Source organism: Equus caballus, chromosome 8 (assembly GCF_041296265.1).
Source record: "Equus caballus isolate H_3958 breed thoroughbred chromosome 8, TB-T2T, whole genome shotgun sequence".
Lineage (NCBI taxonomy): Eukaryota > Metazoa > Chordata > Mammalia > Perissodactyla > Equidae > Equus > Equus caballus.
In genome coordinates this window covers 91,046,823-91,118,911 of record NC_091691.1, presented here as the reverse complement: position 1 = coordinate 91,118,911, position 72,089 = coordinate 91,046,823, and positions in this window count along the sequence as shown.

Genomic DNA, 72,089 nt, shown 5'->3' with positions numbered 1-72,089 from the left:
TGTTACTAGTTTGACAGGACAAGTCTTCAATGTTGCTGTTGGACTAGCAATTTCTAAGCACTAAATAGCAGGGTGTCTATGAACCAATGGAACAGATACTTGGCTATAACAGATTTAAGCTCTTAATTAAGAAGAAATACAAGGATGTTTTTTATTAAACTCTTTTTAAGCATATCTTTTCAAATCAACAGCCAACATGATGCTTATTGATGAGGTCTTTTGATTGAAATAAAAATTAATAAATATAATTTCCATTACTATTATTTTTGAAAGCCTACTTATTTCAACAAATTGGGGAGATATATAATTTTCATTTACTCAATAATATTTATAGATAACCTGCCATATGTCAGGACTTGTACTAGAATCTAGAAATTCAACTATAAATGATGAAGAAAAGGAATCTTCTCTTATAATGGTTACATTTTAGTTGAGAACCAACAATAAAGACATAATTTCAGATCTGGGCAGGAAATGTTTCCCTGGAAAGTGATATTTAAGTTAGACGTTTAATGCTGAGAAGGGGCCATCCATGTGAATATATTGAAATATAATATTCCATAAAGAATAAACATCTTGGTGTATAAAGGTGCTCATTTGGGAGTAAGCTTCGTATGTCCAAGGATAGAAAGAAAGAAAGTGTTATAGGGACGCAATAAAGGAATATATAGGATATAAGTTGACATTGGTGGGAAGATTGCCTAAATCATGTAAGGTCTTTTTTTCCTTCTGAAGATTGGACCTGAGCTGACATCTGTTGCCAATCTTCGTCTTTTTTTTTAATATGAACATTTTATATGAGTTTATTTTTTTATGAGAATTATATGGTCCTATCTTTGGGTCATTGATAATACTGAAAATAAGTATTCTTTTTTTTTTCCTCTGCAAAGCTCTGGTACATAGTGTATGTTCTAGTTGCAGGTCATTGTAGCTCCTATATATGGGATGCCACCACAGCATGGCTTGATGAGCAGTGTGTAGGTCCACGCCCAGGATCCAAATCGGTGAACCCCAGGCTACCAAAGTGGAGCACGTGAACTTAACCACTTGCCCACAGGTCAGGCCTGTCATGTAAGGTCTTAAAGTTCACTGTAAGCAGTTTGGATTTTAATCTCAATACAGTCATCGAGAGATTTTGAAAGATTTACTTTATTTAAAGGCAAGACATTTAAATGAAAATTCATTGCAATAAACATGAGGACTAAGAACACAGCAGAATAAAAGGCAACTATCATCATATCTACAGCATTTATATTATAAATATGTTAAATGATTTACAGAAAAAAAATTCAGTCAAAATGCCAACAACAATATCAGACTTGTTATGAAGTGGAAAAGCAAGATAGCATCATTTGGAAGGATATACAACATACAATATTTATGACATCATTCACCATGAATAACTTTGTGCTCAAACACAATGGAAAAAAGTTAAAAGCAAGTAACATCAGCAACATTGCAGAGTAAGCTGTTCCCTGTATCTCTCCCCCTTTGAACTATAACTAAATGGACATTCATTAATCAACAGAGGATACTCACACTACACACATTACGCATGAGAGACCTGCAAAGCTATACATCTGAAGGTGGATGGACTGGGCCTCCAGGAAGTAGTGGTGAAGAGCTAGGTGAGCACTCCCAAACCCTTCCCCAGCAGCCCTGTGCATGCATGCAAACACCTTCCTGGGGGGGAGTGTCCATAGTGCTGCTGCAGTCCTGCAAGTGGAAACATACCTCAGTGCAACTGTGAGAAGAGGCAGAGGCAGCCCTAACCCCTCAGGTGAATGCTTTCCCAGATGGCAAGAGAGCCCACCCTGCCACTGTGGTCCCAACAAGTGGCCCAGGCTCAGATCCTGGGAAGAAGCTCTGCCCACCAAGCACAGCAGCCAGTGTGATGGGAGCAAGAAGCTGCAGCAGATGTACATGCATGTGTGAATGCTTTCTCAGCTGGTAGGAGTGCCCATGGTACCACTGCAGCACCACAAGTGGGAATGCGCATCAGTGTGACTGTAAGAAGAAGTGGTGGAAGCCCTGAGCCCACCAGCAAACACTTTCCTGGCTGCTGGACCACACACCATATCCCCACAATTTCCAGCAGACAAGGTGGGATCAGAAACACAGCTCCTGCTTCCCTCCAGTGGTAGCTGATGGAATCTGCAAACTGATACTACCACAGACACGCCAGCAGAGGATTAGTTCATTAAACACCATAAAAAACTACAGCAACAATTCAGAGCAGAAGGAAAATGACAAGTCTCCAGAATCCAACTCTGAATTCACAGAAATTTATAATGCAAATGTCAGAGGATTCAAAGCAGCTGTCATAAAGAAACTCGATGAGTTATAAGAAAACTCAGAAACATAGTTCAATGAGCTCAATTAATGAGAAGAAGGAATACTTCACCAAAGAGATTGAAACTATAAAAAAGAAACTAGAATAAATTCTGGATATGAAGAACATAATTAATGAGATCAAAATAATCTAGAATCCTTAAATAATACAGCTGATGTTATAGAGGAATTAGTGATTTAGGGGACAGAAATATAGAAATGCTTCAGGTGGAGGAGGAGAGAGAACTTATATTTGAAAGGAAAAAATGAAGGCTTGGCCAACCTGGTGGCATAATGGTTAAGTTCATGCCATCTGCTTCAGCTCCCCAAGGTTCAAGATTTCAGATCCTGAGTGCAGACCTATCCAGTGCTCATCAAACCATGCTGTGGTGGTGTTCCATATATAAAATAGAGGAAGATTGGCACATATGTTAGCTTAGGGACAATCTTCCTCATGCCCTCCTCCTCAAAAATGAAGGACTTCTTTGAGAAATATCCAACTTAATTAGGAAAAGAAACATAAGGATTATAAGTCTTCCAGGGGGTGAAGAGTGGGAGAAAGGAGCAGAAAGCTTGTTCAAAGAAATAATAGCTAAGAACTTCCCAAACCTGCAGAGGGAACCAGACTTACAAATACATGAAGTCAATAGGACTCTTAATTACATCAATGTTAAAAGACCTTCTCCAAGGCATATAATAGTAAAACTGGTAAAAGTCAATGAAAAAGAAAAATATTAAGGAGAGCAATGCAGAAGACAATACCCTACAAAGGAACCCCTATCAGACTTTCAGCAGATTTCTCAGGAGAAACCTTACAGGGTAGGAGAGAATGGAATGATATTCAAAATGCTGAAAGGCAAAAACTTTCAGCCAAAATAACTCTATCCAGCAAAACTATCCCTCATAAATGACAGAGAAATAAAAGCTTCCCCAGATAAACAAAAGCTGAGGGAGTTCATCATCACTAGACCTCCCTTACAAGAAATGATCAAGGATGCCCTCATACCTGAAACAAAAAGGCAAGGCTCTACAAAGCTTTGAGCAAGGAGATAAATAGACAAAATCAGAAAACTACAGCTCTCTTTCAGAACAGGATAGCAAATGTTTATAATGTAAAAGATAGAGAAGGAAAGCATCAAAAATAACTCTTACACTTCAGTTTAGTCACAAACTCACAACACAAAACAGAATAATTTGTGCACTAATAACTCAGAACAGGAAGAGGAAAGGGATGGGAGCTGCTTAGGCTAATTAAGATAAGCGGCTATCAGAAGACAGACTGCCTCATCTACAAAATCTTTTATATAAACCTTTTGTTTAGTGATTTTATACAAACCACTAAACAAAAAATCAGAGTATAGACACACTTTATTAAAAAAAGAGAAAATCAAAACAGAAAACCACCAAAATGAAATGGCAATCAAAACTACAAGGGAAGAGAAACAATGGAAATATAGAACAACCAGAAAACAAGAGATAAAATGACAGTATTAAGCCCTCATGTATCAATAATCACTTTTATTGTAAACAGATTGAATTTTATAATAAAAAGACACAGAGTAGCTGGATGCATTAAAAAACAAGACAAAACAATATGCTTCCTCCAGGAAACACATCTCAGCTCTAAATAGACAGTGAAGGGACAGAAGACGATGCTCTAAGCAAATGGCAAACAAAAGAAAGCAGTTGTTGCCATACTTACATCAGACAAAGCAGACCTCAGGATAAAAAAGAATGAGAGACAAAGAGGGGCAGTATATAATGAGAAAAGGGACTTTCCACCAGAAGGACATAACACTTATGAACATATATGCCCCTAACACAGGAGCACCAAAGTAGAAAAAGCCACTATTAACAGACCTAAAGGGAGAAATCAACAGCAGCACAATAACAGTAGGGAACCTCAACACCCCACTTACCTCAATGGATCAATCATCCAGACAGTCAACAAGGAAATAGTGGACTTAAACAAAAAACTAGACCTGATGGACTTAATATATACAGAACATTCCATCCAAAAAGAGCAGACTACACATTCTTCTCAAGTGCACATGGCACATTCTCAAAGACAGACCATATGTTTGGAAACAAGGCAAACTTCAATAAATTTAAGAAGATTAAAATCATCTCAAGCATCTTTTTTCAACATAATGTTATGAAACTAGAAATCAACTATAGGAAATAAGCTGGGAAAGTCACAAATATGAGGAGACTAAACAACATCCTACTGAAAAACCACTGGATCAACAAAGGAACCAAAGAGACATAAAATACCTGGAGACATATGAAGATGAAAATACAACATACGAACCCTTATGGGAGGCAGCAAAAGCAGTTCTAAGAGGAAAATTCACAGTATAGGCCCACTTCAACAAACAAGAAAAATCTCAAATAAGTTATCTTAAACTACACCTAAGAGAACAGAAAAAGAATAAACAAAGCCCAAAGTCAGCAGAAGGAGGGAAATAATAAAAATTAGAGAAGGAATAAATTAAATAGATACCAAAAAATGAATAGTAAGGATAAACGAAACTAAGAGCTGGTTATTTGAGAAGATAAACAAAATTGACAAATCCCTGCCAGACTCAGTAAAGAAAAAAGAAAGCTCAAATAAATAAAATTGGAAATGAAAGAGGAGAAATTACAAGGGATACCACAGAAATACAAAGGATTATAAGAGAATACTATGAAAAACTATATGCCAACAACCTACAGGAAATGGGTAAGTTCTTAGACTCATACAACCTCCGCAAACTGGATCAAGAAGAAATAGAGAATCTGAATAGACCAATCACAAGTAAAGAGATTGAAACAGCAACCAAAATTCTCCAAACAAACAAAAGTTCAGAACCAGCTGTCTTCTCTGGATAATTCTACCAAACATTCACAGAAGATTTAATATCTATCCTTTTCAAACTACTCCAAAATATTGAAGATGACAGAATGCTTTCTAAGTCATTCTATGAGGCCAACAGATACTGAAACCAGGCATGGGCAGCAGAAAGAAAGAAAATTACAGGCCAGTATTGCTGATGAACATAGATGCAAAAATCCTCAACAAAACATTGGCAAACTGAATACAGCAATACATTAAAAGGATCATACACCATGATCAAGTGGGATTTATATATGCAGGGATGATTCATCATCCACAAATCAATCAATGTGATACACCACATTAACAAAATGAGGAATAAAAATTACATGATCATCTCAATAGATGCAGAGTAAGCATTTGACAAGATCCAATTTCCATTTACAATAAAAACTTTCAATAAAATGGGTACAGAAGGAAATTACCTCAACAAAATAAAGGCCACATATGACAAACACACAGCCAAAATCATACTCAATGGTGAAAAACTGAAAGCCATCCCTCTGAGAACAGGTACAAGATAAGGGTGACTACTCTCACCAGTCTTATTCAACATAGTACTGGAAGTTTGGGCCAGAGCAATTAGGCAAGAAAAAGAAATAACATGTGTCCAAACTGGAAAGGAAGAAGTGAAAATCTCACTGTTTGCCCTTGACATGATTCTATATACAGAAAACCCTAAAGAATGCATCAGAAAACTATCAGAAATAACAACTAAAGCAAAGTTGCAGGGTACAAAATCAATTTAGAAAAACCAGTTGCATTTCTATACACTAAAAATGAACTAGCAGAAAGAGAAGTCAAAATCACAACCCCAGTTACAGTTTCAAGAAAAAGAATAAAATATCTAGGAATAAATTTTTTAACCAAAGAAGTGAAAGATCTTTACAGTGAAAAGGATAAGACACTATTGAAAGAAATTTAAGAAGATATAAAGAAATGGAAAGATATTCCATGCTCATGGATTGGAAGAATAAATATAGTTAAAATGTCCATATTTATCTAAAGTAATCTGCAGATTAAATGCAATCTCAATCAGAATCGAAGACAACCCACCAACTGGGAGAAAATATTTGCAAATTATATATCCAACAAATATATACATTATAATTAATTGATTGATTTAATTAATTTCCAAAATATGTAAATAACATACAACTCGACAACAAAAAGCAATCCACCCAATAGACAAATGGGCAGAGGATATGAACAGACATTTTTCCAAAGAAGGTATACAGATGGCGAACAGGGACATGGAAAGATATTCACATCACTAATTATTAAGGAAATGCAAATAAAAACTATGAGATATCACCTTACACCTGTCACAATGGCTATAATTACCAACACAAAAAGTAAATGTTGGAGAAGGTGTGGAGAAAAGGGAACCCTCATACACTGCTGGTGGGAATGCAAAGTGATGCAGCCACTATGGAAAACAGTATGGAGATTTCTCAAAAAATTAAAAATAGAAATACCATATGATCCAGACATCCCACCACTGGGTATTTATCCAAAGAATATGAAATCAACAATTCAAAGAGATTTATGCACCCCTATGTTCATTTCAGCATTATTCACAATAGCCAAGATGCCGATGCAACCTAAGTGCCCTTCTACGGATGAATGGATAAAGAAGATGTGGTAAATATATACAATAGAATACTACATAGCCATAAAAAAAAAGATAAAATCGTCCCATTTGCAACAACATGGATGGAGCTTGAGGGTATGATGTTAAACAAAATAAGCCAGACAAAGACAAATACTGCATGATTTCACTCATATGTGGAAGACAAACAAACCCATGGATAAAGAGAACAGATTAGTGGTCACCAGAGTGGAAGGGGGCTGGAAGGTGGGTGAAAGGGGTAAATGAGCACATCTGTATGGTGACAGACAAAAATTAGACTATGAGTGGAGAGCACGATGTAGTCTATGCAGAAATTGATAAATAATAACGTACATCTGAAATTATACAAGGTTATAAACCATTATGATCTCACTAAGAAAAAAAAAGCAAAAAAGTCAAAATCTCATCATGGACATAGTAATTATTAACAACAGGAATATGATTCCCAGTTAAAACCAAAGAAATTTCAATGATTTTCTCATGCAATTGGACATATTACATTTAATTGCTTTACGATGTCATGTTAGGTGTCTTGGTCTTGGGGTAGTAGGAGTTTTTAGGTTTGTTTCTTTTGTTTTTCACTTGATGAAAGAAACAAACCTATTTGTGTCGTTCCAGAACAAATTTCCAAGTCAGCTCGCCAGCAAACACTTTTGTGAATTGAAATTATGGCTTGTTTAAACTGTTGAATATTTTCACACAGAAATAAATTATGTTTTGACTAATTCATACTGGTAAAACACACTTTAGGAAAATCACTCTATGGGCATCATCCTTCCATACTTAAACAGCTTTCCAGAAATGAAATGATGGCCTGATCCACTTTTGCAGAGTGTAGATTTAAAGACTGGATGATTAAATAAAAACATCTAATTTCAACCTTTATGACTTAACATTTTCCAGTTCATTTTTCTCAATTATTATGGAGTGTGAATGAAAAACTACTAGTGGAAACTATTAAAACAGTGCAAAAAGATATTAAAAATTAAGAGTAGATTTCTGTTTCAGTTCAGAGACAGAGCGCTGGAAAGATGTCATTCCCATTTTACAAGAGAAAAAGCTGAATAGACTGCAAACTATAGATTTGTTGTGACCTCATAAGAAAACTGAGATCAAAGGGCAAATGGCCATGCCAAAATCTAGCACTGGACCAGCCTTTAGTGAGACACAAAAATTGAAGATTTGCTTCTCTGGGTAAAAGCACAGAAGCCACATGAACCTTGAGGGTAGCTACAGAAAAACTGACTATAAGTGTTGACAAATTGCTGGAGGGAAGTGTGGGTAAGCATAAGAGCATGATGCTCCGAGGGGACACATGCATAGAGAAGTTCCCGTTCCCGTGCTGTATTTTCCTCCAGGAACCTCACCAGGCTTTTGGTGGGAAGATCCTGAAGGGTCAGGACAGAGTTGTGTATATGTATGTGTGTGTGTGTGTGTGTATGAGTCCGCTAGTGGTACTCATTCGTGGATGGGAAGAGCAGCCACTGCTAAAACCACAGAGACACATTTACTCTATATTCTTTGGCCATTAAAAAAAAAAAAAGGCAAGGGCCGGCCTGGTGGTGGAGTGGTTAAGCTCGTGTACTCTGCTTTGTTGGCCCAGGGTTTGCAGGTTTGGAGACCAGGTGTGGACCTACATACTGCTCGTCAAGCCATGCTGTGATGGCATCCCATATAAAGTGGAGGAAGATTGGCACAGATGTTAGCTCAGCAACAATCTTCCTCAAGCCAAAAGAGGAAGATTGGCAACAGATGTTAGCTCAGGGCCAATCTTCCTCAAGTGCACACAAAAACAGGCGGTAAATTAAAATGAAGAGAATTATACAATGCACATTCTTATAACAAAATTGAATTAGACAATAATGAAGAACATCTGGAAAAGCTGCAAATATTTGGAAATTTAAAAATACACGTAAACAACTATGGGACAAAAAGGAAGTCTCAAGTGAATTTTTTTAAAAAGCTTTTGAATTGAGTTAAAATAAAAATACAATTTATCAAAAGTTGTAGGACACAGCTACAGCAGTGCTTAAAGGGAATTATTTTTGATATACACACAAAGTAGAAAAGAAGAAAGACTTAAAATGAATAATCTAAGTTCTAACCTTAGGAAACTAAAGAAAAAAATGCATATTAGGCCTAAAGATAGCTGAAGGACTAAAATAATATAAATTAGAAGAGAAAACAATGAAACGGAAAACTGGAAAATAGGGAGAATGAGAAAAAGCAAAGGTTAGTTCTGTGAAAATATAAATAAAATTGATTGAAAGCATAGAACACAATACAGAACTCACAATTTAAATAAAAATTAGCTTAAAATCAATCAGAGACCTAAATGTAACATGTAAAATAAGAACATTTCTGGAAGAAAATATAGAATATCTAAGTGACCTTTGGCTGGAAATATTAGCAGATTGGTCTTTATCAAAATTAAATACTTTGCTCTGTGAAACTCACTTTTACAAGAATGAAAAGATAAACCACAATTTTAGAGAAAATGGTTGCACACCACATATATGATAAGGAACTTATATCCAGAATATATAAAGAATCATTAAAACAACAAATTTTAAAAATCCAATTTAAAAATGGTTAAAAGAACTAGAAGACGTTTTCACTAAAAATATATGGCTGGCAAATAAAAACTTGAAAGGAGGCTATACATCCTTTTTTAAAAAAAAAGTTGGCACCTGAGCTAACAACTGTTGCCAATCTTTTCTTCTTCTTCTCCCCAAAGCCCCCCAGTCCATAGTTGTATATTTTAGTTGTAGGTCCTCCTCGTTGTGCTATGTGGGGCGCCACCTCAGCATGGCCTAAGGAGTGGTGCCATGTCTGCACCCAGGATCCGAACTCGTGAAACTCTGGGCAGCCAAAGCAGAGCACGCAAACTTAATCACTAGGCCAAGGGGCTGGCCCTTATTCATCCTTATCACCAGGGAAATGCAAATTAAAGCCATAATGAGATAACGATATACATCTATTCTAATGGTTGATATATATATATGAAAAAAAAAAAACAACCCAGAATCCTAATGATACCAAATGTTTGCAAGGTTGTAGGGCAACAGGGACAACAATAGAGATCAATTTTACATCTATTCTAATAAGTGAAAGGAGTCAAATCCCAAAAGCCCTATATTGTATGATTCCATTAATATGACATTCTGGAAAGGAAAAACTATAGGTCTAGAAAACAGATACCCAGTGAACGGAAGCTGAGAGTAGAGGGAGAACTTGAGTACAAAGAGGACACAGAGGGGGATCTTTAGGATGATGGAACTGTTCATATGGCATTGGAGTTGTGGATACGTGACTATGTATCTATCAAAACACACAGAACTGTGCATCACAAAGGGGAAATTTTAATGTGTTCCAATTAAAAAATTAAGAAACATGGGCCAGCCAGGTAGCGCAGGGGTTAATTTTGCATGTTCTGCTTCAGGGGCTTGGGGTTTCCTGGTTCGGATCCTGGGTGCGGACATGGTACCACTTGCCAAGCTGTGCAGTGAAAGGCATGCCACATATAAAGTAGAGGAAGATGGGCACAGATGTTAGCTCAGGGCCAGTCTTCCTCAGCAAAAAGAGGAGGATTGGCATCGGAGGTTAGCTCAGGCTAATCTTCCTCAAAAGAAAAAGAAATCATGAAACAAATTATCACAAACAAATGACCAAAAATAATCATGACCCAGGTTATCAGGAGATCCCAAGATGAAATACAGACTATGACAAATGAATGGAACTGTAATACTAATGTCTGACACAAGAGCACCAAATAGGATAAGGAAGGAAAATAAGCCAATGAAAATAACTTTGGAAAATGGTGTTTTGGCTGCAAACTCTAAGTTAGAGACTAAATGCATAAACATTGAACAGTGAACAATGCACAAACACTGTAATCAGTAAGTTTATTTTCATGAGGATATGGGTTAACAATTCTGAAACCACTTTTCATATATACTGGGATTGAACAAATAAATAAATGGACGGTGGATGGTGAGATCAAGATTTTTCACTGTCAAAGAGGAAAGTCAGAGATAAGCAAGAGGGCCAGGCTATAACAAACCCTATGGTGTTGGATTACAGTTGGAGACATCAGTATGAACTTATGTTTCTATGTATCCATGTGCATAGATGCATGTGTGTGTTCATATACATATATACACATATACATACAGCTAGGTAGACATAGAAACAATCATAAATATGTGCATATAAATGGATTGGTACACATACGTATAGTATCTGGTTCTTTTTGCCTAGAGCACCTAGAAGCAATGAGCCCAATAGCATGTAGCACCCCAACACTCAGATCTTGATTTCTAAATACTAAGCCCCAATAAAAGGAAACAGGGCTCCTTGGACCAATGGTTGATTCTAGCCCTGGTAAGAAAATTACGAGATGATTCTGGAGCATCTTTTAGTAGACGAAAGTAAGCGGGTGCTCAAAAGTAAAATGCTAGGGATAGGTCAAAAGGACACAGTAGTCACTGATGGAGTTCCAAATGGCCAAATGTGAAAAAATTTTAGCAACAAAATAAATAGCATAATACCAGATTATAGCCCAAAGTATAAGTATACATGAATCTCTATTGATGTAAATAAATGATTGAAAAAATTAATAAATGTGGAGTGAGATGAATCTTCTAGAAGTATCCCAAATAACATAGATAGATATTCCCATTTCAGGACGTAGACATTAGTTCTCCCCACTTACTGTGTGAAATGGATTTAATTGCAGAACACAGAAAGGAAAATTAGTACCTTTCCAGTGGAGAAGCCTGGGCCCCACTATGCTAACCAAGTGACCAAGTTAAAGCCACCAGTGATGTCATGTGTCTATTTTGTAGCCCCTGATGTGACGTGGTGAGGAGATGTTGTTTCTGCAGTATTCCTCCCAAACACCCATAACTGTAGTCTCATCATGAGTTAGAAACTTCAGAGAAACCCAAACTCAGTAAAACTGAGGACAGCCTACAAAATATTTTCCAGTACTCCTCAAAACTGTCAAAGTAATCAAAAACAAAGAAAGACTCCGAAACTGCTGTAAACCTCAGTAGGCTAAGTAGACACGATCACTACATGCAACCTTGTATCCTGGACTGGATCCTGGAATAGAAAGAGTATGTGCATGGAAAAATAGGTGAAATCTAAATAAAGTCTGGAGTTTAGGTAAAAGTAATGCAACAATGTTGGTTTCTCAGATTCGACAAAGGTATCATGGTAGCATAAGATGATAACAGTAGCGGATGACCCCTGAAATTTTGTGAGGGATGTACTGAAATTCTCTGTACTATGTTTCCAACTTTTCTGTAAGTCTAAAATTATTCCAAAAAAATTTTATTAAAAAACTGACTCTGTCTTTCCATGCTTTAAATATTAAAACATCTAAGAATTATGCCTATTTCATATTGATATTGGTATTATAAAACTGAACAAACTTAAAAGACAATATGCAAAGGTTAATGTTTAAATTCCATATTGCACAATGCAACCTTGGGCACAAGAAATAATTTTGGTCTATTCCTGTAGATGAAAGGTGCTGAGCTTTCAGTTATAAATCAGAGAAGTTAAAAAAAAGGTGTTGATGTAATATTTATCTTTTTTCAGTTTTGAACTTAAGAACATTATTGTCAAAAATCAAATATATTTGGGGGCTGGCCAGTGGCGCAGAGGTTAAGTTCGCACGTTCCGCTTTGGCAGCCCACGGTTCACTGGTTTGGATCCTGCATGCAGACATGGCACCGCTTGGCAAGCCATGCTGTGGTACGTGTCCCACATATAAAGTAGAGGAAGTTGGGCATGGATGTTAGCTCAGGGCCAATCTTCCTCAGCAAAAAGAGGAGGATTGGCAGCAGATGTTAGCTCAGGGCTAATCTTCCTCAAAAAAAATAAAATAAAATATATTTGTATTATTGCACATACTATTTGTATGCATGATCTTATTATTTATAATAAGAAACATCTATTTGATCTTCATTGCTCTTTCCAGTAGAGAGCTCCTAAAACTCTTGGAACATTCTAAGTGAAGAGAGGGCTAAACATATCTTTTGTTATGTTAATAAGGTGACTTTTGAACTCCTCCTAAGGATGGGGGCCAGTTGCCAGGAAAACCAACCTTATGTTTGGAGGGTTAGAACTTCTAGCCCCACCCCTCTGATCTCAGAGGAGGGGACAGTGGCCAGAGGTTGACTCAACTGCCAAAGGCCAATCGTTTAATCAGTCATGTCTATGTAATAACCCCTCCATAAAAGCCCAAAAGGAGAGGGTTCAGAGAGCTGAGTTGGTGAACACGTGGAGATTTGGGGAGAGTGGTGCACTCAGAGAGAGCATTGGAAGCTCCACACTCTTTCCCCATATCTTGCCCTATGCATCTCTTCCATCCGGCTGTTCCTGATTACATCCTTTCATTATACACTGGTGATCTAGTAAGTAAAATGTTTCTTTGAGTTCTGTGAGCTGCTCTAGCAAATTAAGTGAACCCGAGGAGGGGGTTGTTGGAAGCTCCAACCGATAGCTTGTGAGTCAGAAGCCCAGATGACGACCTGGGCTTGCAATTGGCATCTGAAGCGTGTCTGTGGGGGGCAGTCTTGTAAACCTGAAGCCTTAAACTGCAATCTGATGCTATTTATGGTAGATAGTGTCAGAATTGAGTTGAATTGTAGGACATCCAGCTGGTGTTACAGAGAACTGCTTGGTGTGGTGAGGAAACTCTCCTCCCCAGCACACACGCATGTTGGAACTGGGTTCAGAACCCCTATAAATAGGACATAGAGTTTTTGTAAAATATAAATATTATCACAATTTTTATATCTACTTATTGAAATTGTTTTCTGGCTATTGTAAACTTTTGAATTTGCAATGCCTAACCTAGGCTCTCCGGGAATTATACTGGTGTTTTTTGCTTTGGTTTTTAGGGGGTTTGGAAGCAGAGGAGAGGATGTAGGGATTCTAGGAGACTATTTGGAGCACTTCAGCAATATTGGGTAAGTTATTGGGTTTTGTTTACAGAGCTGGTTATAAGACCAGAGGAGTTAGCAGCCCAGATCGACAAAGCAGCCAGAACAGGAGGCAGTTGAAGAGAGTTGGTACTGGGGCTTCCAACACTGGTAAAGGTCTTTTAGTGAAATTTTGTATCAAAGAAGTATTAGAGTTGCTCCTATGAAAATAAAGGTGACAGAGAAGATCACTACCAGAGAAGGGCAGAGGGATGGAACTAAGAGCCGTATCGATCCCATTGTTAGAGAAGAAAAGGAAGGCAGGATGACTGGAGTGCAGGTAATTTTGGTACAAAAACTGAAGAAATTTTATTCCTATAATTTTTTTCTCACTATAAATCAAGAAATGAGATCATTACTGAGAATGAAATATGTGGTTAAGTTAGGATCTTGGGATAGTAAAGCTGTGTAGACATAACTTTTCTGCTATTTAGAGGAGAATTTTTTTTTAACTTAGTAAAATGGGCGCAGTTAGAAAAATAGATAATTCTCCATCCTGGAAATAAGGAAGAGATATAGAATGCGAGCATAATTTCTTACAGGTCTGTTTACATTGTACCCTAGGAATATCAGTTTTGCTTGGTTTTGTTTGTTTTTTGTCATCCTAAGTTCCCACAGTAACCACCAAAGTTTTTATTTAAAAGTCACTCATCCACAGTAACGGGTAACAGACTGTGGAAACCAATCACCAAAGTCAAAGCTGAAATTGCCATCGAAAACTACCACTCCATAATCATTTACTTTCCAAAGGTTTAGCCAAGCAGCCCTGCACTACAATCAGCAAGAAAAATGTTCAAGATTGATGGCCTTAATTATGAAAGCAGTACGAAGGTCCTTGGAGCAATGAAGAATGCCAGTGTTTTTCAAGTAAAGCAAAAGGGTATCTTCAGATCAAATTTCATTCAGTGCATCATTTAAGAAGGTTCCTCCAGACCAGCAGCTTCAGAAACAAAAATCACGGAAGGACAATTTTCTAATTTTTCTCACACTTCATTAATATCGTAAAAAGTATATCTTATGAGCCAGCGTTGATATTTTGTTGTACACAGTGTGTTTCCGGACAGTAGCAAAATGTCTCATACTGAACTGTAGTAGTAAGTATTTGACTTTGAACAGCTTAAACTGTGGCCATTTAAATCAATGCTTTCCAAAGTGTTGTGCATATACCCAGGTGAAGATACAAGACCATGACCTGGAGTACAAAAGGAAGGTATTATAAATTTCATATACCTATCTATATATTTTTGTTGTAGATTATATATAATGTATATATTTACATATATATTAGAAATCTACAAGGAAAAATTAAGCTTTTATAATATATGATACACAGATTCTATCTCATACCATCATTTGGTACTCATATATCAGCATCTGGCAACAACGCCTGTATTTGGGGTGTCCTGATGGAAATACCACGTGCAGAGAGTGTGAGCAAGCCTTTTGAGGCGCTTTTTCAATTTAAGTGTTTTGAGGTGTATTTTAATTAGTTATATCTAATTAAGTAGTATATCATCTAATTTTAATTGAGTTAACTGTGACAAAAAGGGTGAGTGATTGAAACAATGTCTTACTAGGAAACTTTGGATTGGAAAAAGTATGAAGAGCATAATGAGAGAGTAAGTGTCAGAGCTGACATGTTTCTACTCCTGCTATGCATCTGTGATTTTAAATATTTGTTTGCAGAATATTAAATATTTCAAATAAAGTTGCAGATATTGTGTAATTTTACCCTTCGTATTCCTCTATACATTTCCCAAAAATCTAAGTATATTTTATATATACAGAATGCTATTATCACATTTAACAAAATTAAAATAGTTTATTGATATCATGTGATCTCCCACTGATGATCAAACTTTCCTGATTTTCTCAAAATTATATTTTTATACTTAGTTATTCAAGCCTTTATCTAAAACAATTCCACACATGACTTTTTCATCAATTTTAATATAGAGCTTGGTGTTTGTAAGCTTTTTAAACTGTGGTTTAACATTTTTTATCACCTTTGGAAAATTCTTGGCAAGTATTCTTCAAATGTGGCAGCTTCCCCATTCTCTCTACCCTCTCCATCTCGAAACCCAGCTATAAATTCATGCAGCATTTTCTCTACGTCAGTTTTCTCTTGCACTTTCACATTTCTTTATCCTTTTGTCTTGCCGTGCTTCAACCTCGTTTTCCTGTTGATCATTTTCTCAGTGTGTTAGTCCTTTGTTCTGCTGGCCCTAAACTGCTATTAAACCCACAGATTAAATTCTTACTTTTACCTCTGAAATTTCTGTTGTACTTATTATTATACATTTCAGGCATCTTTTGAAATTCTCTTTAAACAATCATATTTGTTTTAATGTCCCTGTCTAGGAACTGCAATATATTAGTCATTTGCTTTTGCATCTATTTTCTAAACTTGCTTTCTAGGCAACCTATGACAAAAGACAGTCTGGAAAAACACCTATATTTTATTATTGCAAAAGCAGCAGTCAGAGTAAAAAAAGAGTCTTATTCCTTTTTCTATTCTACTCACACTATTAAAACATTAATATGGATAATTCTAGCAATGTTTAATGCCTATTTAAGGATGCATATGTATCCCTTTTTTTCATGTAAGAGTTTAGTTCCTATTATGTTACTTCAGTTAGAAAGTATTTTTATCCTCGGCTTATATTTTAATTTATTCAATAGTCACCATAAGACATTTTACCATACCTACTCCATCATCATTTTGTTGCTTGGAGTTTTTTCACAAGCTGTTTTTCTTTTCCTCAGGAAGAGAACAAGGGTATTATACTCCCTGAGTTTATAGATGGTAGGAAAACACTTTTTAAATATATTTTCCTGATATTCATTTTCCGTATCTATGACTATTTTAAGCGCTGTTTATTTTCTTTTTCTTTGTATGTTTAATGAGGTTTTTACAATTACAACCATTTCTATGTTTTATCTTTCCCTTCACTGTTGTCTTGTACCTTTCTTTATTTTTAGTTGAGGTTTTTTTCTTCAGCTCCCTACTGCTACTTTTTGGTTATTATTTAGGTTTGAAAGGAGCCCCTCTTTCTGAGATTAGATACTCACTAATGGAGAGTATTAGGAGAGGTTGGGAAAGTGAATGTTGGAATACAAGACTGCTTGAACGAGGTTCCATTGTCTGTGGTTTGCACCACCACTCTGCCCTGTGGGTATGGCTCTCAAAGGACTAGCAGGAGATCTGCATGGATAGTAGTGAAATTGCACATGGCACAAGTACTTCATCTGCAATTTTAGTTTTACCTTTCTTTCGGGAACCAAAAGTAGAAGTTGCAAAGTTGATCGCTTACTCAGCTTTTCTTCTCCGTAGTGTTACAGATGTCTTACATTGATTTCCCCCAAAAGTAAATCATGAGGCAAGGATATGGGTGCAGTTAGTTAATTTGGCAGATTATCTCTGTAATTATCTATAGAAGATGGAGAATATGAGACAGGAAGGGAAAGAAACCAATAAGGAACATGTGATCAACAGAATACTGCTGCAGGTAACTCTGAAAATAGTGTAGAAAATGCCTCAAAGTTATCCCAACAGAGGGGCAAGGCAGCTAAGACTGTTACACACCATATCCCTTCTTTCGCGGGCTGCTCTTCAGGAGCGTTAACTTTCTGGTACTTCTTGCTTGCATCATGCATATCGGGCAAAGAGCCTGGGGTACTCAGGGTTGGCAGCCATTGGAGCTGGAAATAGTAAATACTGAAGGGAAAATAGTGAAGTATTAACAGTATCTGCTACAAGGTAATATCCACCATCTTGTAAAAATTGTTTTTCTGTTTAGTATCTTGTTGGAGCCTTTCTCCCCTACCTTTGACAGTAGTAAAAAGAGCTCTAAACCATCCTAACATTGCAGATACGGAACTTGTGGCTTTAGGAAAGGTCGGCATTAGTTTGGCCCTTAAGGATGTGTGCCTATTCGAGGAGACTGTTAGTAATGGCTGAGAATTTAATAAGCATTACAGAATATTGAAGCTGTTTTGCTTTTTGTTATATCAAAGATGAAATGTTCTTCTCATCTAAAAATGTATTTGGTGTTAATCAAATATATTGGAATACAGAAACTTATTTTACCATCATTAGTAGGAAGCCTCCTACTTTCTTTTAACATTTAAAAGAAAGAATATTCCCCTTTCTAAGGTTTGATTTCAATGCCTTGGAAATGGAATACTTGGAAACATTTGAAAAATGCAATTGCTGATGAAAGAAATTTCCAAAAAGTATTTGGATGCTCTATTCACCTAAGTCTCTTTTCCCCAATTAAATTGATAATTCAGATCAAAGAGTATATTGAAGCAAATATAAGTTTTCTGAACATATCTACATAGCTATAATTTTCATAGTGAGATATAGATATATGGCAACATATGATAGTTGTCAGTCATCATCATGGTTTTAATAGTAAATTTTCTAGTTAGTGACTTATAAATCTCCTTTCCAGAGAAGCCCAATGGAAAAGGATTTATCCCAAGATTATTTCTGGATGATTAGAATATTGAATCCTTAAAACTATTGTATACCAAGCAAAGGTAAAGAACAGTTGCACATATGTGGCCTCGAAAATTTGAAATCTTAGAAGTATTCTTCTGAGCCTGAAAAACTATTAATTATAGGATTTTAGTAATTTATATCTAGTACAGTTCATAAAGGATAACATGATATCTGAACTTCCCACATTCTTTATATTTGAAAGCAATTATATTTGTCAGTAGTGCCCCTTTTTTGTCTTCTCAGTCTCAGAAAACATATATGATATTGGCTGGCACAGTCCTTCAGAAAATTACAGAAAAAGGAGTATTTATAATAATGGCTAATATTCATTGAGTGCTTTATATCTCTCAAGTTCCACATCTTGCATGTGTATTAATTTACTCAATTCCTATAAAAACCCTTGGAATTAGGGATTAATATATCATTCCCAGGTCTTAGATGAGGAAGCTGAAGCACAGAGACATTACATGACTAATAAGAATCAGAGTTATGATTCCAACTAGGCCACATGGCCCCAGAGTACAGGCTCTTAACCATGATGGTGCCCTGTCCCCATAGACATTAAAATATAAAAAATCTACTTCTATATTTAAGCACTGAAGGCTTGCCTGAGTTTGAGAACAAATAGGAGACTTTACTATCTTTTCTGCTTCTCTCTTCTTTGGTTAGTAAGCTTGAACATAGTTTTCAAAGACTTGAGAAGACTATTCTTGAATTCACCATCCAATTTCATAAGGCCTATCAAATTTAGCATCTGACAGGAATTTTTTTTGAAGGAGAAAATAACACATCAGACCTGAGAACACGGGAAGTAAAGTAACTGTTAATCTGGTGAACATTTGGCCACCTTTAGCATATCTTGGATATTTTGAGTATAACTTGAGTCTAGGCATTCAAATGAGATTGATTATGACACCAAACTACCTTTCCAAAGTTAGAAGAATGTATGCAAGAATGTAGATAAGTTATGATTTATTATTAGAATATTAAAATAGTTAATGTTAAGTTCATGATATAGACAAAAGCTCTCCAGTAGACTTTTCTGTGGTAAAGGAAATGTCCTATATACCTGTGCTGCCCAATATGGCAGCCATTAGCCATATACTGCTTTGAGTAATTAAACTGTGACTAGTACAAAGAAGGATCTGCATTTCTTAAATTTCATAGAATGCTCTTAAAATTAGGAATTATTTAATTAATTGGGAGATTTATTCAGCAACAGTAAATCATCAATATGTAAAGATATAGGGTCCAAAATTATAGTAACAAATGACTGGAAATCACAAGGTTGTCTAATACTAAGTAAGAATGTTGAAGTTCAATTTATATCTATTGTCGACAATATTTTCATAACATAATATGACACAAGAGGAGAAAATGAAACAATAATATGTGCTATAATCTCAAGTGTTTTAAAAATAAAAGGAAAAAAAGATAGGGGCCAGCCCCATGGCCTAGTGGTTAAGTTCTCGCATTCCGTTTTGGCGGCCCAAGGTTTCGCTGGTTCAGATCCTTGGCGCGGATATGGCACTACTCATCAGGCCACGGTGAGGTGGCATCCCACATGCCACAAGTAGAAGGACCCACAACTAAAAGTATACAACTATCTACTGGGGGCGATTTGGGGAGAGAAAAACAAAAGAAAAAGATTGGCAGGTTGTTAGCTCTGATGCCAATCTTAAAAAAAAAAAAAAAATAGAGAGCTGACTTCCCTGGATAATTTAAGCAGTCAGCAAATTAGTTTTCTGTTGCTGTGTAACAAATTACTATAAATTCAGACACTTAAACAACACCCATTTATTGTCTCACAGGCCTCGTTTTCTTGCTGGCTGTCACTCGGGGACTGCTTTCAGCTCCTAGAGGCCCTCTCATAACATGGTAATTTATTTCCAAGCCAGGAGAAAAGTTTCTGTCTAACTTCCTCTCAGCCTAAGCCAAAGACAATGTGGCAATGGCTGCTGAGCCTGGAGTCCAAAAAGCCAAAATAGATGGTATCACTAATGAGTACCTTTATACTCAATGTAAAGCCTTGAGTGGACTGAAACATGGAAAGTTGGCTTGATTGAGTCAAGGCTGGCTGAGGTGACCAGTGAAAACAAAGTGAGTAAAACACGGGAAATGGTGTGTAACTGCCCTCTCCCTTTGCACCCACACCTAATCCTTGTCCCTCCCTCCATCTCTACCTTATCTACTTCAACAAAAGTTGTCATTAGTGGTGGGATTGAGGTCTCCCAGATCCAAAGCAGGATTGAAAGCCATAGCACCCATCAAAGTATGTCAGGGATTTTCAAAAGGGGGAGGGACAAAAACCGTCAGGGCCATGTTGGGTATGGGTGTCCAGGCCATCATACTATCTATGGAAGAAAAGTTATTTTTTAAATTTAAATTGCTGTAAATGACATCTATCTAGAAAATGGTGGCTGTCTCACTAGATTTCATTATCCGTTGCCTAATTTCACAAGGATAGACCCAATTCTGTAATAGAATTTCTAAATTTCTTTCTTTTTTATATTTATGTGTTATTAATTTGGGGTCATCAACTTTGCCAGTATACTAAATTCCTGAGGGACAGTTGCAGGAAATCAGGAAATTCAACTTATTATATTATTTGTAATATGAAATCTTTGTATTTTGCCAATGAAGAAAGATTAGTCACATATGTTGTAAAAGCATGATATCTACAGAACTACCCTGAATAAAACTGTCAGCACAGTAAAAGATGTGTTTTCAATTTTAAAGTGATATAGAAAGAATGAGAACATAAATTTAGACAAAGTTTCTCTACTTATCTTTATATCTATTTGACCAAAAGAAATAAAAAAATAATAAAATTACCATAAAGAGTTTATCTTTATTTTCATACAACTGTATGTAATATTATGCATTACTTTTTCTACTCACTGGAATGTGTTCCATTCAAAAAGCAGAGGTTTAAATTGATAATGATTAAAACTTTTTTCTCCTCAAGATTTGTATGCACAATTTATAATCATTCTAACAACAGTTTAAAAGAATTATTTGCTTTCTGGCAGTGACAATAGCATGTTTTCATAGCACATAGTACTTTCTGTAATGATCGTGTAGGAATATAGAAAACAACTTTGCTTTGTTGTTATGTATAATCAAAGTTGACACACTTCTACAGCATTCTGCTATCATTATCTTTAGTGTTATATCAATTCTTAAACTGAAAGAGTATTTTCTTTGAGTGAAAGAGGATGAGTAAAAAAAAAAATTATTCTATTTCAGCATGTCATCAAACATCCAGAAAAATTCTAAATCTTTTGAATTATCTAATGGTTTTCAACTATTCAATCCTTGACTCAGGTTAAGTTCTTAATAGATGCTTTTAAAGATTTCAAAGAGTTTAGTCAAATCTTAAAACATGTGATGACGTTTTAAATTATTTTATACAAGGCCAGCCCCAATGGCCTAGTGATTAAGTTCAGCATCCTCTGTGTGAGCAGCCTGGTTTCAGTTCCCAGGTGCAGACCTACACCACTCCTCTGTCAGTGGCCATGCTGTGGTGGTGGCTCACCTACAAAAAAAGAGGAATATTGGCAATGGATGTTAGCTCAGAGTGAATCTATCTCAGCAGAATAAATGAATAAATAAATAATTTTACAGATTTTTATGTAAAATTTATAAACCCATTACATTTTGTTCTGTATTTACTTTTTAAATTTTTATTATGAGATGATTTCAAATTTACTATAGGAAAGGTGCAACAATAGTACAAAGAATTTCCATGTATTGTTCACCTAGATTTTACCAATATTATCATTCAATCACATTTGCTTTATCAATACCTATCTATTTACATACCTACCTATATATCGATTCACATACATAGACACATATTTACATATACAAATATATTTATTTATACAACATATTATGCGCATATATGTATTTTTTCTGAAACTTTGGGGAGTGAGTTACCCATAATGTCCCTTTTCTTGTGATCTCTTTAGGGTATATTTCCCTAAAACAAGGAAAATCTCTCATGTATCTGCAGTGCAATTATCAATATAAGGAAATTAATATTGGTCTAATACAATTATCTCATCTACTGAGTATGTTATAATTGCACCTATTATTCCTCTGATTACTTTATGGAATGAACACTTCTTGTCCAGAAACTGATCCAGTATTACAAGTGCGTTGGTTATCATGTCTCTTTAGTCAGCTCTAACTTCAAATAGTACACTCATCTTTGTCTTTCATGATGGAGGTATTTTTAAGAGGGCAGTCCATTTATTTTGTAGAATATCCCTCAATTTGGGTTTGTCTGGTTCAGGTTTTTAATTAGGGGCAAGAATATAACAGAAGTGATGCTGTATTCTTAGCACATTGAAATGTACAGATGCCTATTTGTCTATTACATGAGATGCTAATTTGGATAGCTTGGTTAAAGTGCTATCTGCCAGGTTTCTCCACTGGCAACGTTACTCCACTGCAAAGTCACAATTTCCCCCTCTGTTATTATGCACAAAAACTTGAGACTGTGTAAACATACTATTTCTCATCTTATTTTCACCCTCTAGTTTTAACACCCATTGACGATTCTTGCCTGACACCTTGAGTACTATGGTGATTGCTAAATGATGATGTTCTAGTTCTAATAATGCTCTATTAATTATTGATTAGAATTCTACTGTAAGGGAGAACTTTCCTTTACCCCATTTACTTGTATATTAATTCAATTATGTATTTTAAATTATTTTATGCAGATATTTATGTGCAATTTATAAAGCTATCATATTTTTTAAATTTTCTTTTAAAATTTTTATTATGAGATTTCAGATTTGTAGGAAAGTTTCAGATTTAGTATAAACAATTTCCATGCATTCTTTATATTCCACATACACAAATGTAAATCTGTGGGATTTATAATTTCCAATTTTGATCAATGTGTTTAATCTATTACTCTCATCATTTGCTCAGTTTGTTCCACAGTTGGGCAATGAGAGTTCCATTAAGCTGGCTCTCGTGTCCTTTGCCACTCTCTCAATATTCTTTAAATACTACCATTTTCACAAGATGCTCAAGGCCACTTTCCCTGCACAAACTTTGGAATCAGGCATTTCTCTAAGGAACTCCGGTTCTTATTATTGCAGAATAGTATTTGGAAACTCAGGTGCGGGTGCTAAGTCTGCTCATTTCTCCTAGAGCACAATTGCTTCCTAGCTCACTTAGCTCATAGAGAAGAGGCAGTATATCTTTATCTATAGGGACAGATCGATACGTGTGCATACAAACACACATACACACAAACATGCACAAATGTTTAAACATACTCACTAATACACATCTATATCTGTTTCTACAACAATCTATCTATACGTAGTAAACCCTATGGATTCAACTTGATATGGATTCTTCCAGTCCAAAACCACAGGATTCATTCTAGCTTCTCCTCTTTCAATATTGATAATTCCTTTTTCTGTCATTGAGAAACTTGGCTTGTATTATCAACAATATATTTACTTGTATGTGCAAGCTTAGAATATAAAGAGTTGCAAACTCATATCACTATGAAAAAAAGCTCATTAAATATAATATAGTACAGTTTACACTTCTTTTTTGTCTTTAATCTAGGTTATATTTTCAAAACAATGTATTTAAAATTACTTGGGTTACTTCTCACCTGCACATGTTATCAATAGTTATGCTTTTCATTTATAATTGTTATGTTATTATTTTTTTCTATTTTCATTGCATTTGTGATCCTCCACATCATTATTGATTTTTACTTACTTACTTACTGAGTATATGACGCAGCATGGTTCCAGAAATCAAAAATATGCAAAAGGGTATACTCAAAGTTATGACTTCTCTACCGTCCTTTTCAACTTGTTCCTAATCCCTATCCTGTAGATAAACAAATCCATTAGCTTCTGATTCTTTCTTCCTTTGTCTTTAGGTGCCCAAATAGGTATATATTTTTATTTCTCCCATTTTACTGACACAAAAGCTAGCTATCAGAAAATAGACTAGCTCATCTACAAGATTGTTTATACAAACCTCATGGTAACTACTAAACAGAAAATCGGAGCAGAGACACAAATCAAAATAAAGATAAAAATGAGAAAATCATTACAGAAAACCACCAAACTGAAATGGCAGTCAGAAATACAAGGGAAGAGAAACAATGGAAATATAGAAGAACTGGAAAACAAGAGATAAAATGGCAGTATTAAGCCTTCATATATCAATAATGGCTCTAAATGTAAATGGGTTGAATTCTCCAATCAAAAGCAAAGTTGCATGGTACAAAATCAATTTAGAAAAACCAGTTACATTTCTATATGCTAATAATAAACTAGCAGAATGAGAAGTCAAGAATACCATCCAATTTACAGCCACAACAAAAAGAAAAAAAAATCTAGGAATAAATTTATCCAAGGATTTGAAAGACATATACACTGAAATCTATCAGACATTGATGAAATCAAAGATGACATTAAGAGATGGAAAGATATTCAATGCTCATGGGTCAGAAGAATAAACATAGTTAAAATGTCCATACTACCTAAAGCAATCTACAGATCAAATGCAATCTCAATCAGAATCCCCATGACACTCTTTATGGAAAAAGAACCAAGAATTCTAAAATTTATATGGAACAACAGAAGACCCCAAATAGCTAAAGCAATCTTAAAAAAGAATAAAGCTGGAGGCATCATAATCCATGGCTTCAAAATATATTACAAAACTATAGTGATCAAAACAGCATGGCACTGGTACAAAATAGACTCACAGATCAATGGAACAGAACCAAAAGCCCAGACATGAAACTGCACATCTATAGACAGTTACTCTTTGACAAAGGAGCCAAGGACATACAATGGAGAAAGTCTCTTCAATAAATGGTGCTGGGAAAACTGGACAGCCACATGCAAAAGAATGAAAGTAGACCATTCTCTTATAACATACAGAAAATAATAACTGCAATTGGACTAAAGACTTGAAGGTAAGACCTGAAGTGATAAAACTCCTAGAAGAAGATACAGGCAGTACACTCTTTGACATCGATCTTAGTAGCATCTTTTCGAATACTATGTCTACTCAGGCAAGGGAAACAAAAGAAGAAAATAAACAAATTGGACTACATCAGACTAAAGAGCTTCTGCAAGGCAAAGGAAACCAGGAAGAAAACAAAAAGACAACCCACAAATTGGGAGAAAATATTTGCAAATCATATATCCAACAAGGGGTTAATTTCCAAAATATATACAGAATTCATATAACTCAACAACAAAAAAAACAAACAACCCAATCAAAAGATGGACAGACGATATGAACAGACATTTTTCCAAAGAAGATATACAGATGGCCAACAGGCACATGGAAAGATATTCAACATCACTAATTATTAAGGAAATGCAAATCAAAACTATGAGATATCACCTTACACCTGTCACAATGGCTATAATTACCAACAGAAAAAGTAAATGTTGGAGAAGATGTGGAGAAAAGGGAACCCTCATACACTGCTGGTGGGAATGCAAACTATGCAGCCACTATGGAAAACAGTATGGAGATTTCTCAAAAAATTAAAAATAGAACTATCATACGATCCAGACATCCGACCACTGGGTATTTATCCAAAGAATATGAAATCAACAATTCAAAGAGATTTAAGCACCCCTCTGTTCACTGCAGCATTATTCACAATAGCCAAGATGTGGAAGCAACCCAAGTACCCATCAACTGATGAATGGCTAAAGAAGATGTGGTATATACATACAATGGAACATTACTCAGCCATAAAAAAGACAAAATTGTCCCATTCACAACAACATTGATGGACCTTGAGAGTATTACATTAAGCAAAGTAACCCAAAGAAAGACAAACACTGCATGATTTCACACCTGTGTGTAAGATAAATAAACACATGGACAAAGAGAAGAGATGAGTGGTTACCAGAGGAGAAGGGGGTTGAGGGTGGGTGAAAAGGGTAAATGGGCATACATACATGGTGACATCTGAAACTTAGATTATTAGTGGTGAGCATGAGGCAGTCCACACAGAAACTGATAAATAATAATGTACACCTGAAATTACACAATGTTATAAACCATGATGACCTCAATAAATTAATTGAAAAAAAAATTAGGCCAAAAACTACCTATCTGTTTGACAGAAGAAAAAAAAAATGGGATAGTCCTATTTATCATCTTGTACACAAACTCCTTGATCTTTATTTTCATTTCTATCATGAATGTTTTCCTTAACCTTAGTGAATAACAATAATATCATGGGCTAAAGCTTAAACTTGTACTTATTTTAAAAAGAAGAAAAGAAATTACAAAATCCTTTATTTAACTATCCTTTAAAACAAATTCCTTTTGGCACAACACACAAATAACCATAAATATCAGTGTACCATATTGACATGACATATATTTGTCATGTAAAGCATTGAGCAAAGCAATTTATACAATATGTTCATAATATATTGTGTCAAGCTACAAGAATAATTACATTAAAACCCTTGGTATGATTTTTCAAGCTGGGAAAATGCATTAAAATGCTTTCCTTACTTATGTCTGAAAATATATGTCTAACGAATATGGCAATTCTTGTTGAAGTGGGTCATAAATATATGGTGAGATTTAAAAGGAATTAATAATTATTTAGCCATCTGCTACTAAATTAGCTAATGTGTGCTATACGGAGAGCAGAAAAGTACATAATTCTTTTGTGACATAAAATTCAGAATATCCTAATATTTCAGGAATTTCGCTGTGAAGCAATGTGAAACAATAGAGGAAATATGAATTTTCCTACCGCTTAAACACAAATGTAACTATCCTGAAATGTTCAGTGTGGCCATGAGATGTTGTGAGATCTGAATTCCAGTGTTGAAAAGTTATACATCAGTGTCCATGCTGGGTGCTGAAAGCAAGTCAGAGTTAGGTGATTTCTTCAGTGCACCATCTGCTGGGATTATAGTCCCTTGAAAAATAATTAAATAAAAAAGGATAATGAAGATAAAAGTGATCCTACTAACCTATTAATTGAAAGAGGCTTACTTTCTTTATTAAAAAAATAATACTAATTTCTCTAATTTCTCAATTAACTTGACTTGCTCTAAAGGAAAAATTATTTTTCATGACAATTGTTTATTTGTCCTAATTGATGTGTGCATGCTTATGTAATTTTATAGAAGATAGTTGGCCAAACAGAATAAGGAGACATCACGTGTCCTTTTGAACTTATCTCTATAAAAACACTGGGGAAAAAATTTAAGCCTTTGTGCCTCTGTTTTCTGAACAGTAAAATGACATTAAAGCAAATGACCAATAACCTTCTTTCTCATGTTATTTTTAGAAATTTATAAGATTGTATTAATCTGATTATTCTCAATAAAATTAATGCATTGACAAGTATTGGTGACTTTTATATTTCTTTTCTATGGCACTATTTTTTAATGAATTCAATTATTGACACATTCATCAAACACAAATTCAGCACATATTTTTATACTAAACACTGTGTTAATCAATGTGGATATAGAAATAAAAAACAACTTCTCTTCAAGGAGCTAATAAAAGAGGCAGGAAAGTACATGTGGACAATATATTTAAGCATTGAATTCAAAATAAGCATGTAGTGGTACGGAAACCGGCCAGGAAACCACCACACTAGCGTGAAGTTATGGAAGGCTTCCTGGAGTAATTGCTCCTTGAACTGAAAGCTGAAGAATGCGTAGAAAAAAAGAGTTGGCATGTTTTTCTTAGAAAGAATACCTCTTCTTTTATTGCATAATATAAAATCTGGAAATCTTTGCTGAGCGAAAAACTTCAACAAACCAAATTTGAGTATAATTAACAGTCTTATAACTGATTAAAAATAAAATGACTACTCTCCAAATAGCACAATTGCATTTCTTAACATTCATAAGTAACAATTTCATTAATCTCAGATTCATTAATCAATCAATCTTAATATTTTATCCCATATTATACACAGTTTATAATCAGAAAATAAAAGATTTTTACTAGGTGACTTTTATTCATTAAAGCACACATTCAATAAGCTTCAAATACTTAAACATTAGAAGTAATTTTTTTTTGCTTTACTTTTATGCCATTTTATGTGTTAACTATCCTGTCTTGCTCATGTGAAATGATTAAATACATCACTTTCTGATATGCTAATGATTGATATACAGACTGTTAAGAGCGTTTCAATCATTTACCAGGATTGAGCTAAGAAAATTGAACTACGTATGAAATCCAAGTTCTGACTCAATCATTACAATGACGAGATTGTTCTCATTCTCCTCACTACCAGGACAATATATTACCATAGAAAGTGGTAGAAACTGGCACCTAGTCTTTAAAATTTTGCAATTTGTCGATTTTGGAGCTCCAAAATTGTATGTAATGATTGCATGTAATGGTGTGTTTATATTATCTATAATTTCTTGGGAATTGCAACTATACTTTTTCAACTATGCTGAGTAATTTATCTCTAGGTTTTAATCTAAGAGCATGGTTTCTGTGGCCCAATGAATACCTATAAACAGGAAGTGTGACTAGCCAACCCTTCCCCATCATAAGCTGTCAAATTCCTCGGTGAACAATATTCCCTAAACTCAATTTTTTTGGTTTCGTAAAATACATAATTTAGATAGAAATAATTTTCTAATTAGCATTTTTGCGATTGTATTAAATAAAGTAGAAATTGAAATCTTGAGTATTTGCTTATAAAATTATTTCTTTTACTTGCTTTAAAAATTGGTAGTGGAAAGATTTTAAACCAAATTACGGAATATTCCTATTTATAAGAAAAAAATAAGAAATCTTAAACTACATCTTTATATAGACAGTTGAACAAAATTTTTCAATTATATATTGATGATGATTCAACAAATGACTTATTAATATTTATATGGATGGAAAGAATCTCAGTAGTTTTCGTTAATAGCAAATATAATATTCAGTAGAAAGAGAGACATGAAATTTGCATCTTCTCCTGACACACACTTTTCCAGAATTCTTACTTTTTGGAGCATTCTGTACCACTGAAATATAATATGTAGAATATGAAAGGAAACTTTGCTACTGAGTTAACCAATGGGTTTTAGGTATACAATATAAATCTTTTTTCTTGGATTAAATAAAAATGTTCAGGGCAATTTTCTCAATTTGTGGAAAAAGGATCCATTACAATATAGCTCATATAAATTTTCCAAAGCATCAGATTGCACTTATGTCTTGGAGAATTATTTAGGCTACTTGTATTTTTAGTGTATTTCAGCTCTGTATAAGAGGACAAAGTGCCAATTACTTTTCTACATATACAACACAAGGGGCATAAATATCATTAGGGATTAATCTTCACCTTTTACCTTTTCTATCTTTAATTGTCTTCAATCATAGCTTGTTTATTTATAACATGAAAGCTGGTAACATAACCACCAGATATATTTCTTGTAACAAGTATCATGGGTAGGATATGACATTGCACACTTTTACAATTTGTTCAATTGCATATAATAATAGAAAATGTGTCTTGATTGACTCATCTCAGTGCCCTATCTTAAAGATTTAACTATCTAAAGTGTCATTGACAATTAATATTTAGACAATCATCTCCACATTCGTATCATGGGCTTTTTTACTCTTTACTTCCAATAAAATTTATGCTACCTGTACTTTATTCTCAAGAAGCACATTCTTTTTATGTTGTAGAGAATAACATCAAAAAAACAGAGATTCATAGATCTTCTATACTAAAAAGCTTATGGGTGTTGGGTGGGACTCCTAGAAAGGTTGAATGATAGCACAAATTCTCTCACCAAAAACAAGAATAAAACTAGAGTACATTATCAAAAACAACCAGTTCTGGAAACTGATTGGAATCATACCTCACACTGAGCAGAATTCATTCAAAAGACTACTGAACCCCAATAAGAACCGTAGAAGTCTATGACATTTTGACCTGGGAATGAATAATTAGAGATATAAATAGAACAAAAAATGAAACAAGTAGTTGTAGGAGAAACAGAAAATTTCCTGAAATTAGTAGTATGCTTTGACTTTTAACTTTCACCTAACCTCTGCACCCTACAGCATAATGAATACAATATAATCTTATATAAATGTTCATTATATTATGATTTGCAGTGCATTCTTTCATCTGCTTTTCTTTTCTTGCCTAACCATAAGCTCCTATTTCTCTCAAAGATCAGCAGGAATTCTGTCACATTTTCATAGAGTGAAACACTGTGGGAGGTGGGAATAAAAATAAAGGATTAATCAGAGTGCTTGTAAGATTATTTAAAATGTATCACAATGTAATGCAACTTTGTGAACTCATTACTGGTCATACTTTTCTTGAAATTTCACTAGGACATGGGGCAAGAAAATTTGTCTGCTTATGTAAGACATCTCCTAGCCTTGGAAATAATTAAATAACAAAATATATCCTGGGCAACTATTTATCCATATTCTTTTAAAATAAGGTTTTCCTCCCATCCTTTTCCATGCAAAAATTTCCTTTACTGAATGCAATTACAGCATTAGGGGAAAAATTTATGCCAAGTTTGTATTTTAGTACACTTAACTGGGTAAAAATAAAAATATTTGCATTCAATTTAGGATCTTCCATCCTCTAACCATATGTCTGCATAGAAATCTCTAATATTTGAGAAAATCAATTTTTTCATCTGTAAAATAAGCAAAATAATAGCTACTAACCACTCTCATAAATGTACTGTATTAATTTGCTGAGGCAATAAATAAATAAGGATATCACTTTGTAAATTTTAGGAAGTTTTATAAACACAGGCTATTTTTACTCTAGGGAAATTAAGGCTATATCAATTGCTTTCCATCAAAGTAAGTAAAATACATAACATTGTATGAAAGCGTACTCTCCGAGAAGACTGTGCAAAATGTTCTATGTAATTTCTCATATTTAACCTTCACGGCCATCCAATCAAATACGTACTAAAGTGACCCACACTTGCACATAGAAATACCAAGGATGAAAGAGGTTCTGCCTTGCTAAAGACGACACAAATAGGAAATGGCAAAGGGAGGAGTCAGCAAGTTTGACTCTGCAGACGACACTGCTTAGATCCTTGAGTAATTACCACCCTGACACACAATTTTACAGCTAACAAAAGTATCAACACATAGCGATCATTTTCATGAAGAGATTAATTTGAAGGCTCTCCTCTGGTTTTCAGCAAGGTAGTTAGTGTAAAATTTGACTTGGTCCAAAAGTGAATAATCTGTGTCTATTTTGTCCATAAAATATATTTTTCCTATTGATCTCCATGCAAAAATTTCTGCAGAAATGTTCATAGCAGCATTCTGACAAAACTGAAAAACTAAAAACAATCTAAAGGTCCCACAATTGATGCGTGGTTATAAAACTGTGGTATATTGGGTCAGCCTGGTGGCATAGTGGTTGGGTTCGTGTGGTCTACTTCTGCAGCCTGGGGTTTGAGGGTTGGGATCCTGGATGTGGACCTACATACTGCTTATTCAGCCATGCTGTGATGGCATCGCACCTGCAAAATAGAGGAAGATTGGTGCAGATGTTGCCTTGTGGACAATCTTCTGCAAGCAAAAAGGGGAGGATTGGCAATGGATGCTAGCTCAGGGCCAATCTTCCTCACCAAAAAAAAAAAAAAAAAAAAGTGGTATATTCATATCCTGTAATGCTATTCAGCTATAGAAGAGAGAAACTTACAAATACATACAATAACTTTGGTAGATATCAAAGTAGTTATGCTGAGCAAGAAAAGAAAGTCTCAGGTAGTTACATACTGCATGATTCTGTTTATTTACTGTTCCTAAAATGACAATACTATAACACTGGAGAGCAGATTAGTGGTTGCCAGGGATGAAGCAGGGATGCGGCCGTGGCTATGGAGTGGTGATACTAGGAAGCTTTGTGATGAAACTGTTCTGTATCTTATGATAAATATCCATAGAACTGAAGATACACAAACACACAAATGAATTCATGTAAAACAAGAGAAATCTGAATAAAATTGATGGATCATGTCAAAGTCAATTTCCTAGTTGTGATATTGTACTACAGTTTTGATAGATGCTACCATTGAAGTAAAAATAGGATCTAGGATCTCTCTGTATTATTTCTTGCAAGTGCATGTAAATCTATAATTATCTCAAAATAAAATAAAAAAATTCAGACTTACATGAAACCAATTTGCATGAAGAGCTAAGTAATCTTAGAAAAATTTTTCTGCAAGAATTACTATGCACATGACATACTAATATTTATATTTAGACATAATTTATCAGAAATGTAGCACAGCCTATAAAATACAGTACTGTTGCATAACAGCAACAGTAACACCGGCATCAGTAGAGACATCATTCTCAAAATTATAATTTGTCAAAAAGTTTTCATGATCTTGCATTTGCCAAGAATGACCAATGACCCTTTCAACTATATCTATTGAAAATAAAGTTGTTAGGAATATGAAAGTATTTGAAAGAAGCATATGAAAAATTCAATTATATTTATAAAAGAAAACAATGAACAACTGGACATTGAAATTAAAAAAAACAATTATAATAGCATCAAAATCCAACCTAATTAGGAACACATTTAACAAAATATCTGCAGTTCTACAGAAAAAATTGCTGAGATAAAAAATGGAGAGCTATACCACATGAATTAATCAGAAAAGTCAATATTATTGTTATATTAGTGCTCCACAAATAGATCTATAGATTCAATATATTCTCAATCAATAATGAAGGCAATGTGGTTTTCAATTAAAGGATATAGATTCAATATATTCTCAATCAATAATGAAAGCAATGTGGTTTTCAATTAAAGGATATATATATATATATACACACATATATAAATATATAGAATAGAAAATCCAGAAATATTCATACATATATGACCATTTGATTTTCAACAAGACGCCAAGCCATTCAATGGGGAATAAACAGTTGTTTAAATAAATGCTGCTGAAAAAACCATATTTTTATTCAAAAAAATAGACTCCATTATGTACTATAAAATTATCTTGAAACCGATCATAGATATAAGTTTAAGAGCTAAGACAATGCATCTTATTGTACAAAAACTTCTGACCTTCAGTTAGACAAATATTTCTTCATATAGCAAATATATGAAGCATAAATAAAACTGCTAAATTTGACTTTATAAAATTTTAAAACTTTTGCTAACTTCTAGCTGTACGATAAATAATTTCTGGGGATCTAATGTATAACATGGTGACTACAATGAACAATAATGTATTATATACTTGAAAGTTTTAAGACAGTAGGAAAAGAAGTTGTCATTTTGGACTAAAGAAAAAATTTTTGCTAATGATAAGAAACTTAAAAAATTAAATGGCAAGCTGCAAGCTAGGAGAAAATATTTGCGAAGTATACGTCTGTCAAAGGACTTGTATCTGTAATGTATAGAGAACTCTCATACCAGGTATGAGAAAACAAACAACTCAATCAAAAATGGGCAAAAGATTAAACAGGTCACAAAAATAATACAAACTGCAAATAAATACATGAAAAGTTTCTCACCATCATTTGTCATGAGAGAAATGCAAATTAATACTTCAAGGATATTTATATGACTAAAATTTATAAAGTCAGGCAATACCAAATTTAGCAAGGATATAGAGCACCTGGAACTCCCATACACCTCGTGCAATACAAAATTTTACAGCCTTCCTGAAAAATAATTAAGCAATTTCTTAAAAGCTAAACACTTTCCATATTGCCAGGCCCATCCCACTCCATTTTACCAAGAGAAACAAAAATGTGTGTTCACTCAAGACTCTTGCATAAATATTCACAGAAACTTTATTCATAACCCAAGTTAGAAACAGCCCTATGACCCATCATCCATCCAGTCAAAGGACAGACACATTGTAGTGTGTGCAGGCAACAGTAATTTACTCAGCAGTAAAAAGAAAAGAATTAACAATACATGAAAGAACTTGGGTAAATCTCACAAGAATTGCGAAAAGAAACCAGACACAGAAGACTACATCCTATAGAGTTGCTCATATACAAAATGCCACAGAAAATACTAGTACAACTATAGGAAAAATGATCCGTGATTGCCAGGGTCAGGGTGTGAGGGAGGATTCAAATCCCAAAATAACTGAGGGAACATTTGGCATAACAGAGCTGTTCTATATTCTGATTGTGGTGGTGGTGACCTCCGTGTAGACATACTCCAAAATGTATCATTTTGCACATTTAAAATCAATAAACACACACACACTCAGGGTGAAAAATCATTAAGCTATCCCAGCCTCTCTAAAGGGCAGTGCTACAACATTAACACCTGGCTTGTGGGAAAAAGATATTCTAGGGTGCTCTTAAAAACACATGGTCGCAAATGCCTTGAGAACTATTCAGCTGGAAAAAAATCCTCTAAATATCTTAAAGACATGCCTCTTAGATCTATGTATAAAACCATAAGCTTCTTCGCTGTTTAAAGCTGTTGTCCCTTAACAGTCTTACCAGAATCTGCAGGTAGAGGTGGGCTTACCTCAATGATGTACGTGGCTTTGGCTTTTATCGACAGGAGTAGATATTTCTTATGGGAAAGAAAGGAAGACTCAGAGAGCAGTACTAAGGTCACAGAGGGCAAAGCCATGAGAGCATGGAGAGCCCAGAGAACATAACTAAGCCTTATTTGAGGAACTGGCCGCGTGCACATAGGGAGATTTTTAGAATTGCTCTGAATGAGTGACTCTCAGTTTACCTCTTTGTGAACAGGAGTATCCACAGTGACTATCCTGGGCCTGATCCAACACCGTGCACAGAATGTGTGGGCCTGACAACTTGTCTCCTTCACTCACAGCCTCATCCTCATCTAAATAAGATGACATGATCTTAGAACACAAGACTGAGCCTGATTCCATGATAGATGAGACTTTTACAGAGGTTTTTGGTAGGCAAGAGTGTATTAGGGAAGAATATAAGTGAAATAAACATTAATTAGAATGGAAAATATTAATGCTGATCTTGCGGGAATTCTAGGGAGAAATTTAACAGAGGTTGGTGCCATTAAAGGATCAACTCATGAGGGGAAATGTGTAACATGTATAAAAATGTCACCCTGAGTTTGCCTGCTCAAGCAAGCCCTTGGGAATTGCAAATTTGTTGCTTTCTCTGTCGATTTTTATCAATAATTAAATAAACTAACTGCTTGACTCATTAGCACCTGTGCCTAAACTGAATAGCAGGACAACATAATGGGACTCTTCTGGATTGGAATCAAGAGAATTATTGCTAACAGTGCTCTCTCTGTCCAAAAGACAAATGTCCTCCCACTACTGTTACATGTGGCCAGGGATGTATATTAGGAGAGGAAAACAGAATCAACACATTAAACTTTCCGATGTCTATAAAATAGTGGCTTTTAGAAAAATAGTTCTCAAGAGTTTGCTGTATGACTTCAACAGCAAAAGTAGTGGTTAAGCTCTTAGATGCTGTAATCCAAATGACTACATTCAAATCCTCACTCTGCCACTTCCTAGATGTCTATCCTCAGGGTGAGTCATTCATCTCGGATAAGCCTCTGCTTTTTCACCTATAAAGTGGAGCTAAAAATGGACTTGCATCACAGGATTGTAATATATTTAGAAAATCCTCTTAAAACGATTAGCACATTACCTGAGACATAGTAGTGCTTATTAAAAATTAGGTGCTAGCAATAACATGGAAGACAGTATGTACCATATAGTGGGCACCCAATAACCTATTTCATTTTATAGAATAATTTAAAAAATATAAACAAGAGAATTATAGAAATAAAAAATGATAATAAAATGATATTGACCAAAATATACATTAATATATGTCCTAGATGACATATTACTGCCTTGTCTTTGATAGCTACATTACTATGTTATGATAGTACCAACACTTTCCAGACCAAAAAAAAAAATTATAAATAAGTCAAATGACTATTACTAGGGACTTAGCATTAAAGGAAAATGCAAGTAAAGGTAAATAAAGATAGAACTATGCAGGAATTGAGTTGTTACAGTTATTATAACTTATATGGAAGTTATGTACATATACTGTTATGTAGCAACATTCTGTATTTTAAATTTTATGAAACATTTTCTAAAACACTTAATATTTACAGAAGATATGAACTTGGTAGAAATTCATCCAGTATGTACTGTTTATACTTTGAACAATCCTTTCAGTAGTAAGTAGAAAACAATTTGACAGCAACTGATTCTTTATATTTTAGAATTTTTAGCTAAATTCTTGGGCCCCAGAAGTATTGTGAGACATGCCAGAGGCAATGATCTGGGCAAATTGAAAAGTGTGATACTGATTAGGCAAATAAAGAAAGATATCACTGCTCAGCATGAATCATTACCAGATCATTTGATAATGTTCTCAGGCATTACCCACTGACAGACTTTTATCAATGGGTAATTAGAGCAACACAAATAAAGGAACAAACAGAGCTTCTAATTGGGCCAATACAATAATAATTTATCTTCAGAAGAAACCAGATGAAAGTATTTTATAAAATTGGAAATATATATTTATATAGTTTTAATAACAAAGGTACCTTTGTGGAAATGTTACAAGAACTTAGAATAAGTCGATAACATTTTGTAACTTCAGGATTTGAAAGAAGAACCCTCATTGTCTGCTCATCTTTGCAGGTACGCCCTTGATTCTATTATATTCTCACAGCTGTTCTGTATAACATAGCTATCATCATTACATCAACTGTCCAAATGCAATAATAGCAGTAGCCTCTTCTCTTAGTCCTTTAGTCAGTGAGCTGGAAAATAACAGTGGAAATAGGGATCAAAAGACAGAAAGACGCACCATAGTGGAGCAAATTAAAAATCAGAGTTGCTAAAATGACAATCGGGACTCTTATTTAAATATTTATTTGATATATTGAACAGATTAATCTACAAAGCAATATTTCTAGACCTTATTTCAGACACCATCTAATATCAACTAAATCTGATTTTTAAAAATATACTTCCTCAACTATCAAGTTAGTCAGTGTACATTTGTCATCACAGTTAATTAAGTTTGTGAAAAATCTGACATTATATTTAAAATCTGTTTCTTTTCCTGCTTCTGGTGTGGACAAAGTAGAGACAAGAATTACTGCTATAGCTTTTTAAAAATTCAAAATGATCAGGGACAGGCCTCGTGGCTGAGTGGTTAAAGTTCCATGTGCTCCACTTCGACAGCCTGGGTTTGCAGGTTTGGATCCCAGGTGTGGATCTGCTCCACTCATCAGCCATGCAGTGGTGGCATCTCACATACAAAATAGAGGAAGATTGGCACAGACATTAACTCAGTGACAATCTTCCTCAAGCCAAAAATAGAGTAAGATTGGCAACAGATATTAGCTCAGGGTGAATCTTCCTCACCAAAAAAAAAAAGAAAAGAAAAGAAAAAAAATGCAAATGACCAGAAGTTACAACAGATAAAACAGAAAAATCAAAATAGAGAAATAGAGAGAGAAAAAAATAAGGAAAAGATAAAGAAAAATAAAGATGACAGAGAAGAGACTAACATCAAGAATAAAACAGGGGGAATAATTAGAGATCTTAAAATATTAGAAAGATATTAAGAGTCTATTATGTAAAAACTTAAGCCATCCCTTTCAAAAAGGTAAACGAAATTGATAAATTTCTCAAAAGACAGAAAATGCCACAGTTTACTAAATTAGAAATAGATAACCTGAAGACCCATATTTATTAAAGAATTTAAATTAATAGATAAGTCTCCTTGCAAAGAAAACTGTACTCTCAAATAGCTTCCTGGTGAATATCTAAGAATTGTGAAGAAATAATTCAATACTGGGGCCAGCCTGGAGGCATAATGGTTAATTTCACATGCTCAGCTTCGGTGGCCTGGGGCTTGTGGGTTCAGATGCCAGAAGCGGATCAATACACCACTCATCAAGCCACACTGTGGCAGCGTCCTACACATAAAATAAAGGAAGACTGGCACAGATCTTAACTCAGGGGTAATCTTCCTCACCAAAAAACAAAACAAACAAACAAACAAAACAACCCAATTCTATTGAAATTCTTTGAGTAAATAGAAAAATAAAAAAAATAGATAATAGAAAAGAATACAAGACATCCCAACTAATTTTATGAGGCCGGTAATATCCTGGTACATAATGACATGTATACAAAGTGTTTCATTGTTTTTCATGAAAGAGACTGGGAAAAGCTCAAGTGTCCGTATATCAAGAAATGATACACAAAAGATTATACATCAACATAACAGAATATTTCACAATCATATGAGTAAAATGAGAACCCTTGTATATACTACATGAACTCTGCATCGTATGACATTTAAAGAGCCCCAGGTTTGTTAATACAACAAGCAATGTGCAGAACAATGTGAATATATTATGAGAATATTTGTGTAATAGAATGGAAAAAACTATGAATAGGTATCAAATTTTGCTTTTTTTTAATTGTCTTTTTTAAAAGAAACACTGGAACTAATGACAAGAAACCAATAAAACTGGTTTCTTCAGTGTAGAAGTGGCAAGATAACATGGGGTTATCCAGAATGAACTTACCTGAGCAAGTGATATTCAAGCTAGGATCTGGAAAATTTGTAGAAAACTGTCAATTGGAAAGAAACAAGGAGAATTCTTCCAGGATGAGGCTACAGCATTTGCAAAAGAGTGTGGAGCAGAGAGCTGGGCACTGATAGGAGCCCCCTGGAGGTCCTTAGAGACCCAGGAGAAGAGAGGGTCAAGATGCAGCCAGGCAATGAGGCCTACGTGAAACTAGAAAACCTGTACCTGCCTTGGTGTATCCATAATGACCTCGCAGAGGGACGTGATTCCTTTCCCAATTATGAAATCTTGACCTTGTAAATGATCTTATGATGTTAAGGCAGATATTTTGATGATTTTGATTAAGCTTTTGAAGTTTTAAGAAGAGCAAATGAGCTGTGGTATTACAGGCTTTGAAAAGTCCTGAAACAAGGTAAGAATCGTTGGCCTCTATGGATACAACAAAAATATCTTATCAAGTTTTTGAAAGGAGGGGAGCAAATCTTTGTTTTTGTAGAATGCTTCCACTGGCAGGTGGCTGAGAGTGCACCTGGCCTGGCAATCTCACCTCACGGGTAAAGATGCTAAAACATGGAGGTATCGGTTGGCTCCAAGTTGTAGCTTCACAACTGGAACAAGAACACACCATTCCTGATATTAGCTTTTTGCTCTCTGCTCCAGAATAGTTCTAATTTCAAGAAAGTGGTTGGAAATTTTGAAAACACATAGTCAAAAACATATAGTCAGGGGCTGGCCCAGTGTCATAGTGGTTAAATTTGCATGCTCTGCTTTGGTGGTCTGGGGTTCACAGGTTAGGATGCCGGGCACAGACCTACACACCACTCATCAAGCCATGCTGTGATGGTGTCCCACATAAACAAAAGAAAAATAGAGGAAGATCAACACAGATGTTAGATCAGCAACAATCTTCCTCAAGCAAAAAGAGGAAGAAAGGCAACAGATGTTATCTCAGAGCCAATCTTCCTCACTAAAAAAAAGATATATGTATATAGTCACCATGTAGATCCACATACAAAGTATAAACAAAAAATGTTTTGCAAAAAGAAAAATCAACTATTTTAGGTTAAGTGGAAATCAAATCTGTTTGTGTTTTGATAGAGCTTTATTCCCTAGCAAATGCAAATTGCCTCACCAAAACACAGGCTCAGACAACCACATTCCTTCCCCAGGCATTGAATAATGAGGAGTTATCATTTTTCTGATATGAAGAGATTTCATAAGAAGTTCAGAGGTGAAAAAAAGATATATTTTTCCTTAGTACAAAGAATGTGAAATATGAAAATACTTAGAACAGTTTTTAGAAATTATTGGATTTTTAATCAGTGGAATAAATGGTTTAATATTTGAGATTTAACTTGATATAATATATTAATTCATTTACTTTTTCCTATTAGAGAAAAAATAACAGTAAGACAAAAACCAACTGTAACTGAACTTGGTTGATAAAGCTTTTGTTTTAAAGAGTATTTTTAAAATTCTTTAAAACATCTACAGTTTAAAAGTTTTAAAAATATGTAATAGGCAATTATCTCTGTATTTATTTGATATTTGAGCATAATAATGCAGATCCCATTAACAGTCAAGATGCTAAAAAAGTCTCATCATTAGTGACAATGTTGCATGGCTGTTAGGTCACTCTGAAGGGAAATAATCCAAATATGTGCACAGTGTTCCAAGTGACACATGATGATCTGAATTGCAAAAGGGTTATCTTCAAAATCTTTTCAATCTGATCTTCCAATTTTCCTTCTAAGTTTAATAATAAGTAAATGGGGCTGATAGCACATTCACGATTCTTGCCCACTCACTTTTTCTTTCCCAGCTTTATCAAGCTGTATTGACATATAACAATAACAACAAAAAATGGTAGTTATGTGTCGTGATGGAAGTGGTGGCTAACTCTATGGTAATAATCCTTTTACAATATATAAGTGTATCAAATCAACATGCTGTACACTTCTCTATTCACCTTTCACAAAAATAAAATACCTTTCTGAAACTTAAAATAATAGTCTTTTATATCAATTAAAAAATCCTTTCTTTTTTTTTTTTTGTCTGCTTTATCTCCCCAAACACCCCAGTACATAGTTGTATATCTTAGTTGCAGGTCCTTCTAGTTGTGGGATGAAGAAAATCCTTTCTTAACTCCATTTATTATGAAATGAAACCATTATATCATAATCTCACAAATGGAAAGTGATCCTTTCAGTAAAATGTAGCTATAAAATAAACCAAGATAACTTTTTCCACATATATAGCCAAATTTGCATAAGTCATCAATAATTCAAGTTAATTTCAAAGCAAGCATGAAGATGTATTGCAAAATCTAAATTATGTTTTTTAATTGAATCATATTACTTAGAATTAATTGTAGTTACTGGAACAATTGTAATCTTAAATTGTATTTTAATGACTTAGAAAGATATTTTTATAATTATCATATCAAAGCACAAGCCTAAACTACAGAGAAGTTATTTACTGTGACTTCCAGGACGTCACCCGAAGTCAGAACACACAATCTCCAACATCATTCAATGCAGACGTCGAAATTTATAGAGCATTCAACTGTAAACTGTACAAGGATCAGATAATTCTTCTGCCTTTTACTCATCGAAAAATAAATTGGTACCAAATTTTTTATAAACTGAATGTAATTATATCTTTTATAAAAATTGTCAATATTAAGCTGGGTTTTATTGTTTATTTTTTTGTTGATTTGTTGTAGATTGTGTGTGTGTGTGTGAGAGTGTAACTGAATTTGTCTTCTCAGATACATTGATTCAGAAGATTTCAAGTGAGACAGAGGAAAAGCTATGTGCATTTTACAAGTTACTTAAGTAATTAACATTGTCACAGAAGATTGGAGAATTTACTATAAACTAAAAAGGAAATCAAGATTATCAGTATTTGTACTTTCCAAATGTTCAGGTTAATTGAGGGGTTTTTTTTTAATCACCTTTCTTGTGTAAATACACACATCTCATTTGCTGAAAAAGCACTCTTTCTTTACAAAAGAAACTTTCTCTTTCTGCCTTGTGTATTTGCTCAGCATTCCTCCTTTGGCTTGGCCAATGCAAATTATCCTTCAGTTAATTCCATGCCTCAGTAAAGTCAAATTTAGATTTGCATGAATAAATTGGTGAGATCTTTTTGGAGAGATTTATCCACTTTTATTGGAAAACTTTTGAAGCCCTGGAATACATGTTACATGGGAAACTGTGATTTGTATTTTAAGTTGATTACGATAAGATATTTGCATTATCAAGAATAAAATCTCAAGGAAAAACAGAATTCACCGCCAAATTAATGGGAGAAGATACCTTGGATGCACTTACGTCGTGTTTTACTATTAAAGACTTGAGTAGACAACCCAGCAAGAATACATTTTCTGCTACTTTATATGCATTCTGACATTGAAATGGTTACTGTCTTCAAATTATAATCTTATCATTTAAAAATGAGCTAAAATGCTTACCCTCTTACAATACACTAACAAAAAAATTCACCTCATGGATTTACTGTGAAGAATATATGACATGATGCATTTGGGATGGTTATCACAATGCCAGGAAAATAGTAAATCCTCATTAAGGAATTACTAAGAACTGGGACACAGTGATTGAATCAAATGTAATTAAACAGAAATAAAATATGAGCTGTTTCATAAGAAAAAAGCAAAAGAAGATAAATGAAAAATGCATTCAATTTGCCATTATTGCCCAGTTATGATGATGTTTAGCTATAAGCTATATCTGAAGATAAAATATAAACCACAATACCCAAACAATTCTTCAATTCATCCCTCTTTCATTATAATGATAATGATTAAAAAAAGTATCATTAAGGCAAAACTAGCAAAATGTTTGGTGAGAGAATAAGTGTAAGAGCGAATATGAAAACCATAACCAAAGTGAACTACAGTATCAGTTGACCCAAAGAAAGAACAGCTCAAAGAGATGAGAGATGGAAAAGAAAATATTATTAATTTCCAATACATAAGTATTAGGGGGTAAAGAGAGAAAGTGATACAGGGAAAGCAGGATAGGTATGATGCTAACAAGGATGCTATACAAGATCTGGCTATCATGTTGGCAAAATTTATACGGCATGTGCTCCTAGGATGTGGGAATTTGGATTGGAACTTTCAACATCTTTTATTATATAATGTCAATTATATTTTATATTATGTGTATTTGCATGGCTCCCAGGATATTTTCCTAAAAATAAACACATCGTAAAAGTATTAGTAACTATAATTACCCACATAATGAGATGGGCTATGATGCAGCTTCCATGCTCCTGATTAAGAACATACTGTTATCTCTTTTGTGTGCTTTATTTCTCTTTTTTTCTAAAGAAAAGATGAAATACTGCTTTGGGGCAGGAAATATTCACTATATCTGCCAAAATTACTCTTAGTAGACAGCAATTCAAGTAGTAAATATATTTTTATGGATAATTAGTTGATTGAATGTCTCATGAATTAGAGGATTTTTAATATTCATGACTAATTTATATCTATGAATATTTTATTAATTTCTGTTTTGTTTGAAGTAATGATGCTGCAATAACACAGAACCCAAATACTTAACATTAATAAACTCTAAATAATAAGTCAATGGCAATTCTGTGATTAAGTATCACCCAAATCTTCCACGACAGAACGATATAATATGCAAAATACAAATACTGTGGCTCAGGTATAGAGACATGTAATCCATTATTTTCCTTATAAATTAGAAAATCTTGATGTAGAGCTACCTTCATCAATTTTAACACATTTTATAAAATCACTTGATTGCAGGAAATCAAGTCTGCTTTTGGTAGCAGAACACTCACCCACAGAATGAGTTTCATCACCTGCCTGAGATAGATACACATTTTTGAGGTAGATTTGCCCGCATTGGACTCACATATCACCCTACTTAGATTTGTATTTAAGCACTTATGCCGAAAGACTGTAATTGTTTATTTATTTTTGTTTTTTCTTTCACTGATCTGTAAGCTTTCAAAGACGAACATAGTACATTATGTCTTGCATTTGCTTATGTCTTTGTTTCCAGGCTCTAACACAATGAAAGTCTTATATTAATAAACTAACAAAAATTTGCTCTGAAACCCTAAATGTTCTCCCAAAGAGTCGTAGAAGAAAAAATTTGCTATTTAATTCTAAACATCTAAGCACGGATGATGAAATATTTATCATAATGACCCTATTTCTCCTAGAGTCCTGCAAAAGGATGTTTTGTACTATGCGCCTTGTCTTCAGATCCTTGCATCCCTGATATCTGATGACAGCCATCGCTTCTCTGCCTCAACCACTGCAAGTTTTTCACTACTGCCCAAATCTGAAACCACCACAGCAGAAATCCAAGCAGGTGCATGCAGTTGACCCCCACGGAGACTGAATCTCTAGTCATTCCACCTGAACAATCAGAAACAAATAAAGATTTGAGGAGCTGAAAATGACAGCTCCACTAGAAAACTCTCCCTGTATGACATTATTCTGACTCATGTCAGTATCTACAGCAGGGGTATTTCTGTAACGGAAAGCTTCACTTATAAAAGGCAAAAGACACTAACCATTTAAGTTAAAATATTTTAAGTGGTTTTAACAACTTTTGGACATCACTGAAGCTACAAAAGTTATGTATTTCTCAAAACTTCTTTTCATATTTCTCCATTTTAGCTTCCCCTATTGACTACACTTACTTCCTTACCAGAGATCAATGATCTACTCGCCAGTGAATCAGGAAGAAAACACAAGCATTGTGGGCAAAACCTAACATTAATCTAAATGTTTGTGTCTTACATTTTATAAAGAAGAGTATACTCTTCTTTGAGATCTGTAAATAATTCCTCAGCTTTTGAAACTGTTGCTATTACAAATGTGTTGATCAAGAATAGAGAGATGCCCTGTTACTCAAGTCAAACTCAATATCCATTGTATATGTTTTATATTTTGGTAAACATATAAAAAATATATATATATAATATGCATATGTATTATATATGTTTATATATAAATATATTAAATAAGATTAATACAGGACCTCATGTGGTGAGTTTTTATTGACACAAAACTCTGCCTGAATGGTATAAAAGCTTAGTTATTCAAATTTCTAATATGTTTTAATAGTAAATTGTAGTATGAATGTTATAATTTAAGAAAAAGAAGTCTAAAATACTTCAGTTTGAACCTCTGCTAGTCTATACATTAGTATGTAAACAAATGCTAGCTATAGCAATCAAAACAGTATGGTTCTAGCATAAAACATACACATAGACCAATGGGACAGAATAAAGACCCCCGAAATAAACCCACACATATACAGTCAGCCAATCTTTCACAAGAGCACCAAGCATACACAATCGGGAAAGGACAGTCTCCTCAATAAATCGTGTTGGGAAAACTGGATAGACACACGTAAAAGACTGAAATTGGCCCCTTACCTTACACCACTCACAAAAATTAACTCAAAATGGGTTAAAGACTTAAAGGTAAGACCTGAAGCCATAAAACTCCTAGAAGAAAATGTAGGAAAAAAGCTTCCCGGCATTGGTCTTAACAATGGTTTTCTGGATATGACACCAAAAGCACAAGCAACGAAAGCAGAAATAAACAAGTAGGACTATATTAAACTAAAAAGGCAAACAATCAACAAAACAAAAAAGCAACTTATGAAATAGGGGAAAATATTTGCAAACCATATATCTGATGAGAGCTTAATATCCAAAATACACAAAGAACACACACAAGTGTTAAATTAATTAAACGAGGCCACCAGACTGATGTGGTTCTAATGCTGTGCAGCCTACGCAAGCAAACGCAAATCTAAGCCTGTAAATGGTTCAAGGTTAGGAAATCAAAACACCAAGGGGGACCAATCACACACAGCCAACCAGGCCTTAAGCCGTAGCCCACCAATTATTTCCTTTCTTTGCCTCTGCACCTTCTCTATAAAAGCCTCACCCCAGGGGCTGGCCCCGTGGCCAAGTGGTTAAGTTCGCGCACTCCGCAGCAGGCGGCCTAGTGTTTCGTTGGTTCGAATCCTGGGCGCGGACACGGCACTGCTCATCAGACCACGCTGAGGCGGCGTCCCACATGCCACAACTAGAAGAACCCACAACGAAGAATACACAACTATGTACCTGGGGGCTTTGGGGAGAAAAAGGAAAAAATAAAAAAATCTTAAAAAAAAAAAAAAAAGCCTCACCCCAGTTCCTGCGGGTGGAGCACTCCTAAATGCTTCCAGTTTGGTGCTGGGTGATTCGAATTGATTTTTGCTCAGATAAACTTTTAAAATGTTTATATGCCTCAGTTTATCTTTTAACAGTTCTGGTGTCAAAATGGGGAACCGAAGGAGACCCCCAATGGCCCCGAGGAATAACGAGCAACCAGGCGCAGGTACCTTCTGAGCCCTTGCCCTCGCCCGCCGCTCTCTGCTGTGTCTGAGGTCGTGGCTAAGTCCCTCTCCATCCTGCATCCGAGCTCTGTAGCTTTTGTGTTGCGATCTTTCAGACTGCGAGCATTTCTTTTTCACCGGAGTGGGTCTGAAGGCAGCCGGAAGTGGACTGGGTCCGACTTAGAAACCGGTCCGGGTCTGGGGTCTGACTTAAAACTAGACCAATGGCTCTCGAACTGTGTTCGACTTAAATATCAGACCAGGTCTGGTCCAACGGGTCTGACTTCCACTGGACTGGGTCCAGCGTGAGGGCTCAGGTGAATAAGATTTTAAATCTGAACAAGCAGGTTAACTTTACAAGGATAATCTTGAATTACAGCGGCCCCAGGAGAGAACTCTTCGCCGTCTTAGCTAAGCTCACCCATTTAGGGGCTGTCCGGGAGAAACAGGGGCCTCAGCCAGGCGCTCATTATAAAGGGTGCAGGGAAAAGTATTTTTCCTCCTCTCCAGCTTCTGGTGACCAGGATGGGACCCGCTGGGACTCCCCACTCGCTTGCAGACGGCACCCTGGGAAAACTGGCGGAAGCCCACGGAGGGTAAGAATTCTCACTGAAGGCAGCTCTCCCAGGTCTCTATCTGCGGTGCTCGGTCTTGAGAGAAAGGTCACATTCGTATTGTCCCTTCCTTCCAAATTCAGATCAGCAGGAAAAAACACTGGTTATCTATCCTTTCTCTCCCAGGGACAGATATTCCTCTTGTTTGTCTCATTTTTTGTCCTGAGAACCTGGCCTGGTAACCATCAGGCTGGGGGCCTCCAAAATATGGCCAGACAGAAAAGTGAGTGCCCTGCCTTTGCGCCTGGGGTCTTACCAATTTCGCCAGCTCTCAGCAGAGTGGTCTGTTTTTTCTTTCTTTGGTTGTCTTTGGGAGTGGCTCTTCTTTCTTTTCCTGCCAGGTGGGAGGAGTGTGGGGTTTCACAGGAAGGCAAACAAGGTGCAGTTGGAGCCCACAAGGTGTTCTAAGTGACTTCAAGTGTGTGTGAGGGGAGTACATGCGGGTCCTGATGGAGGGCAGAGAGAGATAGGCTGGGATGCACTGAGCATCAGGGGTGGCTCAGAGAATGGTGGACTCAGGCCCAAGTCACTGCAGCCACAACCCCTCTTCCTAGAGGAAGCTGATCTCAGGACACCTGGGATGAGAAACATCTGGATCCTGGGGCAGCAGGCACCTGGACCCACAGTGTCTGTAAGGAGTGTGGCTCACATCACCTATCATGCAAATCCCGTTGCTTGTTGACAATCAAACCGCCTCCCCAAGCCCTCCACCAATCCGAGTCACAGTACAGGGGTGCCTTGCCCCAGGGGCCCTGTCAGGTGCAGGGACAACCTGCTCTGGCCCAAAGACTGTGCAGGTGAGGGACCACTGCAGGCCAAAGCAAGGGAATGAACTGCGCATTTGCAGGCCACAGATCTGTAGTCTTCCAGGAGTCTGAAGGCCCAGGGGCGACTTGGGCTTCTGGCACAGAACACTGGGGCCCAAATCTAAGGTCTGCCAAGGCCGAAGCCACAGCAAACCAAACATGCCCGTGCCAATGCATGCCCTCTTCAGGACCATGTATTCCTCCCAGCAGCTGTGAGGTAAATATATATATATATATTTATATTTTATAATTAATTTATAATTTTATAATTATATAATTTTTTATAATTATATAATATATAATATAATATAATAATATATAATATAATTTTATAATATAATAATTTTATAATTACTATAAAATACATATTAATAAAATACTATTCAGCCATACTAAAGAAGGAAATCCTGCCATTTCTGACAATATAGATGAACCGTGAACCTGGAGGACAGTGTGTTTTGCGAAATAAGCCAGGCACAGAAAGACAGATACTGTATAATCGCTCTTATATGTGGAATCTAAAAAAGTCAAACTCACAGAACCAGAGAGCAGAGCAGTGGTTGCCAGGGGCTGGGGGTGGGGAAAATAGGAAGATGTTGGTCAAAGGGTACAAACTTTCAGGTGTAAGATGAATAAATCCTGGAGACGTAGTGAACAGCGTGGTTATATAATTAATAATAATGTATAGTATGCTTGGAATTTTCTCAAAGAGTTAATCCTAAGTGTTCTCACCACACACACACACACACACACACAATGGTAACTGTGTGAAGCGATGAATGTATTCAACTTGATTATGGTACTCATTTCACAATGTGTATGTAAATTAACTCAATACATTGTACAACCTAAATATATACAAATTTTATTTATCAATCATGCCTCAATAAAACTGGGAAAAAAAAATGAAATACTTCAGTTTGAGTTCCTGCTTTTCCATATCTTAGTATGTAAACAAATGATAATCAAATATCTTTGAACTTCAATTTCCTTCTTTCAGCATATATTTATGAAGATTAAATATATATGTTGGGCCAAGTATTCAATAGTTGAGGCAGGAAGAACAATGTATAGGAGTGATATGCTTTCCTTGAGCCAATTGTCTTAATCAAACCAAAACCCAATGACGGCAGACCTTGTCTTTCAAAGTATCTGACAAAATTTGTTTATGAATTGCTAATTATTTCCGTTGTAGTTTAGAATTATTTAAATATTTTGTGAAATTTATTTCATCAAATATATTATGCTGATTCTAAAGAGAGTGACACACAGCGAAGGATATACATATTTTCCCATTACTTCATTGACAATCAATGGAAAGCATATTTGTTGTGAAAATATTGTCTCCTCTTAAAATTTTCTATACTTGATCTTCTAATACTTTGCACAACTGGAAGGAAAGCATTTCAAATTATACTCAGAATTAAAGTTTTTAGGCAGAATATTAAAATACTAAAATATTCTATGTAGATATTTAAATTTTAGAGCCTCTTTACAATCAATATTGAAACTACCTATGCTTGAATTTAGTGTTGACTTGATCAATTCTGTGAAAGTAAAAACTGAAGCTGATATTAATTTTTCATTAATTTCTCTTAAATTACACAATTAATTCACAGATTTTAAGAACAATTTACTAGTTCTTTTATAAGCGTTTTCCCCCATATGTAATGAGCCAGGCCTTATAAATTCCAAAGCAACATTTAACATACATTTTATAAGTGTCTTAAAAGAGCCATGTATAAAATTTGTAGAGGTCAATAAGAGAAATTGTCTGTTTGCACTTAGAAGCCAGGGAAAATGTTTATAGCGTGGCCGACGTTCCTGAGCTGAGACTTGGAGGGCTACATGCCTACCTGATTCTCTCATCACACAATTTTAACTATTTGCATTTGTTGTTGGTCGCTTTCTGCTGTCTTTGGCATCAAGGAACTTTATAGCCAAGGATGGCCATGAGAGGACTCTGTACTGATTTGGAGCTGGGTTTGCCTTTGTCATCACATCAGGCTCAGAGGTATCCTTTGTCCCATATGGGCCCACGCAATTCAAATCAGTTTATTGCCTTTCTTTTATCAGGGCTTAATGGAAAATTGAAATTTTCCTCATTTTCTGCCTGCTAGTTCTCAGAGCATAAGATCTACATAAAAATGGTGAGTCTAATGCCTCATTTTTCTATTTTTACTTGTTATAACATTAATCCATGCAAATACTGGTATTTCAAAATGCAATAAGCTACTATAATTCTTCTTTGTGAAATACTTGAGATAAAGAATCTCCTTGTTGGGTCAGCCCCGGGGGCCTAATGGTTAAGTTTGGAATGCTCCACTTTAGTGGCTGGGTTTGGTTCCTGGGCACAGACCTACACCACTCATCTGTCAGTGGCCAGGCTGTGGTGGTGGCTCACATACAAAAAGAGGAAGATTGGCAGTGGATGTTAGTTCAGGGCAAATCTTCCTCAGCCAAAAGAAAAAAGAAATAAAGAAAAGAAAGAATCTCCTTGTTGGGACAGAAATAAATGAGCCTTGCCTATATCGAGTGCTATCTGAGGTGTTCTCAGTTTCTCAAAAATCTTTCCCTCTACATTTGTTTCTTTTTTCATTATCAAATACCTCTGTATGGAGCTTCAGGTGAAATTAAAAAGTTTCCAGTGGATTTCTTGCTAACTTAAATGTTTATTAAAAGCCTCATATCAAACCAACCTTAAGATAACTCTAGTAGCACAGTTACTTTTGGTACGAAAAATTATGCTCCACCATAAAATTTATACCCATTTTCCTCAGAGAAGACATCAGTAACCTCTTTGATTTTTACACGCTAATACAAAGTGAAAATTAGGGGCAAAATCTGCTAAGTCAACAGCACAGTTGCTCTAGAGCTTGATAGAGAAATGTCTTATTGATGATATTAGTCACTATATTTTGGGTAATAGATTCACGATACTCTTAAAATGCTCTATACTTGTAAATTGCAACAGAAAAAAGTATCTCTGTGGACATTTATATTGCATATATGTGAGTGTAAATGTGTGTACATATGTGGTTATTTATGTTTTTATGTACTTGACAAATAATCTGGCTAGGATATTGGTTCCGGAATCATCTTGTTTATTTCAAGATTACTTTAGGAACAATACATACCTAATTACTTATGTTCTGCATCCTTAACATGCATAGTTGGTGTACTTTAGCAGTTGATTACAGATACTGAGAAAAAAAGAGATTTCTACATTTGTAAAATTTTTCTTCCTTTGGGTTTTGCAATTGCTGTCAAAAGACATTTTCCTACATAATAACAACTGGTTACAACATCCCAACACAGATTTCCATGATTCTTTTAGCAAGCATTGAATGTTTTGCTGAGTTCTAATTATTTTACTAAGATTGATTCAGTTAATATATCTTTTTTTTTTATTGTTAGGTATTTATTTGAAAACAAAATGCACTGTAGAAATCAATTTCAGTTTCAAGAGAAGAAAAGTACTTGATAGATATGCAGGCTGAGTAAAAGAAAATTAAATTAAAAGATCATTTTAAAGACAAAGCTCAAGTCTTTGAGTTCCCATTCATAATCCATTATTTTTATAACCCTACACCTCTTTAATGATTCCGAGTAACAGTCTGTGAATTTCACCTGAAACCTGGTTCAAATGCTTTTCACATTTGAGATGTATTTTACAACCCTAGGACTCAGTTAAACATATTAAGCCACTAATCTATATGACAGTGTACATTGACTATTAAATAGATCTTAGATAAAATCTGGAGTTGATTTTACTGTAATCAGAGATCCTATAAAGCCAGGAATTAAATAAAATTGGATCAAATATAACTACTTATTAATAAGGAGTAAGATCAAGTAAAAATAAATTATTAAGGAGAGAGAGGGACAGAGACAGTGAGCTAGAGAGAGAAAGTTCTTTTACATTCCAAGGAAAGAGTCTGAATTTCAATAAAGTTGCGTAAAGTGTAATGTAGCAAGAATTCGTCACAGACCTTTTAGCATTCAAATTATGGCATGCATGCTGCATGGTGCAATTTTACAAGACTGCAAAATAGTAACATCAATAGCCCAGTATCTTTAAAAATCATAAGTGTACAAAATGATTCATTTGCCATGCATATTGAATATTAATAACATCAAGTAGTTGCATTTATTAACCTTTTTCCTTAATGGTCAGAAATGAAACATGCTGAGAACAATTGCAGACAGAAGGGGAAAATGTTTCTGACGACTATTGGGTTTCATTTGACAGTTAATAAAAACCATCAAGTACATATTATGTTAGATTAGCCGAGATCTGGATTCCATATGACAAGTCATTATTATTAAAGGCAAATGGAGGGTATTTTCAAATACACCCTGGAGTGAGGTAGACTAAAATATGATGGCACACTCTTGAATGTCAAGGACATTTTGTGCAGTGTGTAATGGAAAACTACAAGTAATGTGCAGTTTGGGAACGATTTCATGTTCCTCTGAAGACCTCAAAGCATCACACTGAATATTTTATTGGAATCTGTCACACTCTGCTATAGGTTCAAGTGCATTACAAATATTTATAGACAATCATCATTTTGATGACAGAGAGGATGTGTCAAAGCTGACTATGTCTTTATAGTTAGCATATGAGTAAGTGTATAATGTCTCATTCTTTCTATTTCCCTTCATTTTCCTTTACTTAAAAATGATCAGTCAAGTTTTATATAATCTATAAGTCACTCCCTGATAGAAAATCAGAGTCATGAACCAATGGGTAATTTTTCAATAATGTAGTAACTGATAAGCTGTGATTCTGACTAATTGTGCTTTTCTAAATGTCAGCTATACTTATTAGAAAGTATGAAATCATCAGGCGTAGGAGGATTTTTTTTAAGAATATTAAACTTTTAAAGTATGCAAATATTGGTAACCTCAGAAATAAGTGTTTTTTATGATACAGAAAATCTAAAATTTGAATAGAATAAAATGTCACTCTCCAGTGTGAGAATTTTTTGTGTAATAAAAGCAGATAACTTGGAATCTGAAGACCTGAATTGTGCTGTATCCACTACCTGCTATTTAATATGCGCCCAACACTAAGGACGTGGCTTAACCTCTCTGAACCTCAGCTTTCTCAGTTAATCCTAGTCTACCCTGTGACATGATGTAGTGTCCAGAATTGCATAAAAGTGAGAAATTTTGTAAACTATATAAAGTTAAGGAAATGGAGTGAAATGTTATCAATAGTTGCAATTTAAATGGTAATAGAGAGCTGATGATTAACTGCCTGGAGATAGGGGTGGGGGTTTGGGGAAGGCGTGAGCAGGAAGAGTTACAAAGGGCATAAAGAAACTCTTGGGGATCGTGTACGTGTTCATTATCTTGATTGTGGTGATGGTTTCATGGGTGTATATGTATGCCAAAGCTTGTAGTACATTTTAAATATTTGTAGTGTATTATATGTAATAAACCTGTTTAAAAAATGCTAGGACCACTACCATTACAAGAAAAAAACATAGATGGGTTTCACAAATATCGTGTTGGATAAAAAAAGATGGGCACAAAAGAATATAAAATACACTTCATTCATGTAAAGTTCAAAACCAGGCAAAATTGTATAGTGTTAGAAATCAGGATAATGGACACAGAAAGAAGGAAGGAGTAGTAGTTGAGCAGGAACAAAAAGAAAGATAATGGCATATTGAAAATATTCCATGTCCTTACTTGGGTTGTAGTTACATGAGTTATGTTTGTGATAACTTATTGAGATATACACGATCATTTGTGCATATTTGTTTACATGAGTTATATTTCAATTAAACAGCTCACTTCAGAAAGGGATGATTTGAGAGCAAGAAGGAGGTCATCTGAGTTGGAACCCCTTGACCACAAGTTGCATACTTTATCAACTAGTTGAACTGAATTATGTACTTGAGTAAGTAAAGGTCTCTATCCTCATAAGAATATATCTGACAGTTTCAGTTTTACAGTTCTACCAAGCCCCTAACTAATAAGAGTCTTGGTGCTCCTCCAAGAGCAAATTTTAGAACAAGACAGGATGTTATCTGGTAAGTGTATCAGTCTGGGTTCTCCATAGGAAAAGAATCAGTATGATACATGCACATAGATTTATTGTAAGGGATTGGCTCACACAGTTACGAAGGCTGAGAAGTCCCAAGATCTGCAGCTGGAAAGCTGGAGACTTAGGAAGGTCAATGCTGTAGTTCCAGTCTTAGTCCAAAGGCATGAGAATCAGGATAGGTGATCGTATAAATTCTAGTCAGAGTCTCAGTCCAAAGGCAGGAGAAGACCGATGTCCCAACTTTCACTCAAAAATAATCAATCAAGTTTTACATTATCCATAAGTCACCCCCTATTAGAAAATTAGAATCATGAACTGTGATTCTAAGTTAATCGTGAACTCACTCTGATTTCCGAGTGTAAATTGGAATTCACTCAGTCAGGCAGAGAGAGCAAATTCTCTCTTACTCAGTCTTTTTGTTCTATCCAGTCCCTCAACAGATTGGATGAGGCCCACCCACATTGGGGAGAGCAGTCTGCTTTACTCAGTCCACCAATTCAAGTTCTAATCTCATCCATAAACACCCTCACAGAACACCCAGAAACAGTGTTTAACCAACTATCTGAGCACCCAGATATGTGAATACCAACTATCTGGGCTAAGGACTAGTCAAGTTGACACAAAAAATTAATCATCACAGTAAGTAAGGGCAAAAGGTCAGAGTAATTTGAGACACAGAATTGAGAACAGTATAAAAGGCAGTTCAGGGCTAAAGAAAATAGATAGGATGGCCAATGGAATGAAACCAACAGGTATGCTTTAGTGTCTCCAGTTGTGAATTCCAAAATCTTGGATCTTTCTTAATCTCTCTTTCAAAACTATACCAATTTCATCCCCAAGCCTGCCCATACTGCTTAAATATTGATAAATTCTTTTGATTTTATTTCTGCTACCAACACTAATTCAGTTTGCCATCACCCATGGTGCTTGTGCCTCTGACCTAGTTTTCCTGTGTGACCCTTGCTGCCACAATCCATTTTCTAACTATCAACCAGATTGATTTTTGTAACACCTATATTGGAACAGTCAATTAAGTAATTAGTACAGATACTCCATTGTACTTAGAATAAAATTCTGTAGTCCTAAAATGACCTACTGAGCCCTGCATGAACTAGTTGGTTGCTTCCTTCCTCTCACACCCTGTATTACACTCAATAACTTGCTCTTTCCATTACAATATTAGCCTTCTCTTTGTTTGAGGAATTCCACAAATTAATCCCTGCCTCAGAAAAGTTACACAGGGTGTCCTCTGTCCATAGATTGCTCTTGCCTCATTCATCCCTAAGCTGACTCCTTCAAATCATTAAAGACTCGGCTTAAATGTTACCTTTGCAGAGAAACTATCTAAGTCAACATTATCGCAAGAAAGCTTATAGCTCACAGTTTTAATTGATCACTATGAGTTGGACACTGTTCATAAAGAGTATTAATTGTCCCAAATTATCACATGCTGCCATTACCAATTTTTCTCTATCCATCTGTAGCCAATTTGAACAGGTAGAAATAGATGGAAAAAAATAAAAGGACACCTGTGTTACATATATCATCTCTCCTGTCTGTGTACTAATCTAGCACTAAGTGTAGTAGCAAGTATAATATTTCATTATTAATATGAATATTTTGGTATGATAGCATGGCCATGAATAAAATATTGATTTCTCATTTTCTTTATTGCATAGGATTTGAAATGCCATAAATGTTTTACAGGTCAGCTAAGTGTATTTATTGACATCATTTTTATTCCAAAATTGAAGAGTTGTAAACTAACTTTGATATATAAGTCAATCTAGTAATTTCTCTGATGAAATAAAATCTAAATGGGGGAAAAACTGAAAAATGACACAAAATATCTAGTCTCAATGCATAATTATTATCTATGTGTCTAATGGAGCTATACATTGCAAGTGCCTCTCCAAAGCTGCTGCTTCACAAATGTGTAGAAAAGAGTGGGAGGTGGATGGTCATTGAGATATAAAACTCCCACTGTTAAAAACTCATCTGCACAAACTGCAAACTCAGGGCTTTTCTTAATTCACTACAGAAAACTATATACACATTTGGGGCTGCCTGGTAGAAACTGAATTAAAAATGTGGCAAGTTGGTTTATTTAAAACATATATAAGGCCAAAATTAATGTATATAGGAATAATTGTTTTTATGGGTCAGTGATTCAATATGAAAGAGAAAAATGACTCTTTATAAGAAGCAAGTTCGAGTTCCGTCGAGATGGCGGCATAGGTAGACTCTGAACTCACCTTCTCCTACAGACACAACAAGTTTACAACTTTTCTTGGGACATTTGCCCTTGAGAGAGAACTGAAAACTGGATAAAAAGAACCCCCACAACAGGGGACAGTGATGACTGAAGTGGAAGAGGTAGAAATTCCTTTCTGGAAAGAAAAAAGCCACCATCAAGCCATAGCACTTCATGCCTGGCTGGGAGCAATACTAAGGTACACAGTCTTCCCTGAAGGAGCAGGGGATCTGGGGAGGCAGGGGAGGGTGTTACCTCTATAAACAGATTTGGACTTGGCACAACTGAGATGAGAGTCATAATATCTGGCTTTGCTGGCTATTAACAACAGTGGAGAATAACCCCAGAAAACGGTCAAATGTAAGGGAGAAAAAGCCTCTTAAAAGGCCTGTGAACAAATTCACCCATTTTGGAAAGCAACCTAAAATCCCCAGAAAGAAAAGTGCACAGTCCTATGGTGAAAAGAGACTCACTTGATGGCTCTCAGTGCATCTCAGTGAGAAGTGAGTCCTCTCCAGGGACTGAGACATTGGCAGCAGCCATATTGTGACCTAGTACAGGAATGGTGACACTGACCCTGGCAGATGCCACTGGAGTTCTTCCCCTGGCCTGTTAGCCTAGGGTCTGCCGCATCCACTAGAGCACTGATTTAATCTAGTTCAGCCAGGGTGGGCAGCCTGCCCCAGGCACTGACCCAACCCAACAGTAAGCCCTCAGGCCTGCATAGGCCCACGTTGCTGGGTGCCTGGAAACTTTGCAGCTGGGTGAGTGGGTCTGCCTTGGCAGGGCAGGGCATGCACAAGGAGCAGGTGGAGTGTGTGGAACCTCTGCTGTGGGGGTGACTGGATCTGCTTCAGTGTGTCAGGGCATGTGCACTGGGCAGGACTATATTGACAGGGTGTGTGGCCCTGTGGGCAATGAGGCTTGTCAGCTGCAGCAGACTTTGTGCTTCTCAAACAGCCACATGGGGGTTCAGTCACACCTTCCAAAGCCTGAAACAGTTGGGTGCTGCATGCCTGGTGCCAGCCCCACCCAGCTGCACTGCTGAGAGCTGACAACAGCCTTGCAGGCCTACAGAAATTGTAAGGCCCTTAGCCTAGCAACCAGACACATTGGGGGCCTATGCACTTAACAGAAAAACTACAACAAGAATGTGCTATTAGACCTTGCAGCCAACTGTGCTGGGTTCCCCACATCCGATAAAGTGATTGAAGGGTCCATAGCAGTGAGACACACCTGAGCATTATAACCAGCCAGTCAGGGGGACAGCCTAGCCTCCCTGGGCACTTGCAACAAGGGCTACCCTGCCACAACATAGAAACACATGTAGCCCACACAGGGGACACTTCTGAAACATTTGGAACTGGTGACAAGAAGGAAGTACACTGCTGGGCCTCATATAGCATCTCTTACATAAGGCCCATAAGATTGGGAGACATAGCTGACCCACCTAATATGTACATATAAGCACAGAGAAAGAAGCAAAATGAGGAGGGAAAGGAATACATTCCAAATAAGGGAACAAGAAAAAAACCCATAAAAAAGAATTAAATGAAACAAAAATAAACAATCTACCTGACAAAGAGATCAAACAAAAAGTAATAATGATGCTCACTGATCTTGGGAGAAGAATGGATAAACTCACTGAGAATTTCAACAAAGTATTGGAAAATATATAAAAGAACCATTCAGTAATGAAGAATACAATACTGGAAATGAAAAATTCACTAGAGGCAATCAATAGCAGAGGAGATGATGCACAGGAACGGACCAGTGAGCTGGACAAAAGACTAGAGGAAATCACCCAAGCTGATCAGATGAAATAAGAAGTATTAAAAAAAATGAGGACAGTCTAAGGGACAACATCAAATGCACTAAAATTCATACTATAGATGTCCCAGAAGGAGAAGAAAGAGACAAAGGGGCAGAGAATCTATTTGAAGGAACAACAGCTGAAAACTTCCCCAACCTAAGGATGGAAACAGATATCCAGTTACAGGAAACACAGAGAGCACCAAACAAGATAAACCCAAAGAGGCTCACACCAAGATACATTGTAAATAAAACATCAAGAATTAAAGAAAAAGAATCCTAAAAGCTGTAAGAGGAAGACAATAAGTGACATACAAAAGAAACTCCATAAGGCTATCAGCTGTCCTCTCCACAGAAATCTTACAGGATAGAAGGGAATGGCATGATATAGTAAAGTGCTGAAAGGAAAAAACCTACAGCCAAGAATTCTCTATCCAGGAAGGTGATCATTCAGAATGGAAGGAGAGATAAAGAGTTTCCCAGACAAGCAAAAACTAAAAGAGTTTATCACCAAGAAACTAGCCCTACAAGAAATGCGAAAGGGACTTATTTAAGTGGAAAAGAGAAGACCAAATAGGAAAGAGAGAATTATCAAACAAAAAAAAGCACAATAAAACCACTGGTAAAGGCAAAAATACTGTAAAGGTAGCAGATCAACCACCTATGAAGATAATATGAAAAGTCAAAAGACAAAAGTACTAAAATTATCTGTTTCCATGATAAGAGGGTAACAGAAATGCACACACAAAATAAGAGGTTAGATATGATATCAAAAATATAAAATGTGGGAGGAGGGGAGTAAAAGGGTGGAGATTTCAGCAAGAGGTCAAAATAAAGAGACCGTAAACTTAATATAGATTGTTATATATGTAGATTATTATATACAAACCTCATAGTACTACAACTAGAAGGATCCACAACTAAAATATACAACTATTCATTGGGGGGATTTGGGGAGAAAAAGGAGAAAAAGAAAAACCTCATAGTAATCGCAAACCAGAAACCTATAATAAATACACAAAAACTAAGAGAAATGAACCCAAATATAATACTAAAGAAGTCCATCAAACCACAAGGGAAGGGAGCAGAGGAGAAGAAAGTAACAGAAAAGAACTATTATTAAAACACCCAGAAAAAAAGTAACAAAATGACAATAAGTGCATACTTATAAAGAGTTACTTAAATGTCAGTAGACTGAATGCTAAATCAAAAGGCATAAAGTGGGTGATTCCATGAAAAACAAGACTCATATATATAGAGATACACTCCAGACCTAAGGACGCTCACAAACTGAAAGGGAAAGGATGGAAAAAGATACTCCATGCAAATGGCAATGAAAAGAAAGCTGGAGTAGCAATACTTATATCAGACAAAACAGACTTTAAAACAAAAACTGCAGGCCAGCCCAGTGGTGCCACAGTTAAGTTTACATGTTCTGCTTCTCGGTGGCCCTGGGTTCACCAGTTCAGATCCTGGGTGTGGACATGGCACTGCTTGGCAAAAGCCATGTTGTGGTAGGCGTCCCACATGTAAAATAGAGGAATATGGCCATGGATGTTAGCTCGGGGCCAGTCTTCCTCAGCAAAAAGAGGAGGATTGGCAGCAGTTAGCTCAGGGCTAATCTTCCTCAAAAAAACAAAAACAAAAACTGCAACAAGACAAAGAAGAGCACTATATAACGTTAAAGAGGACAATAAAACAAGAAGATATGATACTTGTAAATATCTATGTACCCAATTTAGGAGCACATAAACATATAAAGCAATTATTACCAGAAATAAAAGGAGAAATAGACAGCAACACAATAATAGGAGGGGACTTTAACACTTCACTTACACCAATGGATATATCATCCAAACAGAAGATCAATAAGGAAACATTGGCTTTAAGTGACATATTAGACCAGATGGACTTAGTAGATATATACAGAACATTCCATCTAAAAACAACAGAATACACATTCTTTTCAAAGGCATATGGAAGATACTTGAAGATCAGTCACATATTAGGCCACAAAAAATGTATCAATAAATTTAAGATTATTGAAATAATATCAGGTATCTTTTCTGACTACAATAGTATGAAACAAGAAATCAACTACAGGAAGAAAATTAGAAAAGCCACAAATATGTGGATATTAAACAAAATGCTACTGAAAAATGATTGGGTCAATGAAGAAATCAAAGGGGAAATAAAAAATACCTGGAGACGAGTGAAAACGAAAATGCAACATGCCAAAATTCATGTATCATAGGATACAGCAAAAGTGGTTCTGAGAGGGACGTTTATAGCAATACAGGCCTACCACAACAAACAAGAAAAATCTCAAATAAACAATCTAAAAGTACACCTAAAGGAACTAGAAAAAGAAGAACAAAAAAAGCCCCAAATCAGTAGAAAGAAGGAAATAATAAAAAGAGCAGAAATAAATGAAATAGAGACTAAAAAAAATGGTAAAAAATCATTGAAACTGTGAGCTTAGTCCTTGAAAAGATAAACAAAACTGACAAACCTTTAGCTAGAGTCACCAAGAAAAAAAGAGGAAAGTTCAAATAAATAAAATCAGAAATGAAAGAGGAGAAATTGCAACAGACACCCAAGAAATACAAAAGATTCTAAGAGAATACTATGAAAAGCTATACACCAACAAATTGGATAATCTAGAAGAAATGGATTAATTCTTAGAATTATACAACCATCCAAAACTGAACCAAGATGAAATGGAGAATTTGAATGGACCAATTGCCAGTAAGGAGATCAAAACAGTAATCAAGGGGGTCGGCCTGATGGTGCAGCAGTTAAGCTCACATGTTCTGCTTCTCAGTGGCCCGAGGTTTGCCAGTTCAGATCCCAGGTGTGGCCATGGCACCGATTGGCAAAAAAAGCCATGCTGTGGTAGGCATCCCACGTATAAAGTAGAGGAAGATAGGCATGGATGTTAGCTCAGTGCCAGTCTTCCTCAGCAAAAAGAGGAGGATTGGCAGCAGTTAGCTCAGGGCTAATCTTCCTCAAAAAAAAAAAAAAAAAAAAGCCAGTAATCAAATACCTCCCGAAAAATAATAGTCCAGGACCAGACGGCTTCTCTGGTGAATTCTACCAAACGTTCAAAGATGACTTAATACCTATCCTTCTTAAACTATTCCAAAAACTGAAGAGGAGTGGAAGCTTCCTAACTCATTTTACAAGGCCAACATTACCCTGACATCAAAACCAGACAACGACAACACAAAAAAAGAAAATTACAGGCCAATATCACTGAGGAACATTGATACAAAAAGTCTCAACTAAATACTCCCAAATTGAATACAACAATACATTAAAAAGATAATACACCATGATCAAGTGGGATTTATTCCAGGGATGCAGGGATTGTTCAACATGTGCAAATCAATCAATGCGATACACCACATTAACAAAATGAAGAATGCCGAACACATGTCATCTTAATATATGCAGAGAAAGCATTTGACAATAGACAGCATCCATTTATGAAAAAACTCTGAATACAATGGGTATAGAAGGAAAGTACTTCAACATAATAAAGGCCATATATGACAAACCCACAGCTAATATCATTCTCAATGGAGGAAAACTGAAAGCTATCCCTCTAAGAACAGGAGCCAGACAAGGATACCACTGTCACCATTCTTATTTAACGCATTATTGGAAGACTTGGCCAGAGCAGTCAAGCATGAAAAAGATATGAAAGGGATCCAAACTGGAAAGGAAGAAGTGAAACTGTCACTATTTGCAGAGGACATGATTTTAGATATAGAAAATCCTAAAGAATCCACCACAAAACTTTTAGAAATAATAAATGAATATGGTAAAATTACGTTTCCATACAGTAACAACAAAGTAGCAGAAAGAGAAATTAAGAATATAATCTCATTTACAATCGCAACAAAAAGAATAAAATACCTAGGCATAAACTTAACCAAAGAGGTGAAAGGTTTGTACCCTGAAAACTGTAAAACATTGTTGAAAGAAATTGAGGAAGACACAAAGAAATGCAAAGCTATTCTGTGCTCTTGCGTTGGAAGAATTAACGTAGTTAAAATGTCCATATTTCCTAAAGCAATGTACAGCTTCAAGGCAGTCCCTATCAAAATTCCAACAACATTTTTCCCAGAAATAGAATAAAAGAATCCTGAAATTTATATGGAAGAACAAAAGACCCCAAATAGCCAAAGGAATCCTGAGAAAAAAGAACAAACCTGGAGGCATCACACTCCCTGATTTCAAAATATACTACAAAGCTATAGTAACCAAAACAGCATAGTACTGGGACAAAAATAGTCACATAGACCAATATGACAGAATCAAGAGCCCAGATATAAACCCACACATCTATGGATAGCTAATTTTTGCCAAAGGAGCCAAGAACATACAATGTAGAAAGCTAAGTCTCTTCAATAAATGGTGTTGGGAAAACTGGACAGCCACATGCAAAAGAATGAAAGTAGACCATTATCTTACATGATAAACAAAAATTAACTCAAAATGGATTAAAGACTTGAATGTAAGATCTGAAACCAGAAAATTCTGGAAAAAAAATTTGGGCAATATGCTCTTTGATTTCGGTCTGAGCAGCATATTTTCAAGTACCATGTTTGACCAAGCAAGGGAAACAATAATAAAAGTAAACAAATGGGTGTACACCAAACTAAATAGCTTCTGTACAGCAAAGGAAACCATCAACAGAACGAAAAGACAAGCTAACAATTGGGAGAAGATATTTGCAAACCGTATATCCGATAATGGATTAATATCCAAAATCTATAAAGAACACATACATCTCAACAACAAAAAAACTAACACTCCAGCGCTGGCCCCATGACAAAGTCATTAAGTTCACATGCTCCACTTCAGAGGCCTGAGGTTTTGCCATTTCGGATCCTGGGTGTCGACATGGCACCACTCATCCAGTCATGCTGAGGCAGTGTCCCACATAGCACAACCAGAGGCACTCACCGCTAGAATTTACAACTATGCACTGGGGGTCTTTAGGAAGAAGAAGAAGAAAAGAAAAAGAAAAGAGAAGATTGGCAACAGATTTTAGGTCAGCTGCCAATCTTTAAAAAGAAGCAAACTAACTAACAATCCAATGAAAAAATGGGCAAAAGATCTGAACAGACACTTCTGTAAAGATGATACGCAGGTGGCCAACAGGCACATGAAAAGTTATTCAACATCACTACCAGGGAAATGCAAATCAAAACTACCATGAGATAATACCTCACTTCCATCAAAATGGCTATAATGTTTAACAACACAGGAAACAAGTGTTGGAGAGGATGTGGAGAGAAGGGAACCCTCATACACTGCTGGTGGGAGTGTAAACTGGTGCAGCCACTGTGGAAAACAGTATAGAGATTCCTCAAAAAGTTAAGAATAGAAATATGATATTATCCAACTAGTCCACTGCTGGGTATTTAGCCAAAGAATAGGAAAACATGAATGCCTAAAGATATATGCACTCCTATGTTCATTGCAGCGTTATTCACAATAGCCAAGACTTGGAAACAACCTAGGTGCCCATCAAGGGACAAATGGATAAAGAAGATGTGGTATATATACACAATGGAATATTCCTCAACCCTAGAAAACCATGAAATCTGGCCATTTTGACAACGTGGATGGACCTTGAGGGTATTATGCTAAGCAAAATGTCAGAGAAAGTCAAATACCATATGATCTCACTCATAAGTAGAAGGTAAAAACAACAACAAACAATCACGTAGAGACAGAGATTGGATTGGTGGTTACCAGAGGGTAAGGAGGGAGGGATGAGGGTGAAAGGGATGATTAGTCACCTGTGTGTGCTGATGGATAGTAATTAGTCTTTGGGTGGTAAACATGATGTGATCTACACAGGAATTGAAATATAATGATGTATAACTGAAATGTGTATAATATGGATCAATGTTACCACAATAAAAAAGACAAGGCAAGTTAAGGTGGAAAAAATATATTGAGAGAGAGACATATACATAGATATAATATACATGTAGAGTGAAGCTCATTGTGATGCTGATATGTGTCTACATTGTGGGAGATACTTTAGTGATAAAAATCAATTGTTCTTAATCTTATATTTCAATTGTGACCACGGGAATATAAAGAAAAAGCTAAAGAGTGTATTCCAGTTTATAATGACAAGATATAAATGATTAACCCTCAAGGTGAGAAAAATATGGAGGCTAGACTATGTGAAAGGGTAGGAACACTCCAAGAAGTATGTGGAACTTCTCTGAAGCCTAAGCAGACATGTTGCTTTGTTTCTCCATATCGGGAGAGAATTAAGTGGCTTACTTATAAAAACATTCAGTCAATTAGAGCATAACAGCCTTTTATAATTTTTCTCTCAGTGTGGTACAGAAACAATTTGGAGTTTTGATTTCACAACGCCCATGTATTTTTGTATATTGCTGTAACACAAGTAATCTATTTTGTAACATTCTATATAAATAATAAGTTGTAACTTTAAATTCATTGTTTCCCATTTTTGACTTACCCGTTCTTTTAATTTGTTGATGAAAATTGATGAATCAAAATGGAATTTTGATGGTAAAGCCTCAAGTCATAAAATGCCTCATTTACATATCACATAGAACAGCACTTTCAATTCTTGCATTATTCTAAAATGTAACTGAGTTTATAACAACATTATTCCTTGCTGTAGTGGAAGTGGCACAGTACATTGATTAGCATGATTGTGGACTGATTAGATTTCATTCTACATTGATGAGTCAAAGGAGACAAGCAAAGGAAACTGAGCTGACTGAATTTATTCCTACTCCCTGAAAATCCATTCTAAGCTCTACAATATAAATGCCATAGGACAGTGAACCCTAAGAAAAATAAAACAGTGAAACGTGTGTATCTCAACTAGAGTAATTGTAGGAGGATTACCTCAAGAAGAAGGATGTTATCCTTCCTCAAGGGAAAAAAAAAATACGTCAGCTTCACCATATCAGAAAATTTACCAGGAGAGAGAAAGAAATCAAAGCAGTAGGATTGTAATCAATATTTAGATGATATCACCACAAATCTGTATGAATACAGGGCTACTCTAGTTTACATGTATGCATTCATCAGCAAACGTTTGAATCCTAATGTATGTCAGGCCTGTGTTAGGCTCTGAGGATACAAAGGAGAGCGAGATATTCTTCTGGGACATTTTTTCGTAGTCCCACTGGAGTAAAATATTAAAAATATGCTCTTGTTGCTGTCATGTAAATGCAAGTAGTTTGTGATCTTACTGTTTGAAACGGAAAAGAAAATACCAGGTCAAAGAAAGGCTTTATACCAGCCGTCAGCAGTTATGTTAATTTGCTCCAGTAAAGATGCTACATCTGGAATGAACGTTATGATTGTCAGTGCCACTTGATTAAGTTTACAATAATGTACTCTCATTTTCCACAACCCGTCTGAATTCCCATAGCCAAATGGAGAAAAGTTAAGTGGACATGTGGTAGGAGTTTTGAATTTCTTAGTCTTGGCTAGCTTTACTAGTCTCTACAGTTATCCCGGAGTTCAGAGTTGCTTTTTGTTTACTGTTTGGCAGGATGACCAATTTTTAGGACTTCCATTTGGCCCTTTCCACGTTAATACAGCTCATTTTGGAACCAATAAAATGATTCTAGCAACTGAAAAATGTATCTGTTCCCACTGTGTGCTTTCTACCAAGGCAAACAACTACAGAATGGGTTGAGAGTCCTACTATACCACTGTTAGATGTATTCAGGGCAAGACACAACCAGACCTCCGATCTCATCAATAATCTGCTCCTACTAATTATCCCTTACCCTCAGAGATGTGAATAAGGTCAACATAATTTCAGCACCAATATATATTTACCCCCAGAAGATATATGTATTTCTTTCTTAGGAAACACTCACTCTTGAAAAGTTTGGAGGAGATTCATGTTCTGTATCTTTCCCGAAAGAACCCAGCCTTCTAATCAATGTAGAGTCTAGTGGTTTCCAAAGTGCTCACACCTAAGAACTGAGTAAGAGGCAGTGTATCCCCTTGAAAATGACTTTAGTATGCACTTGCCCAGAAGTCTTAAAATTTTTTCTTGTAAATATGCCATGGAAAACCTTAGGAGTCTATCCAATAATTTAATTTCTAAGTGATCCGTAGATAAATTAGCCACAATAGCCCCCTAAGCATCCAAAGGCTCTGATTGCTATTTCAATCCTGTGGCTTGTTGTGGCAACCTTGTCTCTGATGCTTACGTGCCACCACCTGTTTTCTACCTCTATGGGATGCCTTCATTTCCCTTGAGACTGGGGAACCTGGTTTCATTGTAGCATCCCTCCCCACCTTCTTGGGCATACAGAATTCAGCCATGAAAGAATACTTCATGTTAAACACAACTGAGTGTTAATTTTCATTAAAACTTCGTAATACATATAAGCAGAATCTAGGCTTGCTCTCAGGCATGCTTGTCTTATGACTTCAGAACATAGTGGTCTCTTGACAAACTGTCTTTTTACCTTAACTCGTTTTTCCTATGTCTGCTCCCTCTGACTATAAGGAGAAACATGACTAGTGCTTTAAAAACTTAGTACTACCACCATTTGATGTCACCGTCTCACCTTTCAAGTGTCCTTCATTCCATATTACAACCGGCGATATTCTGAATAATTTTGTTGGCATTGTATGTAATGGAGTACATATGTTTTATTTACCAAAGCATAAAGGTTAATTCCTTTTCCTTTTTCCTTAGAGCATTTACTTTAGAACACTTTTAAGTACCCTCTCTGTCTATTTGAAATGTTTGTAAATATTTTAAAAGCTAAATAAGCCTCTTCTCAGGTTAAAGACCCAAGAATACCTTCCTCAAGAACCTGGGAGTCATCTCTTTGAAATACATTCATCGAGGAAGATAATTCAGCCCCACCTCCCAGGTTCTGTGGAAGGGTGGGAGGCTGGCTTCAGTGAGCCACCCTGCTCCTAAACTGCCTTCTGTCATAAAGATATGAGAAGTTTATTTTTCCTTTGGATAAAGCCATTTAGCTAACACATATGGTCACCCCAATTACCATGTAAATGTAGGATAAACTATGCGTGACAAATGGTGCTGTTAAATCTCTTACTTGGGAACCAGTTATTGTTTATCTTGAGACCGTGTACATAATGGGTCCTCTCTGCTTAGCTGTGTAAAGGGTGAGACTTCTTTTCAGTCTTTACAAGCTCTTAGCAGATTGCCTGTGATGTGCATCTCATTCTGGTTTAATGAATATTCAACAATAAAATTGTTTTCCTTCTCTTCTACCTTTGTGGGCAGGTGTTATGGGTTGGGTGGAGATTTTGTTTTTAATTATATTTTCCCAATACCCGCCACACTGTGGTATTCTTTGGAGAATGAGTGCTGACGATAATGGTGTAAACTAGAGAGCTGAAACTTGGAGAAGTAAAGAGAGAAGCACCTTTGGCCAAACTTAGCCATGAGCGGGTGCGGCTCCCCTCTGTGGAAGAGCTACTGTGCCTATACAGGAATCTAAACAAACGACCCTCACCCCATCTCTTTCTCATAGGTACAGGTACAGTTTAACAGTAACACCATGGTGATGGTAAGGAAGTAGACTGTGGAATGATCTGGAAGTAGTTATCTCTGGCTCTGGGGCATTAAAAAGGAAAAAAAAGACAGAATTCAATCAGGCTAGATGAGCCCATTCTTGGACAATTATGGATTGGGAGGTTTTAGGACAGAGACTTGACTGTTTCCTAACAATAGGTGTCTGCTCCATTGAGTAATTGATAATTGGGAAAATAAGAGAGATGTGAATTTATCTGTATACACAGTTGGTAAAATGATTCGTACTGGCTAAACCTAAAAATATTGCATTTTTTTCCTCTTCGGGCCTTTGATTATATTTGTTCTTGACCAGGAATGCACTTATAGCTCCAGCTTTTTATAACGTGGATATTCTTTTATTGATGTCAGTCTTAAATAATCACAGCCTTATGAAGTTTTCTCTGGTTGCTCACTCAGACGCGATCTTTCTAGGAGACCTAATCATATAATATAAAAAAGATCTTCATGCTGCATTTCATAGTCAATTCAAGTTAGGTTTATTTAACTTACTGCAGCATGGGAGAAGGTGCCTTTGGGGGGCCTGACAGTGTCACAGAAAGAGGAGCAGGTACGGACCTCTACTCGGGGTTTGGGTTTGTGCTAGGTGATTTTAAGAAGGAAATAGGGACACTGGATTCAGTTCCAGTTTGGACAATGCAAGAGGGGTACAATTTATGATTGGGTATCTATGTACACTCAGAAGAGAGGAGAGTTAAAGTGGAGCTAGAGCTGTTGGTCATATCTGTGCAATCGGTGCAGCCTTGTCTATATGCTGTTCTGAGCCTTGTTTATGTACTACTGGGATTATTAGGGCCTGGTAGTCAACAAGGCTTGCTTTCACTTTCTTTGGTTTTCAACAGGACCTATTTTCACCTCCTTAATTAGAAATCTCATTTTTGACATAAAGTATGAAGGTCTTAGAGAAGAAATGATTACCTCAAGTTCCCGCAATTATAACTGGCAGTGTTAGTACAGACTCTAGAGTTGTGGCTCCTAACCATTTCTCCCTTTATATGAAATTTGCACCCACATGTTTCTGGAGGTCTGCTTTATACAAGGTAACTGATCCCCATTTTCACATTGTGAAATTGTCCACATGCTTCAAAAATCAAGGCTCTGTACTTAAAAATTTAAAAATACGTGAAAATTATCCTGACTGCTTGGGTAAAGATCTTACCTCTGTCGTGATTACTCAGGAATTCTACAAGTACAACATGGGAAGGATTCACTACAACTGACACATGATAGAGTCGTTACAGCCCTCTAATACCTAATGTAGACAAGAAAAGACAGAGATGTGTTCTATTTTCTACTCGGTATCTCCAACGTCTTGATCAGTATAATGGTTCTGGGTAGTTGACAACTTGATTAATCTGAGCAGTCTCTGATGGGAAACACACTCAAACTCTTTTTACTCTGAAGGATTTTCTGTCTCCTTTGTGGATAAGATCAATCAAAACAGAGATAAATTGAGTAGCTTTAGAGTGGAAGAACCATATCTTGGTACTGAAAAATGCTCTGTCTTTTCTGGCTCACTTTAGACATCTTTTCTCAGAGAACGAAAGGTAATAAAATACTCTTTAAAATACCTAAGAATTGGATCTATATTCTGTTAGTTCATGTAGTCAGCAAAAAATTTGAGATAATTCTGGTCGATTTATTATTAATACTTATATGCCAGAGGCTAACACAATAAATAGTAAATTTTTATAGTATTATTAAACACAATATAAAAAGCAAAGATTTATTCAATTCTTCCCTTCTATGAATTAGTTTTATCCTTGTTGTTCTTAGTTCTCTCTTAACCGTTATATCCAATGAACCATGAGCTGCTGATGGTCTATCAACAACATGTTCCAGAATCCATCATTTTCCTAGGCACATGTGTCCTTCACACATATTCTGCTTACTGATTTAGTTTCTCAGCATTCTCTTTGCAACAACCCCACATGAGGCCATCCTCCTCATCCTTCTAAAAGAATGCATTCCCTACATTAAAAAATGTCAGGATCATTCTACTCTCTTCAGATTAAAGTCTAAAATTACCGAGGCTCCGTACCAGGGAGTATTATGACCTCCAAGACTTTGTACCCAGCTCATATCCAGCCTCCTTCTTTTTTGCACTTCACATTCTCAAGACACAAAACTGCTATAGAGATTTCTGACCACACTATACTATCTCACTCCTCCGTCTTTGGTCATCATGGTTCCTTTGCCTGGAGAGCTCCTTTTTCCATTTTCATCAGCCAACTTCTACTCCTCTTTGAAGATTGAAGTCTGGTGTTATTGTTTCAAATGCACTGTCCATGATGCATCTGGAGGTGACTCTTTTCCTACCACTATGAATGCATCGCAATATTGCCCTGGCAGGTTTTGTTGGCATGTCTATTTACATGCTGCATATCACATAGCATGTTCCATTTATATATTGATTTATGTAATCTCTTAGGAGAAGGACAGAGCCTACAAGAGAGGAGGCATTCAGATATTTACTAACTTTACTGAAATCAACCATTGTCATAGCATATTTTGCATGCATTATTATCTGTACTTACCATTTTCTCTATTATTAATATATTTAAGTGTCTATGTTTCATAAGAGAATCTAGTCCTTTTTTCAAGTCAGGGACAATTTTCCCAGCGTAATGTTGCACAGAGCATGTACTCAAGGAATATATGTTACATGAACTAATGAGGAAAAGATTCGCAATGCCAGAATCATTGAAATAATGTGTAATTATAGAATTGGCTAAATGAACTGTTTTAGGAACTCAGAGATAGGAGACAGCCAATACCTTGACTACTGAAGTAATTTTCATGGAGAAAGTCAGAATAGAAGCACAGTTTTATCTGTTTGTTTTTTGTTTTATTTATAGTTTTTCTATTTCATTTCTTATTTGTTGGTTTCCTTCTTTTTTTATAATAAAAGCATGGGAGACACTCAGGAATCCAGCTGTTCGAACTCCAAAAGGAATTTAGTTCCTACGGACTTCAGTTTATTCACCTGCTGAATGAAAGAAAGAACAGGTATTGTCTTAAATCCTTTGCTGCTCAAACCTTCTGTGCGTCTTCACTCTGTCTCACCTGACCAGTAGTAGCTTTGTGAACAGCCAAGAGGGTCGCTTTTACTTGTGGGATAAGAGAGAAGAGGAGACAGATAAAAATGGTATCAAAAAGTTTGGAAAAAATAGAGGAAAAAGAGACAAATATTTGTCTAGGTTTATTTAGGATTAGTGTATTTAATGATCAAGATCTACATATTTACTCCTTGACAATAAAATCCTTGATAATAAAGTTCAAGCCCTTCTTTCACTTAAACCAACTAAGTTATCTCTTTCAAACATTCTGGTGAATGTTTTTCCTACCCAAAATAAACTAGTCCAAATTTGCATCAAACTGAAAGACGCAAATTTCTCCCCCAAATCTTGGTTTGAGTACTAAAGTGAACATGCTCATTAGCTTTGACTGCATTGGCATTATCATTCAGTTAAAAATAGGGAAAGGAATTTTTTAAATGACATAATCTTTCAAATATCTTTATTTCATCTAGTTCTTGCAAAGTTTTACAAGTAAAAGCAGCTTTTATTCACCTGCTCATATATGTAACTTAAGGGTATGAGACAAGGTTTTGTCAGAATGAGTATATTAATGATGCTGAGGACTGTCTCTTAGTCATCAGTTGGCTGTGAGCTGGTTATAGGGCTCTCTAAGGTTCCATTTTACGTAACAAAAAAAGAAAGCAGATGTCTTTCATGTTATTTATTTCATTGCCAGTGTCTGTGGCCCCTTCAATATAGAGGGGAAAGTGGAAGTGAAGCTTCTCACGAGAAGCATTTCAGGAGGGGAAAATGGAAGAGGAATAGGAACTTGTCTCAAAAGCCTACAGCTCCTCCTGAGATAGAGTCTCCAGTCAGGACAGAAGTGGCATTTTAGATGGCTTGTCCCAGAAGTGGTAGCTACGAGCTTAACTGAAGACATGGACTCTGTCGTGCCAAGCAGAGGTACAGCCAGTTCTGTTTTGGATTACACTCAGCTAGGCTAACTTTTCCATTCCTTCACAATAAATTATACTTGTTCAAACTTGAAATCAACACCAATATTGATATAACACATGGGACTGTACTAAATTTGCTAATAATCTTGGCAATTACATAATATAGACTTATAAAAAGTAAATGATGCCAGGCTCTAAAGAGTCTTGTCCCCACCAGACCCTGAAACTTCCTGTCTACAGTAAGAAGGACATAGTAGATTATCAACAAAACCAATCTGATACCATGCAGGCCTCTGAGCCCTTCTCAGTAGAAAGGGACTTTAGCTTCCAATCAGTACAATATTGGAAATACAGGGGTAGGTTCTTGGGAATGAGGGATGGGAATCCTAGCTTTGGATCCAGGAAAAATAAAAATAAAAATGGATTTAACCATAGTGGATTTGGTTTTGATTTTTTTAAGAAAATATATTCATCTTAGCTATGGTATCATTGTTAATCTATGAATATTATGTGCTTTGACTTAAGATAGAACAATTTGGAAGAACTGATATAAAGAAATTGGATACATTGGTGCAAAGATCTTGTTATTTTTTGTTCACACACCTTCTTTCAATTC